Below are 71,999 nucleotides of genomic sequence, written 5' to 3'. Positions count from 1 at the left end.
TAGGCCAAAGAGACGGTAAACCAAATGCAGCGCGGAATTGTTCAAACGCTGTTTTGCCCGCCTGATAAGTGCGCCATGTACTTGGTGCCAATGATGAAGTGATGAGACGGTTAACCTCAGACATCAGATGTCCCACATGTCGTCGGGAGTGGGGGGTTGGTACCTTGTCCGCGTGAGGCGCTGCTGACCTGAATCGTGCCCACTGAAATCTCGAAAGAGAATCTGCTATAATGTTAGCGTGGGTGTCAATATATTTCGCTTTGAACAGAATGTTGTGTCTGAGACATAAAAGCACCAAGCATCTAAGCAGTGACATGACCCGTGGAGGCTTTGCTGTCTGACGGTTTATTATGTGGACCACAGCCTGATTAAAAGAACATTATCCGGTTGTCGGAGAGAACAGAGCCCCACAACTTGATGGCGAGAACGATAGGGAAAAGTTCAAGCATGGTTAAATCCTTCAGCCATCCCTTTTCATGCCACTGTGCTGGCCAGCGACCATTAGTCCAATGGCCCTGAAAGTAAGCACCGAATCCCTGGCTGCTGGCTGCATCTGTAAAGAGTTGTGCCTCCTGCGAGTTTGACCATCGAGGGTGCAAGAATAAAGTGGTGCCATTATGACTAGCAAGAAATTGAAGCCATACTTTTAAGTCTGCCCGGATACCCTGTGTAATTCTGATTCTATGGTGCGGCTGAGAACACCCTTTTTTGAGCATCGATGAGGCGCCGAATAAATGGCCGTCCCATGGGTATAGCCTTACAAACAAAGTTGAGTTTACCAACAATTGATTGTAAGTTGCGCAATGTCACTTTTTTGTTGTGTGCTGTCAATATGTGATTGAGCTGTTGTGTCAGCTGTTCTACCTTATCCCGTGGCAGCCTAATTTCGCCTTTGGCTGTATCGATGGTTAAGCCCAAATATGTTAAGCATGTTGAAGGGTGAACTGTTTTGTCCGAGGCCACTGGAATGCCCAAGTGATTGAATAGCTGCAATGATGATGTGAGTAAATGCTCACAATTTTGGCTGGTTTGGTCAGCCAGGATGAAATCGTCAAGGTAGTGGCTAACATTGTTGCTGCTGGTGTCTTTCCTAATAGCCCATTCCAAAAAGGTACTAAATTTTTCAAAAAGAGCACAAGAAATTGCGCAACCAAAAGGGAGGCATTTGTCAATGTAGAATTGGTGTTGAAAGTGCATGCCAAGGAGAAAGAATTGACTAGGTGATACAGGTAGAAGCCGAAAGGCTGATTTTATGTCAAATTTGGCCATGTATGCATTTTTACCTAAGGCTTGTACCATGGCGACTGCCTGGTCGAAGCTGTTATACTGGACTGTGCAGAATTCTTGTGGAATGAAATCATTGACTGACTGGCCTGATGGATAAGATAGGTGATGAATGAGGCGGAAGGCAGCCTCTGTGTTTAATGTGGATTGTGTTTTCTTGGGAACCAGGCCAAGTGGGGAAACTATAAGGGTCTGTAGAGGGGGTGACGAGAATGGTCCAGCAATACGACCTGCTTCTATTTCCTTTGTCAGCTTATGCAAGATGATATGAGGATTAGCGTTAGCAGAAGATAAATTTCTTGCATCCCGTGGACCGGGTGGGCCTGTATATTGTAAACTGAAGCCTTGGTTAAAACCTTCCTGAAGTATAGTACTGTCATTTGAATTAATGTGTTGATAAGAAATTAGCCATGGGGTGAGGTTGCAGACTTTGATTGGTGAGGGTGCTAGATCAAGATTGGCGTGTGTTGCTGATGGGGTTATTGTTAGCATGCGCTGGAAATGTGCCATGTTTGGGCCTAGAGCCTTTATGCTGAAAGCAGCTACTGGCTCCGTGTCCCCTGCTGTCGCATGACTGGCACTTGTGCACATAGTTGCAGTTCTGCCTTCGGCAACCCTGCTTGTTGGGGTGGCAGCAATTGGCGCAGGTCTACAAATTCCCCTTATATATTTTGTCCCGTATAGACGCTCTAACATGGGAGCCAAGGTGCTCGGTTTGCACATGGAGCTGCTGGTAGCCGGCGTTGGGGGAAAGAAACGCTGCTGGAGTGAATCGGGGTAGCCAGTGGGCTGGACAGTTGGCTGTAGATCTAGGTTAGGGCTCAGAGAGTGAACACGTGCATGTGCGGGATATGGAGCGCGTGGGGAGGGAGGTGAAACATCAGGGAGTAACACACCCGGCTGAATAAGTATACTATTGGCGGCATTAGTAAGCGACCTACCTGTCTCTGTATCATCCCGGCTGGTCCCTGGAGCTGGCGCTGTGCTGACTGTCAGCGGCACCCTGGGGGTGTTGTCACCTCGCAAATCCCGCGAAGCGCTCAAGCGAGCCGCTTTCGCTCTCCCCGACACAAGACGGTGATTCAGAGCTGATTTGCGCTTTGGAGGCATATCCAATTAGATGAGGGTCGAACTTCTGTAGAGCGGTGAAAAAACGGACTTTTTATGCAGCAGGTAGCCTGAACATGTGAAGTGCTATTAAAAAGCGTGACGTAATGCCGGCGGATATTACGTGTCTCTAAGCTTAGCTGCACGTGAGGCAAGTTGGTGACGTAAGCGGAAGTGAATCCAAGCGCGGGAATAAGATGGTGGACGAAATCAAAACAATGGAGAGGTTAGAAATTGGAACGAAACGGTAACGCAGCCCATAACACCATTTAGCTAAATATTGCTAAATGTCATTAAATGACGTTATCCCGTCACTGCGCCATTCTAGTGTGCCCCCTCGTAATCGAACCATTTTACATTACGTCACAATGTAAGCGACGTCACGATGCATGTCAGTTGTCATCGCCTCGTACGGCCTCCTACAGTAAACTACTCCGTTGCATCACGTTTCTTGGTTTGCAGTTGCTTCACGCAGCTAACATCACTGGTGGACACATTACGTTTATGTTTTACGACGGTTAAAATGTGTCAATTCGACTCACAAGTTTTCAGCGACACGGTAACGTTCGCAATGTTTACATTCCCACAATGCAATCATGGAATGTCGCTTGACTACTCAGCTTCATCTGGCTGTACTGATCTAAACTTACGTTGGTAGAAGAAATGCGACGTTCATATTGCCCCATATGGTTTACGTTAATGACAGATGTAATTAAAATAATTCAGAGAAGATATTTAAATCGAACGTAAACCGTCATCAAACTGTTGTCATTTGTTTTTTCTGGTAAAGTTGGTCTTGACGTAGAGGGGCAGACACATCAATAGAACAGCACGCCAGTTAGCCCTGTGCGAGGATTCTTAATTTAGGTCACCGACACCGTCGTTTGTTTTCTGCCTTAAATTAATCGTAATTATCCTTAGAAAGTATTAAATTTGGCATCTTAGAAAAGAAATACAGTTCGCTCTACCACCATGTATAGTGTAATAAACCACACTTTCGCCCTGAACTATTATAGTTAAAGTACACATATTATAACGTATTAATAATATAATAACGTTAAGGCACTCGGACGCAAGCGTCCTCGTACTTTAACTATAATAGTTCAGGGCGAAAGTGTGCTTTATTACACTATACATGGTGGTAGAGCGAACTGTATTTCTTAAATATATGTAACAAATGGTGTATTTGGGGTTACACTTTCTTAGTAAAGTACAGATTCCAGTATATCTTCTTTATTTTGATTCCCTTATGGGTTTTGAACCCAGGCTTTAGTCAAGTGTCCAAAACAGATGTATACATGTACATATTTAGTAGTGATTCATCACTAATTAGAGAATGTTAGCCATTCTTGCATTTTTTAAAGTTTAAGTTGAAGAACAGAAACTCTATACTAGTCATAGCTCCAGATACTGGACACAGGATGATGATTCTTGTTTGTTGTGCCATAGGTTTAGTGCTGTGTGATGGAAGCAAGGATGTTAATAGACTGTAGTTTCGACAATTTTGATCATAGTGACACCAGTGGCTTCCTTGAGTTATGTCCCTTCTTTGTACGTCGAATTGACAATCAGATTCCACCTTTCATATAAAGTTTTGGGGGCTCCATAATGGGTTTGTTGATCACATGAACCAATCAGATCTCAACATTCTGACATTGAGAGAACTGTTTTTTCCATTTAAAGAGGGCCAAAAGGGCATTTACCCTTCCTTGTCCAGGATTGTTAAAAACATTTGGACCAGAAATACCTGTTTTGTATCTTGGAGATTTACTGATGTTATACTTTGCTCAGTTCTGAATCATAATCATATAAAGAAACATTTCTATATTTGTTATCATCAACATTTCCTTCCCAAAATCAGATGTCAGAGTTTTGTTGTCAGTTAAGTTTCATTTTCACCGTGATCCTGGTTAAAATTGATTTTCAGTAACCCATGCTTGTCGTAAGAGGCCACGAACGGGATCGGGTGGTCAGGCTTGCTGACTTGGTGGACACGTCATCGTATCCTAATTGCATAGATCGATGCTTATGCTGTTGATCACTGGATTGTCTGGTCCAGACTCGATTATTTACAGACCGCCGCCATATAGCTGGAATATTGCTGAGTGCGGCATAAAACTACCGTATATTACCGTAGATAAGCTGACCCCCTAACTTGACCCTTAAAATCAGTGTCACAACTCACTCAGGTTGAGACTAAGTCCATTGATATGTAGAACATGTCTCTGATCTTTAATGCGTGTTGTAAGAGGGAAATGAAATGTTGAATGGATGGTCACAATGGCTGGCAAGCATCTAGAAACTGCAGTGTATGTGGACTCAGTTATGTTTCATGATTAACTCAGCTGTAATTCACAGGCTTGTATACACTACATTTCTCAATCACATTAGGCAGATAGTCATTGTACTGACTGACTGGACCACTGTGTCACAAAATCTACCAATTGTCAGGTCCATAGCTGATTGTTTGCAGGCTGCTGTTAGACTGAGTGATTGTTAGACAACAAGCAAACAAACACTTACACAGAAAGACAACTCAATAGATATGCAGTTATTAAAACATACGTATCTGCATTACTGGACCATGTTCATAGAACTGTCTAGAACACTTCAAAGGAGCTGCTTTTTCTTTGCTTTCATGTTTAAGCATAATCTGTAATTCTCCGTAAAGCATGACAGTATATTGTTTGACTGACTGACTGACTGAGTTTGGGTTTACGCCGCTTTTAGCAATATTCCAACAACATCACGGCGGGGGACACCAGAAATGGGCTTCACACATTGTACCCATGTGGGGATTCGAACCCGGGTCTTCGGCGTGACGAGCCAACGCTTTAACCACTAGGCTACCCCACCGCCCCGTATATTGTTTGAGGGGTATGTTGGTTGTCTGTTTCATTCATTCAGATGTCATCACCTTGATGTTGATGACAGAACACAGCTACCAGGTGTTACAAGCCATCCTTATACTGCATCTCTGTGATCTTGCATAATGCATTGTTCCCTGTTGTTATCTTGAGCAATAAAGTAATAAAACTGTGAGTTGTTTTCTATTACATCAGCCTGGCATTTATGTTGCCTGTTCCACAATGGGGGATCTTGCACCAAGTAGGTCTGTTACTCTTTAATAGTGAAACTGAAATAAAGCTGATATTTATTAGAAAGAGTACCTGGATTTATGCAGTTTTGAACAGTATTGACATATTATGTCAGTGTGACTTGAGGTGGGTGTCCTGGAAACTTGGAGCTAGAGCTTTAACATTAGGCAAGTGAGTTTGTTCATGAATTGCCTCAGTACACCCAGTAGTGAATGGGTACCTGGTGGGATAGGTCATATGACCTAGTGCCTCACAGGCAAGCTTGGATTATCTGGGTTAATACTGCAGCAGCGCTTAGCATTTACAAGTGTGTGGAAACAGGAGCTTTAAAAATGGATATTATTATTATATCAAGGATTTAAGTTGGATGAATCTGGTCTTTTCAACTAATGTCGAATCACACACATAACAAAGACAACTTTGCACAGCAAGTTTTAGCACCTTAGCCCATGTTTGCCCAAACCATGTGGATTGCTGATTATGAAATGCAAACCCACAATCAGTGTGGATTCAGCAAAGTGTGGTATCATACATGCTATCAAAAGATCTCATATTTTCTGATCATGCAACTTTTCCTGAACTGGGTTGCAAATTCGATAGCTTGTTGGTAATGTTGAACTTACAGTTAGGCAATAGACTGGTTTCATATTCAATTTTGAACAACTTCCTTGTATAATTGACGATGAAATGGGAATCTCAGCTGGGATTAAGCAGAACAATATTTCAACAAAGCCAGCCTTATGTATGAATCAAAATGAAGATCTCTATATTTTAACTGGATTTTCTTCATAGAATCTGTTGAAGATCATAATTAGGACAAATCTGGTCTTTAGTAAACCATGTTCTAAGAGTCGCAGCTGCGCACTAACGAGATTGGGTGGTCAGGCTCGCTGACATGGCTGTCACATGTTGTATCACAATTGCGTAGATCGATGCCCATGCTGTTGATTACTGGATAGTCTGGTCCAGACTCGATTATTTACAAATCACCGCCATATAACTGGAATATTGCCAAGTGCGGCGTAAATCTAAACTCACTCACTTTCTTCATAGAGTATTTTACAAGGGTATTGTTAGATTTCTTAACTCCAGGCTTTGCTCAATACAAATGTTCAACTTGCATTAGAATCATCTGAGACTAGCTCTTGGCTGCTTGTGCCACATTACAATCTAGAAAAAACAACACACATTCCCCAATCCTCCGTTATCATAAATACCACCTGTAAAGATCCTGGTTAGAATTGGTCTTCAGCAATACATGCTTGCAAGAACTGTCTACCGTGTTAATGCATGTCAACGTATCCCTATTGTGTGGATAGCTGATGTCAATTACCGGATTGTCTGGTCCAGATATACTTACAGATCGCTGTCATATAGCTGGATAATTGAGTAGTTTAATACAAACAAAACCATAAATATCCTGGACCCATTCAGTATAATGGCTTTGTTTTAGTTCTGATTTGACATAATTCCCTGAAAGATCAAACACCAATAATTCTCATGAGCAAGAGTGAGTGAGTGTAATTTTACTCCGGTTATAGCAGTATTCAAGCAATATCATGGCCAGGACACCAGAAATGGGCTTCACACATTGTACCCATGTGGAGAATTGAACCCGGGTCTTTGGTGTGACAAGCGACCGCTTTAACCACTAGGCTACCTCTCATGAGCAAGAGTAGTTCTGTACACAAGTGATTGAATAAGCAGCACTGGTGAATGGGTCTACAGTAGTAATCATAATATATTGGAAATAAATAGGCTTGCCCTCATATCGCCTACACCTCATTTCACAATGGACTGAAGAAGAGAATGCCCCGGTCACATCCCAACATTTACCAGTTCGTCAAGGAAATCAAGAAGATTGAGACAGCAGATAAACGACGGTACAGACGACCGACAGGTCTTGGTGCTGTGAAACGTCGTGCCCGTATTGACAGGGACAGAGATGCACGAATTGAGAGACTAAAGCTACACCTGGCAACTGGACGAAAAACAGTGATGCAGTTTCTAGATGCAGTTGGACATTTAGTGAAATTACACTAATTGTTCTGTGACTGATGATTATGATGATGGTGGTGTTTGTGATTAACTTATGTGACTGATCATTGTGATGATAATGGTATTTTAACTTGTTGAATATATGACCTATTAAAGTATAAATCATCATTGCAAGAGTATATTTTCATTAATGGAAGAATGCCACATTAGTGGAAGAGTCTACTTTTCTAAAGGTATAACAGCATTTATGTGATGTGCAGTCAACCCTAAACTTGTTTTGATAATGGTGTAGGCGAAATGAGGTCAGGCCAATAAATACACTGTATAGGTGAGGATGCATCAGACAGTGTGGAACACTTCTTTCCGGTGCACACCTGTCTCTGTTCTGGTGAGTGAGCGAGTTTAGTTTTACACTGCTTTTTAGCAATATTCCAGTAATATCATGGTGGGGGACACCAGAAATGGGCTTCACACATTGTACCCATGTGGGGAATCAAACTTGGGTCTTCAGTGTGATGATCAAATGCTTTAACCACTCGGCCACTCTGTTCTGAAATCAATGTTTACAATGCAAACCACTGGAACAAAGTCTTCAAACTTTGTACAAAAACAAAACCAGAACACCATAATGTATTTCAAACTTTAATCCAGAAATGTGACAAATGCTCAGAGACTTGCTGTATATTAACAAATGAATGGACCAATCAAGTGCTGGTCAGTTTTATGAGAGAGGTCACTGAATACCCATACTAACTTGATGAACAAGGTAAAAACTATACAGTGCAGGTTGTCATTACTATACAGAAAGGGGGTGGGGGCATACTGGGTATATCTTACAATGTGAATCATAACATCTGTCTGCAATACATGATGTGAAATAAATCTGTAGCCACCGCGCAATACACAACATATCTTAACACTGGTGTATAAGGTACATCGGGACTGGAAACGTCACTCTTCCATGTACAACATTGCTTGGAAATATATGGTGTATCCAACAATGTATTTCAAACATAAACATGCTAGATTGTACATGTGTAGTCATACATACTTGTAGTTTTCAACACATCACATTTTGCACACACGTGCCTTCAACAGGCTGAACAGGGCCATAAGAAAAATATACGTGACTTAATGCTTTTATTTTTGTAAGACTATGTTAAGGCATAGAACCAACAACAAATACAGCTATTGTCATGACTATGGCCCTGGATTTGTGATCTAGTAATGGCACAATAATGTTTAGCTCACAAAATTCTGTGCAAACTGCAAAGACCACATTTTACGTTGCTCAAGATTGATCCCAGATCCGAACCTTACTGAGAGTCTATAATAGATAACAGCCTTAAATACAATAACCATGGCTTCCTGTGCAATGGTTGTCACCCATTTACTTGGTACTGGTTCGTTCAGCCTCCTATATTCCGAGCTGCATGAAGATCTTTCACCATGTAGCAACACATTGTGAACACAATAAATTAGCGACATCAAAAACTTTGGACCATTGTTGGAAGAGATTTGCACATACAGCTTATTTACCTGCTTCTTTTTCCAAGATTCAACACTAGAATTATTTCAATTATTCAAAAGTAATACCTATCTTCAGTGAGACATTTTCTGCACAAGAATTGTCTTTTTACGCAGACTTAAGTGAATATCTTACTACATGCACAGTCCTAAGTTATTAATTAATGCGAGTACTTATGTATGATTTATTTAAAAATTCTATAGTCAAAAATGCAAATCTTTTTCTGATGGTGGACCTTGTACTGCAGAACAAAGCAATGTGGTCCTTGTCCAATAAACAAAGACAGTACAAGACTTGGGGCTGTCCAAAATGCACCATTTAGTAACATTACCATAATCATATACAGTATTAAATGATTAGCACATTAAATACACAAGCATCATAGTTGTGAAAAATATATTACACACACATTTCGCCAGCACCCGGCTAGGCTAGAAGAATATTCACAGACATTGAAACTAATGATCTATTGTGCACTGTTCTAATATCAGTGCGTTGGCTTCAGCTCAAACATACAACTCCCATCTTTACATACATATATATTCCATGGGATTCCATAAACATGATCAATGTTGAGGCGCACATGTTGAAATAAATAGCTTGATCCACTCGTCCTTATCAAATATATAAAGACTGACATAAAACCTGATATAGTCCTGGTTGCCATACTGATTAAATCACACGAGTTTTTTAAAACCTTTTTCTTGCGGGAATGACGCATTTTATTCTTTTAGTGAAATTGAGCTATTCTGGAATGACCATTAGGATGTTACAGAGAAAGTGGTGATACATTGCTATACATGGCCATTAGCCTTAAGAGGCAGGTTTGGACAAAAGAAGTCTTATAATTTATTTACTGTGGTCCTTTTCTATGTAAACAGTTTATTTAATCATAGTCCTGCTGAACTTTAATGATTACAGTATTACATTTGTCTGCAGGTTACATGGGATGGATGAAAATAAGGGGAAAAGCATAATGGACTGCTTTGAACAACATTTCACCGAGCTGTGTCAGCATTAGGAGGGAAGTCAAAATTGGGCTTGTCATTGAAATTCATACCCTTCCTATGGTGTCACAAGCCCATGATAACTGGGATGATTATGAAATGCAAACCCACAATCAGTGTATCCTTGTGCTAATAAGGGACCTTACTCCACTCAGCAAAGTGTGGTATCATACTATCACCACTTGTATCCAAAAGCGATATCAGAGATCACCCAGTCATATTTTGCTGATCATGCAACTTTTCCTGAACGATGTGGACACCCTAAACTGCAAAGTGTTCCCTTATTTCCTACCTTCAGCATATACCTATGAATTGCAACTTATATAGTTAGGCAATCCAGACTGGTTTCAGATTAACAATTTTGAACAATTTCCTCTTGTATAAGTTTCACAAGATGAAATGGGAATTAATGTCAGCTGGGATTAATGGTTCTTTAGAACAATATTTCAGTTATGCCATAGTGTGCCAGCCTTATGTATGAATCAAGACCCAAGTGATGAAGATCTCATATTTTTGACTGGATGAACACAGGTATGGTGTTGAAAAACTAACGATCATAGTTAGGACAAATCTGTTCTTATAGGGAAAAACATGTTCTTAGAGATGCAGCTGTGCACTGTGAATTGCTACTGGTAGATGACTGGTACATCTGTTTCCCATCCTGAAATCAAAGACTGGCTGGGCACCCTGTTTTAATTTGTACACATAGCTTCACATCCAAAAACGTACTTTAAAATTAGAAATCTATCTTTCCTTAAGAAAGAATCTTCATCAGAAACGTTCTAGTGCAGCTGAAAATTACTATATCCCGACAAATATGTCAATAATTAATCTCTTTTCATTCAAAGAATATTCCTTTTTGGTATCAAACATATTGCGACAATGAACATGAAAACTAAATCAGGAGACTGTCAGGATCTTTTAACACTGTATAATGGCTACATCTTAACAGTACCATGTGCCTTGTGAGGGGTTGGGTTGAGGTATGTAGTGAAGTAAATAATAAACTCTCACAAGACATGATTCAAGTTGTACACATTAAGGCTTACTTTTATACTGTCAACATTCACAGATCTGGGCTGGAGATGATGGTGAAATAACAATGAGTGAAAACTGTGTACCATAGCATACCATCAACAGCAGGACTCGAGTTGAAATCACGGAACATGAGACGGTCGACGGATGATTGTACTAGTATACACAACATGCTACATCATGCAATGTAATTTCTTTGGTACTCAGAACCAACAATCATTCATATTCGATTCATTTGCTGTTCTTTTTGTAAAACAATAGTATGTCTTGTGCTATAGGTTTTTGGTAATAACAACTTGGAAAAGCAATAAGCTCAAATATGAATATCAAACAATTATACTGAACAAGCATTCCATACTGGACTCGTCCAATTTCAGGTTTAGTTACACATCAGATTAGGTTTGGTTACAAATCAAATCAAAGTTTGTTGTTTTCTTCAGTTTAAAAGTTCTATTTTACAATCTCCACGTTATACATCAAATAGATTTATGATTATTACACAGGTCATTCTGCATTGTCACTGGTTTCTTCACCAACATCATTTATTGGGTTAGTGCAATTCTGTCCATTCTGTCCTTGCTTGCAAGGACACAGTTCAATACAAGGCAGATTGCTCTGTCTACAAATGCACCACACTGAGGAGCATGGGGGCTTGCAACAGGTGCAAACAAGGCAGTCAAGAACTTCCGAAGCAGTTTTCATGTTCAAACAATGTGGAGGTGAGCAATCCATTCACCCTGGTCCAGCCAAACAATTTAAGGTTACCACGCTCTGGTTTACCACAATGAGAACTTGTTCAGATGCTAGTTTGTCACATCACACGCTTAACGTGCTGTCGAATGCTATCTTCGCATGGGGGAAAAAGATTGGCAAGCTCAATGTCACTTAGCTGACATAGTTGAAGTCTCATGTCATTCAAAGAACGACATGGTTTAAGCTTCTTCCTGGGGTCATACAAGGCTCATGCTAGTTAATTGCAGACCTCCACTGCTGCATCAAGGTTTCCCGAACACAGGACTTGAGCACTTGAAAACAGATCTTTGTCTTTCATCATAGCTTTGTAGACAACATGACAAAATGTTGATGATGTATGCAGCCAGTAAAGGCATGGACATCTTTGGAAAAGATCTAACAAGGTGTCAAATTCCAAAAGACAATGCTAGGACAGGAAGTGATCTAAGCAGACTACAGGAAGTACTAGTAGTACCAGTTTCTTGATGACTCATTTTATTGTAGAGTTTCTCTACCAACTATAGATTCGACATTAAAACGTTTTTACAAGAAAATGTCCACATAAATTTCACCACATCGTTTTTTTCTTAATACTCAGATCACAACCTTCCATTTCATGTATAGATTGTCTATACCTCTCTCGGATATAAAAAACAAATGTTTTTTGAAGGAATATCAGGTTTGTGTCCTGCCCTAACCAGTGTGCTTCACAACAATTTATGTGAAGCCCAGCGTATACCCACCAGCGTGTTGATGGAGAGTAGGTTGTACCTGACGTTGACCAGAACCTGTTCAGCTGGCCGTATCTTGTGGGAGTAGTTGCTGCTACCCAGCGTATCTCCCCGCAGCTGGACCTCGTACATGTTGCGATCTTCCCAGGACAGGGTGTTACTGTGGGGGAAGGCCTGGCGAGACAGAGCTGGGTCGGGAAAAGATTAGTAAACACAACGCAGAAGGAGGAAACCAATGAACAACCACAATTCACCTGAAAATATTTATTTATATGCTTATACGAAACGGTTTTAAGGAATTTAATCACGGAAATGCATAACCTGTTCAAATGTGTGATATAGGCTGTACTGCTGAAATCACTCCAGAGAAGGAGCTACATTTTCAATGTTTCTAACGAGAATGTCGACTCAAAGCGTAACACAAACCAGATCGTGACCGAACATGGCATCGAGCATATTTCTTGTTCGCAAAAAAATAATACAGAAAGAAAACCCTGTTTGATTGGCATTTAGAAGTAGATGAATAATAAGAAATGAATGATACTTTATGGATAACATAATACAATAAAGAAGTTGTTATCAATAAAGTATCATACTTTTCTCAGAAAGAAAACCCGTTTAAATATCTAAACAGGTAACTGATTAGTTTATGGTTTATGGCAAAGATACGGTACCCCCGAAACAAAATTGAGATTATATTATACCCTTTAAAACAATAGGGAATTCTCAGAAATGGATTATAATGTTAAAAAGATTGAAGGAGCTATCGATTTTCAGTAACAGTTATATGATGATGGGCGAATGAACACATTACAACCGGTAGTGAAGTATGACAGTACATTTTATGGAAGCCAATGACCTTGAACGATCGGGGTAAGATGGGCAAGTTGAGGTTTTTGGATTAGTAGTGCGGTCGGAGCTCATGGCTGGCAATGGCAGTCGTTTGTTGTTGAGAATCTGGAGGTGAACACTGACGATTTGGGGACTGTTATCGTCCTGAAAGACAAAACGTCGACCCACGCGTCTTGGACAGCAAAGGCCATGAGAAAGTTGTCCCAGTGGTACTGTCGAGTGACCTTCCCTTGCGCTTCCACCGCCAGCCTCAGGCTGAAATCGGCTTCACGTGCATTTCGACGTCCATTAAATATACGTAATAATAACAACTAGTAGACCACTTGTTCATATTTTAAGGGAAACTTGCGTGAATCATAAAGGGAAACTTGCGCAACGAGCACATACCATATATTTAACCTGTACAAAATTCTACATCTGGCTTCTTGAAGAGTTTTTCTTCTTACAGAAGGGAAAGTTATTCAATTTTCTATCATAGTCGTAAAGTATTACGGTGTGTATATCTATGCCCAGAACAATATTACAACCATAATTCAGTTCAGATACAAATACATGTACACCCTTGACATTACCATGATTACCTTATTGTCTCAATAGTACCACCATCATGAAGGTAACCATGGCAACGACAGTAAAACTATCTTGTTCATATAAAAAAAACATCACCAGGGCAACCATGGCAATGATAGTATTTCTGTCATGTTACCTCCATCACGTAACCATACATACGTCATTACATACATCATGAGGATAACCAGTAGAACTGTCTTGGTCATATTATAACCGCCAGGGTAACCATGGCAATGACAACATCTCTGTCATGCTTACGTTATTACCTCTATCACCAGGGTAATCATGACACTGACAGAAACCCTGTCTTATCCACGTTATGGCGTTCAGTAATGTGAATGTTTATAGGTATACATCGCCTATTTATACCTGTAGGCTTAGGAATAAGTTTTCAAAGAAAGCAACTATATACGCAGATTACGATATGGCATGATAAAGAGGTGACGTATGTTTCTCTTCCACTGACTTTTCACTGCCATTTACCATAATCAAAAGGCAGATAGACATGTATTCATCATGTCTGTGCATCGCTGCTCAGAATCATTAGAAATACGTCGATTGAGGATAAACATTTCATAACTCCTTACATGGCGATACATGTGGTGACCACACCAGTTATAGTGGAGCGGCTAAGATCAATTTTTCATAAGAATTGTGCATTTGATGATAAAAGCACCAAAATCGGTCATCATATAAAAAACATATCTGAAATACTTTCAGGTATGGAGGCACCTCAAATTGTGTATTTTGTGCGCATGCGCAGTACATAAACTATGACATACTATTTTCAGCGTTTCTCCTTCGATCTTTAGTATTGACATTCATTACACACCTATAATTTTCATAAATAGTTATTTACAGGTTCATGAACAGACAAAAAATACATAATTTTAGAATAATACAAAACATTTTGAAACAATTAACACTCCCTCTTCCCAAAATGGTGGCTTGCAGAAAGCTTTTTGGACTATTGAACTCTTTGAGAAAATGTGTGCATGCTTGGGATTTATCTGATTACAAATGACTGAAATTGAGCATAATACGTGACAAAAGAAATGCAGCACAATAAAAAAAGTCTTTGATATGTTTAACAATCAATATCTATGTGATTAACTTCATGGCTCAAAGGCAAACAAGGGAGATACTTCAAATTGTCTTTCACAAGGGAGCAGTCATATTTTCGGTACAAATCATACTTAATTGGCTTTATTGTTTAATGGTAAATATCAATTGAATAAGTGCAAACACTTATCCTGACTCATACTGATTGCTTATCTGATCTCATTTGCGAATAGTAGTGGAAAATCATGAGCTTGTGTTCCCCCTTCAATAGAAAAAAACACATCTAACCCCAACACATTCCAAGCTTCATGTGTGCAGCGGATGGACTTGACCAAGCCTGTGACTCTTCACACTCTCATATTAGTGCCAACAGAGTTAGAATCGTATCATGAAGGGCCAACATCAATCTACGATGATAAATACCAGTTAACTTTGGGTGCAGACGGGTTACCCATAGCTTCCCCATCGAAGGATCGTCCCCCTTCACCTTACCACCAACTGGAGCAACTTTGCAAGTCATCAAGAACCAAACTACCAGAATGCAGGGTCTTCCCGGCTTGCTCAGCTTGATACTATTATCGGACGAGTCCTCCTCACCATGTCCAGATCCATCAACAAGGCGATGATATCACACTTCAAAGATCCACAGTCCGACAAAGAACGTATGCTTTTGTCCATGGTCATCCAGGAGAAGTATGGTCAAAAAACCAGTGGAGGGTTCTACAGTTTGGCTATTTCATGGCCCCTTCAGGGTAATTTGATGCACCTTCTACCTAGACAATGGCATTAAATCACTTCAACAAGCCGTTAAACTCAAATGTCAGTTGAATTACATGGTACGATTGCTGCCCAACGTCATCCCAATCACTCACGAAGAGGGGCAGACTGCAACTACGACCCATCCAGAGGTTTCTAGCCTGACTGCTGGTCCAGCAGGACTTCAGACCACAACTACCACATCACCTGCCAGAGTATTTCCAATAGTGGACGATGAAATCAAAGGTCTGCGCAAGGACCTTCTTGGCGAGCTAAGCTTCAGCCTGCATCTGTGAGTAGACGCGTCTCTACAGGATTCGGGAGAACACCTCGACGCAGATGTAGCCTCAGGGCTGTGGTCTCCAGAAGAGAAGCTACTTCACATCAATCACCGAGGTTAGGCAGTTATCCGAGCCATTAACCACTGTGCCCCTCGACTGTCCAATCAGTCATTGAAGACCAGGACAGCCAACTCATCCAGCTAGCAGGCAATCCGGTTCTTAAAACTTCCAGATTGGTCAGACCTTCTCCCTTATCCTCACATGAAGCAGCAGCATCAAGTTCCGAGTGTCTTCGATCTGCACGCATGGAGCATATCAAGAAGAACTTGACCAGGCGAGGCTATTCCAGCACAGCAGAAGTCTTCCGGTCTCTATGCAGATCTACCTGAAGCCTGTATGATGATTAGTGGAAGAGTCTTGACCAATTTGCCACAAGTAAGGGTATTCCAGCAGATATACAACCTCAGAACCTCAAATAATCTCAAGACTGGGCTCTTAGCACCCATCAGCTCTGTCATCAACATGGTGAAGGCTCCAAACTCACTCAGAATGTCAGAATTCCATTCTATAGACCTCAGCCTCGCCAGATTTGATAAAGGTCCAAATACATCCATGCATCTTGGCCTCCGGTTGGATTTTATTGCCAAAAATCAGCCAGACGGACAGTTTCACATCCCACTATTATCTTCAATACTTGGCAATGAAGATAAGGAAGACTTGTCACTGCGTCTGGTCAGAGTATCACGCATCTATCTACATAGAAGGAGCACCAGACGTCAGAAGTTAAGACCACTCTTCATCCTGCTCATGAGAGATGTCACAGCAGAAGTATCCAAAACAACTAGATATCCTTCTGGATGAGATCGGTCATACTTTGAGCACTCAGAGATGTAGGCTTAGGACCTCCCTCAGCTTCAAACCCACATGAACTAAGAGCACTATATGGCAACTGCTCCTGCCCTACCATCATGGAAGGATGCTTTGGGAATATTTTTCATTTTATGTTCAATCACTTTTATTTGAGATTATTTGCAAAGAAAACTTCAATTCATGACATCCCATCAACACATGTACAGCATGTCAAAAAGGGCAGCTTACCAGGCAGGTCATGTGTGGGGTCAGTCATTCTTCCACAGCCTGAACTCCCATCTCCAAGTGAGTAATACAGAAGGAAAGTGGACAGTATGTTCCCTACTGGACGACACTACACCAGAATCTTGCCAGGAGTTGGTATCGTGTCAGTACAAGGGATGTAACAACCGATGCAAGTGCAAATAGTCCTCACCTACATGCACTGGTGCGAGAGCCAGTGTTCATTACATTGACTCAGCTATGTTTTCAAGGTGTTAACCAGTATTTTGGGTCAGTATTTTTTAATAAAGTCGTCCCATTATTGTACTGATGGCAGGCCCAAAGCTATAACGGGAGCCAGAAAAGGCAAAATATTATTCATCTACTGTGCATGCGCAAATTAAATTATTTCGAGTGCCTCCATATCCTAAAATGTTCACTATGCATCAGTCTATAAATGTGCAAAGTTTCATGCTTTTATCATTAAATGCACATTTTATCGGCTTAGCTGCTCCACTATTAGTATCACAGCAAGTATAGTATGACCAGAAATTATTGAGAATTTTAGGAATATGTTTAATTGGATTTCTAGTATAAACAACCTTGACCAGCTATCAAGTGCTTGGTTTCATTCAAGAGAGACAACTCCGTTAATCCTTTTTCATTAGATTGTGAAGAGTTATCCCCTTTGTTTACTTGCTAGCAGTCGACATTTTCAGTGATCCTCGGTATGGATGATTTTGAGAAGAGGAAGTTGATTTTAGAGTATTATAACAAGGACATCAGATCAGCTAAAGTGATTTCAAGTAGAACAGGCATCCCTTTGTCCACTGATTATCGTGTTTTGAAAAATATTGCAAATGGATATGGCATTGAGCACCAGGGAGGCGCAGGTAGGCCCAGAAAATTGACTGTCGGTGACAGGAGGCGGCTTGGTATTCTTGTTTCTAAAAACAAACGAAGGCGTTTAGAAAACTTAAGGCTGGATATGATTGATAGAGGAACTGTGGCTGTCTGTAAGGAGACAATTAGAACTGAGCTGCATGCAATGGTTGGCAGAAAAGTCGAGGAATTCCATCACCGATCATGAAACCTGAACAAAAAGAGCGAAGGTTGAACTGGTGCTTACAGCATAGAAATTTTAACTGGGACAAAGTGATTTTCTCAGATGAAAGTTCTGTGTGGCTGTTTCCTAATACACTGAAATTCTGGACCAGACAAACTGAAAAACTTTGTATCAGAGCCCAAAGTACAGTCCGAAATTTAACTTGTGGGGTGGCATATCTGTCTTAGGGGCAACGCCTCTCTGTGTATTTGAAGGGAATATGAACAGTGAGCGGTACACAGATATTCTCGAGGGACATTTACTTCCATCTGCTCACGTGTTCTATGGAAATTTTGGATTTTCCAGCAGGGCAACGACCCAAAACATCGTTCAAAGCATTCACAGGCCTGGTTTCGGACCCAAAATATGACATTATTAGATTGGCCAAGCTATAGCCCTGACCTAAATCCAATAGAAAATGTTTGGGGACTTATGAAGGAAAGTGTCACTAACAAAAATGTGACAATATTGCTGAAATGAAAGAAGAGGTGGTCCGATATTGGGACAGCATGGACCACGACTTTCTAACTTCTTTGATCAGTAGTATGCCCCTCCGCATTGAAGCCTGCATTGCTGCCCATGGTGACTTGACAAAATACTAACTGTTCACCTGTCTTTGAATCTGGAGTTATGTTCTGCTAATTAATACGTGAGTAATGAGTGAATTTTTGTTTAAAAATTACAATCTTAAATTCTCAATAATTTCTGGTTGTACTGTAAATACAGCAAGGTTCCACGCGTAATCAGATACTGGAGAAGATTGTACGCTATGCTGGGCTCGTACAGACTCTTCTCTCATTGCGCACCAGTGTTAACTGTGGTCACTTCGGTATATATTTCAGATGGTCTCTACTTTTGATGTGCACTCTTTCAAACTTGTTGAATGTGTGTACATTTATGCTATTTGCTCATAATATAAATGGATTAATGATATAAATGATGGTAAAATGTAAAATCAAAGACATATATTCATTTTGAGATTCAGTAATGATGGCCAAAGTATTTGACACAAAGGTAAATGTCCTTCATGTGTACAGCGTTAGGTTTATCACATGAAGTTGAACAAGTATATATATATACAGGGCTGTAAATACTTACCAGGAAGTAATATGAATATATAACATATCCCCAGTCTGTCCATCCTCATCCTGAATCTGATGGTCGATGACTTGCGGAGTGTGATGTTACAGTCTCAACTCCAGGAAGCACGTCTACCACTACGACTTCATATCATCTGATATGGCGGTTCCATCCCTGTGTCTCATATAACCTACATTATTGATCAGCGTTAAGCGTACCACCATTAGAGGACGAATGGTGCCAGTTTCACCTGGCTACAGGTACCAGCATTGATGTACTTTATAGAATTCCCGCCATCAATAGCATGCATCAATTTAACAGACACTAACTTGGCAACAGTGTGTACGTAGCGAGGAGATGTGTATCTGTCATGTGTTATTAATCCAGCCGAGTATTAAATGTGTTCGTGTTTTCGAGGAGATAATACGCGCGGTATCTATAAATTTTTTCCAGAAATTTATTACGGGATATTAGGCTTAATTAACAGTAAATAGACCGCTGTCAGACTTTTAAATCTGTTATGGCAATGTAAATCGTTTCATCTAAAACATCGTGTTTACTGAGAGGACACTCAACACATACAATGCTTCAACATATATACTCGTTAATGTCGTTAGCTGATCGTATTGATACGTTTGGGCGGGTAATGTTGGCACATTACCATTCATCGTGTTGGCGTGTGAACTACCTAATAGTGTTGACACATAGTGCGCAATCGTGTTGGCCGTGTCGATACATTTCTCCGCGTCGGTACATTCGAAAAGTCGTCCTGTTGTTTAATCCTTTCCATTGGTTTCAATACATGGCTGTGTTGGTATCTTCAATACCTCATCCAGTGGTCACTTTCGACCTTGCTTTGACACCCTTCACATTGACTGACAAAAATTGCATGACCAGTCAACAGATCCACAAAAACGTGCTTCTACCAGTCACCCAATATTTTGCTGGTTCGTGTGTATTTAACATCGTGATTATCTTGTCGTTGACCAATTCGTTACTCTGCTCTCATAAAAATACACATTCTGACAGAAAAGCGTCAACCCCTGCTACAGTCCGTTTGAGTCAGAAACGGACCGATGAATTGCAAATAAATAGTACACATGTTGATCATTTACTAATACCCAACAGCTTTCTTATATTTGAAAATTTTCCGGACTCCACCAAAAAGTTGTTTAAGAAACTATCATCATTGAAAACGCAAAAGATGTTATCTGTCGCGGCGGGGTGAAACCGCAGAAACAGAACAGTCACTATCTCGTCGTGCACGGGATACACATGCCTGATGAAAAATGAAGTTGAATGCTGACGTGAAACAGTTGATGATTAAAGTGTACGATTTCTTCCGTGCTGAAGCCGAAAGGGGCAAACCATTTTATGCCATTAATAAATTCCGTAAGCGGGCAGCAAAAGCTTCAGGAGTATCAGCAAGGGTACTGACAAATGTTCTGGAACACAAACACTGTGAGGGTGATGCGAAGCAGGTAGGGGTCGTGTCAAAATCACACAAATTAAAATATTTGGACAACTTTCAACAGGACCTTGTAAGGCAGTCTATCAACAAACTCTATTCTGAAAACAAATACATGTCGCTAAAAATTTTGAAAAAGCATTTGAAATAAGAAGACAACCTCAGAGTATCAAAGTACACACTCTGACGACTCTTACACTCTTTCGGGTATCTTATAAGAAAATTTAGGGGGAGAATAGGTCAGTAGGGCCTACTCTGTGAACGCCCTGATATCGTTCGCTTGAGAAATATTTTCCTCAGGGTTATAAAGAAGAAGCGCGAGTAAGGGTTCGAGCCAGTGTACTTGGACGAGACCTGGGTCAAAGCCTCGCACACTGCCAGCAGTCAGTGGGTACCCGATGGGGGTGATAAGGGGTCACGTAGAAAGCTGTCTCTAGGGAAAGGAGAGAGACCAATCATTCTCAAAGCTGGTTGCTCCAGCAAAGGCTTTCTCCCAGGCTGCGGTATTCAGTCCACAGATAACAGAGACTACCATTCCGAGATGAATGGTGCGGTTTTCCTCGATTGGGTTAAAAACAAGTTGGTACCAGCTCTACCAGAGAAGTATTTTATCGTAATGGACAATGCCCCATACCACAGCGTGCAGGACCCCGACAGTAAAGCCCCCACATCGAACAGTCGAAAAGGTGATATGATATCATGGCTCGACAAATTTCAGATAGCACGGCCTTCAAAGGCAACGAAGCCTCAGCTATATGAGATCATAAAAACCCACAAAGGTGAACCTTTCTACAAAGATGACAGTTACATAAAAAGTAAGGGTCACGATATTCTGCGACTTCCACCCTATCACTGTGACCTTAACCCCATTGAAATGATATGGGGTATTGTCAAAAGAAATGTTGCTAGATCAAACACAACTTTTAGATTACGTGACGTAGAGGTTTTGGTTAAAGAATCCCTTAACAAAATTACTACTGAAACTGGGCAAAACTGTGTCAACAAGGTAGCTAACGTCATTGAACAAGGTTACTGGTCTCGGGATGGCTTACAACAGGCAACTGTGGCACCACTTGTCATCCCTTTAAGTCGTGACTATGACACTACGACGGACGAGGAACCGACAGGTCTCCCGGAATAGATTTTGAGATGACCCCCGCCGTGACTGGCTGTTCTGTTTCTGCGGTTTCACCCCGCCGCGACAGATAACTTTTGCGTTTTCAATTATGATAGTTTCTTAAACAACTTTCTTGGTGGAGTCCGGAAAATTTTCAAATATAAGAAAGCTGTTGGGTATTAGTAAATGATCAACATGTGTACTATTTATATTTATGTCACAATTTTGTACAATGATAAAATTTGCAATTCATCGGTCCGTTTCTGACTCAAACGGACTGTAAATGGATGATCGTCACTAAACGTGGTGACCATGGTCATAGCTAACTCTGTGTTTTCAATGTTTCAGAAGGATTCGTCAAAAGTTAGAGCGACCGTCACCAGAAGTTTACTGAGGAAGCAATATCGTGAAATGCTGAACAGTCCTTGGGGCGCTGGGGTAGCCTAGTAGTTAAACAGTTCGCTCGTCAGCCGTAGGCCCGGGATCGATTCACAGCATAGGTACAATGTGTTTAGCCCATTTCTAGTGTTCTCCGCCGTAATATTGCTACAAGGGCGTAAATCTGAACTCACTCACCACTCCTTATTCCTCATATTTGCGAATAAGACATTCAAGCATGAAGTAGGCAAGAAAATGTGCCCCCTTCTTGCACATCTGTTTCTTTAGGCATATGAAAAATAATAAGGGGATTAGGGGAATAAAAGTTAAACTCAATATAAAAGTATAACGATGAACTAATATTGCTCAGCGATGATAAAATGACTTCCTTTCCGGAAAGTTATCCAGTCTAAGTAAACTTCGGCTCAGTATTATTCGTTACACTGCTATACTGAGACTCAATGTAGCAGTGTAACGAATAATGCTGAGCCGAAGTTTACTTAGACTGGAAATTTATCCCCCTTAGCTAGCGATGAAATGGGTCACGGAAATCGTCTCAGCTGTTTCGAAGTAGGATACATGTATGGACATTCTCCGAGACATACTGCCAACGACGTATAATATTAAACTGCCACTAGTCAAATCTCCCGTTACATTTTGCAATATTCCAGCAGCTCCAGCATCGGTTGCCGTGACACTGCCTAACAGAACTCCAGTTGTCCGTGGGTTAATGAGGCATTGATGATAGTTTTAGATGTCAGTGTCTGACGTCACCAGCCGTGGTAGACCTGGCGTAACGACTGAGGCGCCCGCACATATGTACTGTTATTTTCATCTGACACCAAGTTCAGCATGGGCGCTGTTCCAGGAGCCATCATAATCTCCACATCTCCTCACATGGAATGCAGCATCGGCGTAAAGCCATCATACTTTTACGTATGATTTGCAGCAAAGGAATGGTTATTTTGTTAGTATTTTTCTCTCTCTCTCTCTCTCTCTCTCTCTCTCTCTCTCTCTCTCTCTCTCTCTCTCTCTCTCTCTCTCTCTCTCTCTCTCTCTCTCTCTCTCTCTCTCTCTCTCTCTCTCTCTCTCTCTCTCTCTCTCTCTCAAACAGACACACACACGCGCGCGTCAGGAACAATGTTTTATATCACGTACTGAAATCTTCAATTTCCTACAGGAAATATACAGGTTATACATATATCGAGGGGATAGGCTTTCATCTGCACTGCAGAGGTCGATTGGATGCCAAAACATTCCAGGCTGGGAATTTCAATGCTTTATTTATGACAGCAAAACTCTTATGTAGAACAATACGATTCCAGATTAGTTTTAACATACTATTGACATTGTGTCATTCTAAGATATTAACAAACATTCCATTGGAAGTCCATGCATCTTACGTTAATGTAAGATAGTGCCAAAGCAATGCCCTCAGTGGTGGATTGATTGTACCATCTGAAGAAAACCTGTCCTTTGATGGTAATCTTGCCAACCACGTCTAAAAAACAATCAAAAGGATTCCGAGCCAAGACCCAAACCTGCCTCATCGCCTACTGGAATCACTATACCCTGCAAAGGCCCTGTCAGTCATCAGATTTCGTGCCTAATCAAGAACAAAGCCAACATATATGTCACCTCTTCTTGTGGCAAGAACATTATCATCACCAATCTGTATGTCGATGGCAGACCCCTACGTTGCGATCAATTCATTGGTGAAACCATCAGACCCCTAAAGTCAGAGAACACCAGTCACCTATCAACAAGTTCGAACAGAAATCCTCCATTGCAGAACACATCAACATCATGTTGGAAAGTACAATAGTCCTGTAGGAAGCTACATGATGCCACTGCCACCAAGCCAGCTGTAAATCATGACCAGGGAACATATCTGCCTAACAATTGGGACATATTGACTTAACTATCCCTCCAGCTGGATTCTATCACCAACCAGCGCCATTAACATGATTAACTCCCTCCAGCTGGATTCCATCACTATCACCAACCAGCGCCATTAACATGATTAACTCCCTCCAGCTGGATTCCATCACTATCACCAACCAGCGCCATTAACATGATTAACTCCCTCCAGCTGGATTCCAGGCCATCACTATCACCAACCAGCGCCATTAACATGATTAACTCCCTCCAGCTGGATTCCATCACTATCACCAACCAGCGCCATTAACATGATTAACTCCCTCCAGCTGGATTCCATCACTATCACCAACCAGCGCCATTAACATGATTAACTCCCTCCAGCTGGATTCCAGGCCATCACTATCACCAACCAGCGCCATTAACATGATTAACTCCCTCCAGCTGGATTCCATCACTATCACCAACCAGCACCATTAACATGATTAACTCCCTCCAGCTGGATTCCATCACTATCACCAACCAGCGCCATTAACATGATTAACTCCCTCCAGCTGGATTCCATCACTATCACCAACCAGCGCCATTAACATGATTAACTCCCTCCAGCTGGATTCCATCACTATCACCAACCAGCGCCATTAACATGATTAACTCCCTCCAGCTGGATTCCATCACTATCACCAACCAGCCATTAACCAACCAGCTGGATTCCTCCAGCTGGATTCCATCACTATCACCAACCAGCGCCATTAACATGATTAACTCCTCCAGCTGGATTCCATCACTATCACCAACCAGCGCCATTAACATGATTAACTCCCTCCAGCTGGATTATCACATGATTAACATGATTAACTCCCTCCAGCTGGATTCCATCACTATCACCAACCAGCGCCATTAACATGATTAACTCCCTCCAGCTGGATTCCATGCCATCACTATCACCAACCAGCGCCATTAACATGATTAACTCCCTCCAGCTGGATTCCAGGCCATCACTATCACCAACCAGCGCCATTAACATGATTAACTCCCTCCAGCTGGATTCCATCACTATCACCAACCAGCGCCATTAACATGATTAACTCCCTCCAGCTGGATTCCATCACTATCACCAACCAGCGCCATTAACATGATTAACTCCCCCTAGCCCTCATTCCATCCATTATCTATCAGTGCTTAGTAACCTATTACTGCGTATTACCAATCTGTACTATTTACACTTTGATTTTCTCCTGGCTCCCCATGTTGAGTGTCCAACTTTGTTGGCTTATCACTTTTAACACACATTGCTGTCTGCTTCCAAGCAGTATATCATTCTGCCAGAGTGAGCTAAAGAAGGCTCAGTAGCAGGTGCGAGTTTAAAAGTGTTCACCTCTGCTCCGCCTTTGGTGCCTGGTGGAGTCTGTTTCAGGATGATCAGGGATTACTTATACAGTTTATGTTTTGTGAAGAGATTTGTGGATCATTGCTTAAGTCACTGTCTGATCCAGACTGGATCACTCAGCAGAACTTAATTAACAGTCAGTAATACCCTGGTACATGAAGTCTCACTACTGTGTAAAACCCTGGAGACTCTTCATACCCTGAAGATACTACAGCTATTGACAGCGACACAGAAGGCACTGCTGCAGCATGACACGAAAGCCTAGATATGGTTCAGGGTGCCGCAGCATAAAAAAGATGTACACGGCATACGGATATTACTTGATTAAATAATCTCTGAAGTAGATCAATGCATAAGTAATACAGAATACAAAGTGAATTTCTTTTGTGATCTTCTTTTGTCTAAAGAACTGACACTGAGTTTGGTTTTACGCCGCTTTTAGAAATATTCCAGCAACATCACAGCGGGGGACACCAGAAATGGGCTTCACACATTGTACCCATGTGGGGATTCGAACCCGGGTCTTCGGCGTGACGAGCCAATGCTTTAACCATTAGGCTACCCCACCGCCCCTTGTCTAAAGAAGAAATTAATATCAGAAGTGTCACTGATTATGAATGAAAAAAGAGTCTCTACAATGATCTTTCATGACGTTAGTGTACTAATAATAGCTGCTGTAGGCATTAAGCAGCATGTTTATATGGGCTTAATTTGTTGGTGGTTGCAAAAATAAGTCAGTACCACATATAGTCAGAGACCTTAGCAAACTTTCAAATGGGTCATTTATTATCTCTTCACAATGTGCATAATAAATCCTTAGAACGATCTTAGAGTACTTGGGGGAGTGGGGTGCCTTGTGGTTTGAGTGATCGCTCATCACGCGACCCGGGTTCGATTTCCCACATGGGTACAATGTGTGAAGCCCATTTCTGGTGTCCCCTTGCCATGATATTGCTGAAATATTGCTAAAAGCACATAAAACTAAAACTCACTCACTCTTAGATTACTTTCATTGTGAATGTTCAGAACACCTTGATAGTGTATCTGATATATTGTTCAACTATATTGCAAAGCTGCTAACATTTCCCCAACTTCACACATTTCTCTGCATGTCACCTCACCTCTATCACACACAAAATATTCTCCTGAATGTCATTAGCTGCTCCAGTCAGATTTGATGCCTGAAATACAGCAGACTTCATTCTGCTGAGGACAAACGCCTCATATTCCGACTTATTACATCACGAACAGATGAAGCTGCTACATCCAGCACTGACTTCCCATCATTGTCATGCTTTGTCGGGTCTATACCCTTCTCCACCAGATACTCCACTACCTCTCTGTCCCCGACCTCGGCAGCAGGGAACAGTGCTGTACGTCCTTTCTTGTCCACATCTAGGAAGGGTGCTCGTTTCTCTTCAATGAGATAATACAACTTCTCAGCTGCTTCAAGACTGGATCCTGCTGCTGCATGTACAACCGTTTGTTCCCCCCTGTCTGTCTCCCTGACATCTCCACCTTTCTCACACAGGAACTCCACCATTTCCAGGTCCCCATGAGCCGCTGCTGCATGAAGGAGACTTCTTCCTGTAGATGTCGTCTTAAAGCTCTCTGGTCTTTGCATAGGGCCTTCAGTACTGGCAGATTGTTGACATTGCAAGCGTTAACCAAACAAGTGTCACCATTGCTGTTGGTTCTGTGTGTGTCCACCTTACTGGCTTGGAGGATCTTCAGGTTTTCAATTACTAATCTACCATTACCAAGTGTTAACCACAGTGTGTATATCCTTGTAATGTGAGATGAAGTAGTCTTGTATGTAGGTTCTGGTTGGTTCATGAAAGCACAACTCATATAAAGGCATCCCATTACTGAGTGTTTGACCTGACTGGCAGATGACTTGCATACACTCCCGACTGTTGGAGAGCGCTGCACAATGCAGGGCTGTAACCTCAGCCTCATTCAGACAAGTAACATCTGCACCATTATCTAACAGTTCAACTACACATTCAACATTTCCCCTAAGGGCTGCAAAATGAAGGGGAGTGTTATTTTGTCCATCAGTCACATTTACCCCAAGGCCTTCTTTTGTCGTATCTAACTGCATCAATCGCTTGATCTTTAAGAGACTGTCAACTGCTGATCTAGCTGCACAGTGCAAAAGGGTATCGTTCTGTTTGCCAACAGGCCTATTAAGCCTGATAGTATCACTTCTATTTAGAAGCTCCTCTAGACACTGGATTGAGCCATAGATAGTAGCATATTTCAACAATACCATTTCTTTATCTTGGCAGATTGTGGAGACTTCCAGCAAGCGTTTCAGTATGTCAACATTGACATGGCCAGCTGCTAGACTCAGAAGAATGTCTTTGTCATATGAACATTCTGTATCCAGAAGGATATTCATGAGATCCAGGACATTAATGTTCATTGCTTTGCATTCATTTGGTGGAATGAAGCCAGATGTTTGGTAAAGAAGTTGGATCAAACATTTGGCAAAAGCGTGTTTGTTAGCCTGTTCAGATTTCATTTTATCCACCAGCAGCTTTGTAACTCTGATATTCCCAAACTGGATTGCCATTGACAACAGCTGTGTCCAGTTATGTATGCCACTCCACTGTGTCTTTTCAAACACCATGTCCACCATGTGTTTATCTGCCTGAGGAACACAACACAGAGTCTTGATGCTGTCAGCAGACGTTGGTACTCCCTTGTTCAACAGTTTCAAGACTGCTTCATGGTTGTTGTTGTATATGTAACAGGTCAGTGCTTCATTTAACAAGGTATGTGACAGGTCAACCAGACCTTGTTTGAACAGAAGTGTATTGGCAAACTGCACCAACCCTTTCATGATGATGAAAGACACAAGATATTCATAAGGAAAAAGTTTTTCCTTCAGAAAGATGTCTGAAGTTTCATCAATCATGTCGACTGAATCTGCAGTCACATCTTCAATGATGTCTTGGTTGAAGATATTAAAACAACAACAGCCACCACCAATGTTTTTCGTAGCAAGTTCAAACACTAAGTTGTTATCATTACCGTCCAATATGGAATTGACAAATTCCATGTTGCTAAAACATGGGTGATCTAGTATTTCAACTCTGTCATCCATAAGAATTTTAATAATCCTTTCTCTGAAAACCTCCAGCAAGTTTAAGTTATCATCAATGTAGATAAGAGATTCATCTTCTTCATCACATATTGTGTCTGACCTTGCAACTCTGACAAACTTAACTAGAACTTCAATAGAACACTCGTCAAGGAACATTGCCAAGTGTGTTTGGGCAGCATCGAGAAACACAACATCAGAAACTGCTGTATGTTCAAATTCAAAGACATTTTTGCTCTTCTTGAGATAGGTGTCAGAAAGTTCATTTGCCTTATCCTTGATGCTCCTACAGTTAGGCATCTGATCCAGTGAAATACATGTGTCACTAAGAACATCAATAAGATGTTTCAATTCTGTTGGTGGCTTGTCCAACATCTTGGCATCAAGGCGTCCTTTCATCAATATGAGCAGGAGAACCAAGTATCCAAGTTGATCATTGTCTCTCAGCATTGAGACATCAGTTGTAAGGAAATCATATGCATAGCTGTTTGACGTTCCCTTCTTGGCCTTCACTCTCCGAGCAAACAGTTCACAACACCTGGGAAAACCAAAACGTGTTTTCGTGTCAACTATCTCCTGTATATCCTCCTTTTTCAAATTCAGCCGCCCACATTGTTTCAAAAATAACTTAGTTTTCTCCTTGGGACGTAGAGCATGTTTTCCATCAAGATCTAACATAGTCATGCGCTTCATCAGCTTGTACTTCATTACTCGACATTGACACTTTGAGAAAATATCTGTTCGTGATGTGACAATCAGAGATATTTGGCCCGACTCAACCGTTGGCCACATCAGGTCGAACAGCTTCTCCCACTCATCAAAAACGCTTTGGAAAAGTTACTGGAGCCAAACATGTCATCGATCATCACAATGTATTTCCTTTGGGCCTTTTCAGAATGCCTTTTTGTTTTCGGGATCAAGTGCCAATCACTGGCTAAGGTCAAAACTAATGGTGTCCTTTTTGATTCCTTTGATAGCTTTGAAAGCAGGTGTACTCCAAGCCTAGTTTTACCAGTGCCATGCTGTCCCTTGATAAAGAGAGAACCATCAAAATGGAGTCTCTTCATTGTCCTTAAGGAGTATCTTTCTACAAATGTTGATACATATGAGGACCTGTCGAAATTGTTTATAAAGTCTTTTGTTGATTCTGAAAGTAAGAGAAATATCATGATATAGTGACAAATGCCACAACAAAATGAAGGTATATACTACACAACAGAGTTAGTAACTAATAATCTACCCTGACTTCAGTAAATACTGGATTGTGATTGGTTATTCAGAAGTCATTCAGAGGTATATAGTCACGTTATGTACATCTGATTTTCCAACTCAGTACATTTTTTTATTGTATTTTTTTAAAATCTTAATAACGTGGTTATGGTAGAATGGAGATAAACTTACTGTGTTGGAAAATCAGAGGTATATAACGAAAATGTAATTTTCTGATTAAAATTGATATTTTCTACTTATCCTGACTCATGCTTAATTGCTTGTCTTCTTCTTCTTGCGAACTATAGTGGAACACTTGAATCCCCTTTTGAAGCTCCCTTCAAAAAAGTAGACGTAAAATCTCGTTGTCTCCCTTTCCCCCATCTTTTGGCACGAAAGTTGGTCACATGATCGGCCATGCTTGTCACTCTCTCCGTAAGTTCGAGCCCGACACTTGGATTTGCAGGGAAATCCAGAGTGCCATGAGGGGAGGTTGGGAGGGCTAACCTCATGAGTCAGGATAAGTATAAAATATCAATTTTAATCAGAAAATTACATATTTTTCCTTATCCTGACTCATACTTAATTGCTTGTAGAATCCGACGGAAACGGTGGTGGGTCAAGCCACTCTGGATTCTCTGCTGATTTACGTCCTTATACCCCCTTGGAAACTTCTAATGGCATTTGTCCTTTCTTCCAGCTTCCTCTGATGAGTGGGGGGACCACAACTTGCCAGATTTATCCTGGAAATCTTCTCCAGACATTCTGTGTGGATTTATGCAACTCTATCTCTTGATGCTTGCATCAAGTTGAGAAGTGACCCTACTTCGTGTACAAGTAAGTCCTTACAAGTACAGAGTCCATCACTCATGCCAGCCTGTCCTAGACGTGCGCATGGACTTTAAAACCGTAACTCTGTTGAGTGTTGGCTTTTACAAGTCACGTGACAAAGGGGTGAGATTTATCTCAGCGTCTTTGAGGTACCGTCAATTGTTGTGCTACAACAAGAGGCCCAAACTGGTGGATGCCGGAGACGTCCTCTGAAGCCATGTCTCTTAGGTAGTGGTTGGCAAACACCGTTTCCGATCTCCAAAAGCAGCTCTCCATTATTGTTGAGATGGAGCAGTTTCCATGCAGAGCTAGTGTGGATGCCAGTGCTCTGACTTCATGAGGTTTGGAGGCTCGTGGAGGATCAAGTCCTGCTGCTTTATAGGCTTTCAATATGACGGCTCTCATCCATATTGATATAGTTGTATGTGAGACTTCTAGGTGTCTCCGTGCATAGAGGGATGAAAAGGCGCGCTTTCGTCTCCTCAATTTAGACCTCTGTAGATATATTTTCAATGCTCTGATTGGACAAAAGGATCGATCTAGCGTATCCTGTGGTCCTAATATCGACGAAAGTGCTGGGATATGGAATTGTCTGTCTGGTTGACCGGGCAGTTGATTGTTTGCTAAAAAATCCCATCTTAGTCAAATCTTGTTCTTCCTAAGTCTAGAGCATGAATTTCTGACATCCTTGCCGCTGTTGCTAGGGCTACGAGGAACAGGGTTTTATGAGTTAATTTCTCATATAATGTCCTTTCTAGTGGTTCATAATCTTCACTGGTGAGGGGAGGTAAACCCACATTGAGATCCCAAGCGGGCGCCTTGAACTTCCTTTGTTGGTCTTCAAACTTGAAAGAGCGTAGTAGTGCCAGTATCTCTGGTACTTTGATCAGTTTTATACACGATTCCATCGTGATAACTGTTCTTAAGGCCACTAGGTATGTAGAGAGTGTAGATCCCTTTAATCGTTTTGTCTGTCTAAGATGACAAAGGTATTCCGCCACTTGAGGATGTGTTGGTTCCATCGCAGTGAAGCCTTTATTCCGTGCATATTTCTCAAAACTTTGCCACTTGTCATCATACAAGTTACGGGTTGATCTACCTTAGGCTAAAGTTACTGCTTTGGCAGCTCTGGTGAAATATCCTCTTTTCTTCAAGCAAGTCGTGATACGCCCCATGCGTGTAGCTGAAACATTGTTGGATTTCAGTGTGCTTGCTTGGTGTGTGGATGAATCAGTAGATTTAGCTACTTGGAAGTTGTAGGATTGGCTTTCCTAGATCTTGTATAAGGTTGGGAAACCGCACTCTCGCTAACCGATAGGGCGTGACCAAAATCAGTTGTAACTTGTTTGTCACCTTGATTCCCTGTAATAGCTTTGGTATTAACTCATTAAGCCCGAGAGCCCCATCACTACTCAACACCTGGAAGCCCTCGCTGATTGCCCACTCTCTGTGCCGAGACTAATTAGTGCTAGTCACACCTGATTTCCCTGGCAGGTTTCGGGGATCACAGGGAACTGTCTAGTCAAGTCCTGATTGTTTAATTGTGTCGTAAAGATATATGTTGAAAGAAATCAGGTGTGAATACATGTCGTGTATTGCAAGCTTTATGTAATTTTAATGCAAGTTTCTCTTGTAGACCTTTTGTCGGCTTGTACATTTATATTTTATAACAATATGCATACACATGTATTCTTTGTATGTAACAGATGAGACCCACGTTAACAAATTCTCTCTCTTATATCATTGTGTGAGGTTTAAATTTACAAAACATCTATGACAATGACATACTGTAAAGAAGAATTTACTTTCATACTTTATAATCTTCGACGAAAATAGCGGTTTTGCCGATACATTTCTAGTGTTTACGAATTATTTTAATGAAAGTACTATAACGCTAGTCTGTGACTAGCACAAAGCACATTCATAGCATTGCACTTTATTTCATACAGATTTAATGCAGAAAACAGACGTGACCATACTAACATACATATACAAAATGTATACTACATATTCCTTGCATAGACATAAAACAAAGAGTCACGTGATAGGGCGTCATCAAATTTCCCGAATAGAATGTTCGGTATCTCAACTGTTCAATGTAGTGGCTGGTCATATGTTATCTGCGACCAATCGTATCATGAGATACCTGTCACAGAGGAAAGGTCAGGTGATGGGGCGTGGGCGAAATTTCTGAAGAGCACGTTTGGTCACTCAGCAGCTTGGATAAAGATTGGTTATTGGCTATATCCTTGACCAGTCGATATGCTGGGTTTCGGCTTTATCAACTCAAGCTATCATGTAACAGTTTGTGTATTGTAAACATACACACTGGTAACGATGTATGAAATATACACATAAGACAAATAGGAGTATAGATAGTCACTTTGGCGAGTTTATTTGTCCTCATTTTAGTGTAAAAAGTACAACAAAGCGATTGAAATCCAACCACTGAGTAGAGGTAGTATTTATTTTCATATAAATTTTATGCACACAACTAGTACATAAAACATAATGGTTTGCTGTACATGTAAATATAATCTTCACCTTGATACGAATGACTATCCAAACTAGAGTACACGCATTACAGAATTCACGAGGTGACACTGTACTGAATTATTATAGTGTATAAACTTGCAGTTGACACCCCCACCCCAATATTTATGAAGGTGGGCGTGCCTATATCTTTACTGAATGCAAACGAGGTTCATAAGATTACAGATGTGCATGCATGTATAAACATCACAGAGAGGGGCGTGACTCCATAAAGCAAGGTGTCCAATGATATAACAGCGCATCTGTTTATTTTACACTTGTCACGGGACAAACCTTTCAACAAGGACCTAACTACATATGCATTCTACCGGAGGCTGTTATTTCAAGGTCGAAAGAGGCGTTCAATTATCTCATTACTGTAATCTGCTTGAATGATTATACGCATGTGTATCGATACCGTAACTGATATACATAGATGGCATAACATACATATATAATCATGTAAGCGAACAGTTTCATATCTATTTCATGACCACATTGGCACGAAACTCACGTTTGTTTTTACCGCATTGTTTTTACACCATAGCAGGTGGTGTACATCTTGTGATGAAAACTCATGTTGTTTGTAAACATTTTATACAGCTCGCTCTACTGTTATTTCTTGATTAAATCGTCTCAATTAATTATCCTGTGTTCCTAATTAACAAGTGTGATGTTCACTGACGTCGGTGTCAAGCAGCCAGTAAGGCACACGCTAATTACCACTCACGTGTGATTGTTTGTATACGGTTGGATCATCCGACCGGCTGTGTTCATTGTCGGATTAACGAATGTTTTTACAATGTATTTACAATAATCAGTTGCTAGATTGGTGTGTCGAAGTCGGAATGCGAGAATGTCGGATTAACGAGAGTAATTATCACTGTTTTAAATGGTTCCCTAATTTTTTGTCGGAATAACGTGAGCTGACTGTACTATCCAGCTTTTATTGACGATGGATCAATAGAGACTGAGTTGATTGATACACGTGATAATTGCACCGGATTTGATAATTACACAGATCAAATACAAACGTTTTATAGAATGCTCATGTAAATTCCATAGAAAACTGACAATTGAAATCAACATGAAACTTTCAACAGCTTGAACAAAAATGCTTGAAATACCTTTGTTTGGCTTACATGTAATAACTTATGATATTACTTCTGTCCATGTGTGACAATGTTTTGAATTACCAACTTACTGTCTTTTGTAACAATATATGTATTCGATGCAAAGGAGCGACTTATCACTTTATATTCGCTTAGGTAACATTACGAACTTTAGATTATGGAAAACAACTAGTTACAATTCAGTAAACTTCAAATTAGTAAGTTCAATTATGTTTAATCTATTCGAGCTTGGATGTATAATTACTTGTGTTTATACATTATGTTTCAGTATATGAAACATGACAACGTAATGATGCCTAAAAAGTAAATTCAAACTATTCTATTGTGTTTGAATTCTTTGTATGTCCTTGAAATTTCGTATATTGTTTCCTATTTATTAGGTAGTTGAAGGAAATATAACCTTTAGTAACCTCTAAACCATTACATCTAATTCAATCAAGGTGCATACGAAGTATTTTAGTATCCATTCCCAAGGAAGAGTACCAGGCACTTACCTCTGTAAAAAACATCGTAATCCCCTTTCTCGCCGACATGCGTTCATTTGCTAAACGCTGTACAAGCCTATGATAATGATTAGCAAGTGTTATCAAAACGCTTTAAATACTTCTTCTGATTGATACTAAAGGTGGGATCTCTCGTAAGAAAAGCTAACATTTGCTCAGTACTGCTGAATTGGTTGAAATAATAGGTACAGTGCGAGTTTTAAAAGTACATGTGCATCTCTCGCTGAATAAGAGGTGCTTTCTGTTGACGACTGTATGTGGCTCTCGCTGTGAGAAACTGCTAATTACCTGCCCCATAAACACGTCACTCGCTGTGAGGAGCTGATTAATTTGCCCCATATATGCGTCTCTCGGCCTTGATGAGTTAACGCAGGAGGAGGGAACGCGTATGCGTTTAGTTCTTCCCAAGAGATGCTTAGAGTATCTGTTGCCCATGCTTGTGGATCTGGAAACGGAGAGACAAATGTTGGTAGTTGTTTGTTGAACTTGGTTGCGAACAAGTCTACCAGTGGGCATCCTACTGTCTGAATGATGTCTCTGAACGCCTCTGGATATAACATCCACTCCGTCGGTAATGGATTCATTGGACGGGATAGGGCGTCTGCTATCACATTTCTGGCTTCGGGAATGTGTGATGCTTTTATGTCGATGTTCAGGTTGTCTACTATGCTGAATAGATGAAAGCTGAGGTCTAACATATTCTTTGATCTTGTTGACCCTTGTTTGTTGATGTAGAACGCCACTGTGGAGTTGTCCGTATGGATCATCAGTTGGGCGTTCCTTAGTATGCTGGACCAGTGTAGTAAGGCGTTTATCTTGAGCATGTTGATGTGCAGACTCTGCTCCTGATTCGACCATTTCCCTGCTGCCACTTCGTTGTCGAAGTGAACTTCCCAGCCTTGAAGTGATGCATCTACGTAGAGATGAGTGTTGCACTCCAGCTCTGATGAGTAGGATCCTCCACAAATATTTGACTTCCTAGTCCAGCATAGAAGATATGGTTTCAATCCGTCCGGTAGTCCTAAGGAGACCAGACGGTTGAGATCGCCGTTCACAAACACTTGTAGTGTGCGCAATTGTAGACCTTCTCTGCAAGTCATGTCTTGTGCTGACGTGAGAAAACTGAGTAGGCTCTGCCAACTTCGTAGTGGTAACGGAGAGAGTAGTGCTTGAGATACCATGGCTTGTATCTAGACCCAACTATTCTTTGAGACGACAATGCAATTCTCGGTGAGATGAACATCTTCCGAAAATTCTGCTCATATCCTACGTTGTAGGTACCCTTGCCATGTCCATAATGCCAGCGAAGCAACATGTCCGGTTCTGGCAACATGACTTGAAGTTTATTTCTTCAATCTTCCGATAATATGTTAAAAGGACTTGCCATCAGAATCGCCACAAGTGCAGTGATGATGCATAATTCGTCGTCTCTAGATGTACTGGAATTGCCATCGCTGTGAAGTCTAATTATAGTAGACTGGCTGCCTCGAGCAGAAATCGTCAAACGTATGTTGCTGCAATTCGTCAGATTACCAATCTTCAAACTGTTGACAGGGAAGGTCCTTATGACCCGTGAAGACGGTCAAATCACGCTGTACCCTGCTAACTGGACTGTAAATGGAGCCTTCCTCCCACGTTGAAAAGTTGTTTACGATTGTAGATAACTTCCTGACACGTGAGATGTGCCTGACTTCTGCACAGGGCGTTGTCTCTCATGGACCAATCAGATAGCATCATTTGATTCATCTCAGATTCCCCCGCGATGTGACGTCACCGGTTTTGCAGGAAAAAGATCCTTGTAAAATCTTGTGCAGTCGTTGATTTCTCTCATCAACACTCGGCCTTGTCCGCAACTTCCCGGAATACACAAGTGAACACGTGTATAGCAGGCTGAGTGGAAAACGCGCGAAAGATTTCGCCGCGTAATACCGATGTAGGTAGACTGTTTCCCTGGCTGTTGTGACTTTTCTCTTCTTCACTGAAGATAATGCAGTCGTCACTTTATACAGATGATCAGCTGAAGTTCCATACTTGCTTAACGTTGATACTTGTAGACTGTAGTCATCAGTCGCAATGAAGTGCCTTAAAATAACCGATTGTGTTGAATACACAAAAGTTATTTCAGAGTTGCCATATTTCATGTCTCTAGCTCTCTGAATTCCTGCAAATTTAGATTTGCCAGAGTAGCGCTGTGATGTCTGTCTGATAACGCTGGCCAGTGTATCGATGGACTTGATCATCATAACTTCTCTGGACTCCTTCGTAACTTCTTTAGCCACTTCTTCAATTTCCCCTGCGAAGATATTCGTTGCTGCCCATGGATCTCTGAATAGCGGTTTGGTGAACTTCTCACTTCATTTACAAGATGATAGTAGACCTTGTCTTCGTAGCAGTGTTAATCCCGCCGATGTAGACGCTAGATGTTCTGACTTGGTCTTTCCTTTGGGTCAGTAAGGGTGAGCAGATCATCCGATCTTCTTCAGATGTTGAGTTTGCAAACTTCGCAATTAGGGTTTCGTTGATGGCTCGTGATCTGGCTCAACCAAAAAGAAGGTACGTCTAGTGGTTGTGTCTAGTTGCGCAAGCTTCTTGTCCTCCACTTTATAAGTCCTGATGCGAGCCTCATTGATGAGTTTATAGTTTTCATCTACTTCTGGGGCCTTCATGAACGGTTCCATGTGATGAAGTGAAAATCTCTTGGCATTAAACGGTGGAATGCTTTGACTTTAAAACTTCGTTGCCTTCTTAAAGGCTCAGCTGAGGTTGTCTGGGACATCCAATACCGGTTCTATGGGTGGCAGCGTTAGCGTGTCAAAATCGTTGTTAGACATCATGTATGTGTATGCTTCATTATTCTCTCTAGATGGTGATGCAAGCTCCAGACCATTAGCCATCCAGGATTTGATCTCTGTGTTGGAGAAAATGACTCCTCCATCATCTTCCGGTTTCGATGTGTCTCGTTCTGAAGATCGTTGCCGTTGGTCCTGAGCTCTAGGTGGAGATCTACGTGTAAGCCTGCGCAAGTGCCTTATTGGAGATGTACTAGGTGATCTGTATCTGCGTGGAGACGACCATGAAGACCTTCCTGAGGATCTGTGCGACGGTGACCTGTCTCTATGAGCTGTATCTCTTCTGCGTGGTGTACGCATAGGCCTCTGGTGATTGTCTGAGTCCGATCTGCGATGCCTTTCGCGAATGCTCCTCGTCTATTCCAGGAGTCTCTTCATAATTGTTGCTTCCTTCGTGAATGCCTTCGCAGGTGCTGTCTCGGTTGTTGTTTCCATGAGTGTCTTCACCAGTGGTTCTTCTGCGAATGCCTTCGCGAGATCCGTCACGAGAGTTGCTGTCTTCATGAGCGTTCCCTTCACGAACGTTTTCTTCACGCAGGTTGCGTCCTTCATCCCAATGAGGTGTAGACGATGTTCGTCCTCCTTGCAGACTCGTCTGCTTCTCCGCAGTCTTCTCCTGAGCGAACCTACGTTCCATCAGGTCCATCATCTGCTGGGTAAACTGCTGCATAAAGATGCCCGGGTTGAAGGTCTGCGCTGATAACTGTTGTTGTTGTACAGATGACGCTGCATCTGACAGTGCTGAGGTGTCATCTAAAGAGTGCCTGTCCTCTCTGGTAGTTGCAGTCTGTGTAGATAGGACGTCTGACTGCGTTGATATAGTTGCAGATGTCAGTGTAGAAGAAGATTTCGTCTTCTTCCTCGCCGGTACTTCAGGGATGAGGATTGGCGGCTCATCATAAACGTCTGCTTCGTCCGATGGGCTGATATCTGCGGCGAAGGATCTCGACTTCTTCGCTGCCCCCATTGACGACTTGACTGTAGACTTGTCTGAAGACGGCTTAGTCTTCACAGCAGATGGCGTCCTGGTCTTCTTGGACTGCGACGAGGATTGTTGAGTCGATGACGATCTTTTCCAAAGGCCGGAACCCTCATTCCTCTGCTCTGAAGACGTCACCGGCAGCTCACTGGAATGATGTACCTCGACAGACAACAACCCACGATTATTAACGCATTCACCCTGTTGAGACATGACTTGCAATTGCCGCCTCAACTTGTCCTTGGCACATCTATGAATAGAATATAAATAATTACAAAATTCAATTTGAGATAAATGCTGACAAAGTTTACAGCGGAGGCTGGAAGAACATATAGAAGTGCAGTTAGGACATAGTAAATGCGGATCAGCAGCTGACAACCGAAACCTGCTAGAAATGCAAGTCTTCATGAAATGTAAACAAGTTGAGACATGTTGCCAACAAGGTGAAAAACGGACAAATTTAGAATAAATTTCAAACCATATTGTTGGTAAATCCTTGCTAAAGCCCTTATACAGCTAATTTAGTATAAAAGCCTAAAATTCAAAGGATATGTGCCGTGTAGGGGAACCAGGGCGCTCTCACAACCGTCCACTAGGGCGAAGAAGGAGAGAGTGACAAGTAAGGCCGATCATGTGACCAACTTTCGCGCCAAAAGATGGGGGAAAGGGAGACAACTGGGGTGAGTGATTTTACGTCCACTTTTTTTAAGGGAGCTTCAAAAGGGGATTCAAGTGTTCCACTTTAGTTCGCAAGAAGAAGAAGACAAGCAATTAAGCATGAGTCAGGATAAGGAAAAATTTATAATAGCTCGAAATTTTCTAGCTATAAAACCTTAAGCTACGCGTTCGGTTTTAAATCAAATTCAGAGCTATTATAATTTTGTTATATACCTCTGATTTTCCAACACAGTATGTTTATCTCCCGAATGTCCCATCCCTGTGAGTAAGTTATCTTTTGGTGATCATAAAATTCCTGCTGGAGTTTTACATATATAGTTTATAGTTCAGGCATATATAACTCACCTTTGATGTTATTCAATCGAGATTCACCTGATGAAGAAAAAAAAAAATGTTATATTCCTGTATGTTTATCTAAAAATTCAGTTGTTTTGGTCCATCAGTATTGTATATATCACTAGACCCGTGAAGATCCGGGTAAAAATTGATCTTCAGTAACCTATGTTTGTCGTAAGAGGCGACTAATGGGTTCGGGTGGTCAGGCTCGCTGACTGGGTTGACACATGTCATCATATCCCAACTGCATAGATCAATGCTCATGCTGTTGACCCCTGGATTGTCTGGTCCAGATCCGATTATTTACAAACCCCGCCATATAGCTGGAATATTGCTGAATGTAGCGTAAAACTAAACTCACTCACTCACTCACTGTATATACCACTCAAAACTGCACAGTATGATCACAGTGATATTTAGCAATTCAGTTGATTATTGAAAACAATAACTGATCCACAAGGTGAGCAAAAACCAGAACACAGTTAATATGCATCTATATTTGTAGAAACGTTTGTCTCAGACTAATTTGTCAGACTAACTTGAAAATCTCGATGTAACCTACTTCTACCTCAAAATGTTTTGCAATGTTTAGCTTTTAATCTCATGATAGAATAACTAGAAAGAATGTAATACATGTTCCCTAGACTAGCTCACTATCTTCCCTACTCCTTTCTTTAACTAGATCCTAGCCTAACTCACTATCTTCCCTACTCCTTTCCCCACCTTTTAACTAGAGCCTAGCCTACCATCTTCCCTACTCCTTTCTCCACATTTGAACTAGAGCCTCGCCTACCATCTTCCCTATTCCTTTCTCCACATTTTAACTAGAGCCTTGCCTAGCTTACTATCTTCCCTACTCCTTTTCCACATTTTTAACTAGATCCTAGCCTACTATCTTCCCTACTCCTTTCTCATTTTAACTAGATCCTAGCCTAGCTCACTATCTTCCCTACTCCTTTCTTTACCTAGAGCCTAGCCTAGCTCACTATCTAGAGCCTAGCCTACTATCTTCCCTACTCCTTTCTCCACATTTTAACTAGATGCCTAGCCTACCATCTTCCCTACTCCTTTCTATAACTAGATCCTAGCCTAGCTCACTATCTTCCCTACTCCTTTCTATAACTAGATCCTAGCCTAGCCTACCATCTTCCCTACTCCTTTCTATAACTAGATCCTAGCCTAGCCTACCATCTTCCCTACTCCTTTCTATAACTAGATCCTAGCCTAGCCTACCATCTTCCCTACTCCTTCTCATTTTAACTAGAGCCTAGCCTAGCTTACCATCTTCCCTACTCCTTTCTCCACATTTTAACTAGAGCCTAGCCTACCATCTTCCCTACTCCTTTCTATAACTAGATCCTAGCCTAGCTCACTATCTTCCCTACTCCTTTCTATAACTAGATCCTAGCCTAGCTCACTATCTTCCCTACTTCTTTCTATAACTAGATCCTAGCCTAGCTCACTATCTTCCCTACTCCTTTCTATAACTACATCCTAGCCTAGCCTACCATCTTCCCTACTCCTTTTCTACATTTTAACTAGAGCCTAGCCTACCATCTTCCCTACTCCTTTCTATAACTAGATCCTAGCCTAGCCTACCATCTTCCCTACTCCTTTCTCCACATTTTAACTAGATCCTAGCCTAGCCTACCATCTTCCCTACTCCTTTTCCACATTTTAACTAGAGCCTAGCCTACCATCTTCCCTACTCCTTTCTATAACTAGATCCTAGCCTAGCCTACCATCTTCCCTACTCCTTTCTATAACTAGACCCTAGCCTAGCCTACCATCTTCCCTACTCCTTTCTATAAATAGATCCTAGCCTAGCCTACCATCTTCCCTACTCCTTTCTCCACATTTTAACTAGATCCTAGCCTACCATCTTCCCTATTTCTTTCTCCACATTTTAACTAGAGCCTAGCCTAACTCACTATCTTCCCTACTCCTTTCTCCACCTTTTAACAAGAGCCTAGCTTACCATCTTCCCTATTCCTTTCTCCATATTTTAACTAGATCCTAGCCTACCATCTTCCCTATTCCTTCCTCCACATTTTAACTAGAGCCAAGCCTAACTCACTACCTTCCCTACTCCTTTCTTTAACTAGATCCTAGCCTAGCTCACTTTCTTCCCACTCCTTTCTATAACTAGAGCCTAGCCTAACTCACTATCTTCCCTACTCCTTTCTTTAACTAGATCCTAGCTTAACTCACTATCTTCCGACTCCTTTCTATAACTATACCTTAGCCTAGCTCACTATCTTCCCTACTCCTTTCTCCACCTTTTAAAAAGAGCCTAGCCTACTATCTTCCCTACTCCTTTCTCCACATTTTAACTAGAGCCTAGCCTAGCTTACTATCTTCCCTACTCCTTTCTATAACTAGATCCTAGCCTAGCTCACTATCTTCCCTACTCCTTCCCCCACCTTTTAACTAGATCCTAGGCTAGCTCACTATCTTCCCTACTCCTTCCCCCACCTTTTAACTAGATCCTAGCCTAGCTCACTATCTTCCCTACACCTTCTCCCACCTTTTAACTAGATCCTAGCCTAGCTCACTATCTTCCCTACTCCTTCCCCCACCATTTTAACTAGATCCTAGCCTAGCTCACTATCTTCCCTACTCCTTCCCCCACCTTTTACCTAGAGCCTAGGCTACTCCACCATCTTCCCTATTCCTTTCTCCGCCTTTTAACTAGAGCCTAGCCTAGTTCACCAACTTCCCTGCTCCTTTCCTTTCTCCACCTTTTAACTAGAGCCTAGCCTAGCTCACTATCTTAACTACTCCTTTCTCCACCTTTTAACTGGAGCCTAGCCTAGTCCACCATCTTCCCTACTCCTTTCTCCACCTTTTAACTAGAGCCTAGCCTAGTCCACCATCTTCCCTATTCCTTTCTCCACCTTTTCAACTAGACCCTAGCCTAGCCTGCCATCTTCCCACTCCTTTCTCCACCTTTTAACTAGAGCCTAACCTAGTCCACCATCTTCCCTACTCCTCTCTCCACCTTTTAACTAGAGCCTAGCCTAGGCCACTATCTTCCCTACCCCTATCTCCATCTTTAAACTAGAGCCTAGCCTAGGCCACTATCTTCCCTACCCCTATCTCCATCTTTAAACTAGAGCCTAGCCTAGTCCACCATATTCCCTACTCCTCTCTCCACCTTTTAACTAGAGCCTAGGCTAGTCCACCATCTTCCCTATTCCTTTTCCCATCTTTTAACTAGAGCCTAACCTAGTTCACCAACTTCCCTGCTCCTTTCCTTTCTCCACCTTTTAACTAGAGCCTAGGCTAGCACACGATCTTCCCTACTCCTTTCTCCACCTTTTAACTAGAGCCTAGCCTAGCTAACTATCTTCCCTACTCCTTTCTATAACTAGATCCTAGCCTCGCTCAATGACTTCCCTACTCCTTTCTCCACCTTTTATCTAGAGCCTAGCCTAGTCCACCATCTTCCCCACTCCTTTCTCCACCTTTTAACTAGAGCCTAGCCTAGCCCACCCCACTATCTTCCCCACTCCTTTCTCCACCTTTTAACTAGAGCCTAGCCTAGCCCACCTTCTTTCCTACTTTTTTCTCCACCTCTTCACTAGATCCTAGCCTAGTTCACTATCTTCCCTACTCCTTTCTATAACTAGATCCTAGCATAGCTCAATATCTTCCCTACTCCTTTCTCCACCTTTTCACTAGAGCCTAGCCTAGCCCACCATCTTTCCTACTCCTTTCTCCACCTTTTCACTAGAGCCTAGGCTAGTCCGCCATCTTCCCTGCTCCTTTCCTTTATCCATCTTTTAACTAGAGCCTAGGCTAGTCCACTATCTTCCCTACCACTTTCTCCATCTTTTAACTAGATCCTAGCCTAGCTCACTATCTTAACTACTCCTTTCTCCACCTTTTAACTAGAGCCTAGCCTACTGTCTTCCCTCCCAAACTGAAAATTGGTAGTACATGGTAGTGAATATGGGCAAATACCATTATGGCCAGGTCTAACCTGATACATCCACACACTTCAAATATGGTGAGCCTAGCCTATGGTCTTCCCTAATCCTTTTACTACCTTTTAAATACAACCAAGCCTATGGTTTTCCCTACTACTTTGTACAACGTTTTAACTAGAGCCTTGCCTACCGGCTTACCTACCACTTATTACCATTCTGGAAAACATGGCCCTGCCAACTCTGACACTTGATGTTTACCCTGTGCTTTGGTAACCTCAGCCTGCCCTACTCTCACCAGGCACTTACTGACTGATGTGCCTGAAAAGTAACCTCCACATTGGAACCTCAGACCAGGCCTTCTCTTACACCTGACATTTATCTATCACCTCATTAACTCATCCCTCGTCTAGGCTTTTAACTGATGTTTACTTATACAGTGAAGCCCCGTTAGTCCGGACTCTGATAATCCGGATGTCTCGCCTCCCGGACGATTTTAGCTTGTTACCAATCTATGCCTAATTAATTTGCCTCAATAATCCGGAAATTCGGTTTCCGGAACGGGACGGTAAGTAGCTGTAACCAATCAGTAAAATAAACAGTAAATTGCTTCACAGTCCGGACGCTGTAAGTCGTGTTCACGAACCATAACAACACCCCATGGCGATGTTTACTTAACTGGCCATAAACAATCAAAACTTGGTGTCAAGGAGTTGACAAGATGAACTCTTGTTAACTTTTGAGAAATGTGGATTAAGGGTACTATGTTAACTATGGTAACCTGTGCTTAGCCTACACAAGGCCCTGATGTTTATTGACTACCATGGAAACTATGGGCCAAGCCTGCTCCTTAACTGTCTCCTTAGCAACTCAAGTCAAGCTTACTTTCTCCCTGATGTTAACTTACCTTGTTGGTAACTTGGGCCTTGAACACCTTTAGCTTCATGAAAATTTGCTGTTTTATAATAGTGTTGTTGTTGCACAATCATCACTGCAACGAAACAAAAAAGGATGTATATTTCTTAGATTATAGCATTAGCTGACTTGTGTTTTTCACTAACATACTGCATAGTTAGGTTTTATCATAAAAACTCCAATCAGTATATATTAACAGATTCATAATGTAAATAAAAATAAACTCAACATTGTTTATACTATATGGATATATTTTGTCCTCTCATGTAATGAACAACTTACTTGGGGCACTACTGGTCATAAACGGTTGTTGAGAATGTTGTTCCTGGTAGGGGGTACACTGATACCCTGAGGCCATCCCGCCAGGATCATGACCACCTTTAGCTATCTGGTCCCATGGATACGCCATGTCTTTTCCACCAAAGTGTGATGGCCCAGTTGCCATGGGAAACGTAGCGGATGGCTGTGGATGAACATACGGAGGGAGCTGTTGCTGAGACATTGGTGTCCCTCCAGCTGACAAGTGCTGCTCCGGCTGAACCTGGGGGTCTTGTGAAATCTCATCATGAGCAGACGCTGTACATGTTCCATCCAACTGTACTGGCTCCTCTGACACAACAGCAGCCCTGGGTGTTATCTGTTCCGTGGTATTCTCATGAACTGGGTGACAGGAATGAGACATAGATCCCAGTTCGTCAGTAGATCTGTGAAGCTCTAGTCCTCCTGCCATTTGGGGGATGCTGTCAGGAGGGGTACTGATTTCTCCATCCATTGAAGGACTCGCTTCGGAGGTTGAGCACATCTTTGGTTTCTTATCCCCCGACATGTTCCATAAAAACTACGTGTCTGCTGACCTTAAACCATCAGCCTGCGAATTAAAATCAGAGACAATGAAATGAGACAGAGTGAATGTTGAAGAGTATAAATAGGGGTGTGGAAGCCAAAGGTGAGAGTACTAATGGTGTGAAGAAACAAGATGTGAAAGCACTGTCAGAAACAGGACCTGGAAGCACTGGTGTGAAAAAGAAACTGGACGTGAAAACACTGGTGTTGGGAAGAAATGAGATGTGAAAGCCCTGATGCCAGAAAAAAAGCACTTGAGAAAGGGAGGCTGTACATGCAGATGTGAAAGCAAGCATGTATACTGAACAACATTAGAAACGCACCACCCATATAATACAAATTTTACCCGTCCCACTGAAATGTACCCATATCTGAGCATTGTTGGTGCATTTTAGTGTGGTGTGTTTCTAATGTTGTTCAGTATATAAAAGGATGTGGATGAGAAAGCACTGATGTAAGGGAGGATCTACATGTGAAACCACTGATGTAAAGGAGGATCTGTGTGTTAAACCACTGTTGTAAAGGAGGATCTATATCTGATTTCATATGCTGAATATGGATCTATGTCAGAGATTTTACAAATCAAAGTTACATGTATGGAAAATGAATTTAATGATCATTAAGCTTTCACAATAATCACAACAGTTTGAAAAAACCCAAAGTGGCTTAGTTATTTGCCTTAGTCTGAGAGTTTGGGTTCGAATACAAGAATCTGTGAGGTGAGGTGAAATTGGGTTTAACGTCGTACTTGAGAATATTTCGCTCATATGATGACGTGCATGCGTGTATATGTGTATGTGCGGCTGCTTGTACTAGCCCAGACTGAAACTGGTTTTATAGTGCTAGCCCACTGAGATACCATGCCGCAGTGAAGCATTAATTCCCCACTCAGACACATTATACTGACTCCGAGCCGACCAGTCCTTGTTGTACCCATTAATGCCAAGCGCCAGGCAGGGACCAACAAGTACCATATATTACGTCTTTTGGTATGACGCGGTCTGGGATCGAACCCACGACCTAACGCTCTCCGGCCTAGAATCTGTATTTCACTGAGTAAGTGTAATCCCAAATACAACATATGTTATATATATTTAACCACTTTCTGAAAGGCATGGAGTATTTACTGCAAATTACCAAAAGTTTGCTTTTCCCCTCAATGAAACATCAAACATGCTGGTTAAATATAAAATCATATATGAAAACACGTGAAACACAAGCCCACTATTCGGTTCTTTGAAAATTGCAAATGTATGACAATTACAGCTGGCAATTGTATAATTACATTAAGCAATTAATCCCAATATAATCCACAATATAATCCACAGACTTTGTGCTATGTGATGTTACAAAATGTATTTATTTTCATTACGAAACTTGATCCTACATACATTGTATTGAAATTGTATTGACAAATGTGTAGAAATATTTTGGCTTATTACAGCTGATTGTATTCTATATTGAAACTAATTGTAACGCTTCCTGAAGCTACATATGCTGCATGTTCCTTTTAATTATATCATTGTATTAATATTTCATAGATAATATATATCTCCAGATATATTTAACTAGGCAGTGGTTATATAAGGTTATTAACATTGAATGTTTTATATGCATTATGTAAACTTAAAACTATGTGTACATATTTATTAGTTAATATTTCAGATTTTCCTCATGTCATAATTTCCTTGTTGAAGGTGGCCTCATCTACACAAATGAGTTAACATACGCCTAACACCCCACAACCGTTTGTATCAATTTTGTATTCATTGTGATTATGCAAACATTGCACTGCCAAGGTCATACATATTGTTGCCAAACTAAAGCAACATTGCCCTCAAAGTATGCCTATGCCTTGATCAATTACTTTTTTCAGGTCCATGACCCCAATTAAGTCTATAAGTGCATATCTCAAACGGAATTATTCATATCACGATTCACAAATTCTACATCACCAATTCAAAGGCTATAAATAGAATGGGATTTCCCAATCGGAAATTTCTTTCCCAGAAAAGGGAAATTCAAAGAGGTTCACAAATTTTGATGAAAACCAAGTTATCCCGACATTTACTCATCACATTGGAAGCTGTTATTCAGGCGTCACTGATGTATGCCTTGGAGGAAGGGAGGACGATACGTTTGACACGTAAAGGTTGAACAAATATAGTTCCTGGACCCATGCGGGTGCATCTAATGTGACCAGTTAGATCATAGCTAGACCCTATATGTTCTGGAAAGATCCCACAGAGAGCGTTATACTGTCTACCTGTACTGTCACCATTCAAAGAGCTCTATATCTTGTAACACTCGATGAAGAAGTGGTGATTTCCAAGGACGACACAGACAGGCATTGGCAGCATGCAAAGCGACACCGCGGGCGATCAGAGTTGTCGTTCTTTGTTACCGGATCACTGGGATAGTATTGGATTGTAGGTGGGGTGAGGTGAAATTGGGTTTTACGTCGTAATTGAGAATATTTCGCTCATATGACGACGTGCACACGTGTGTATGTGTATGTGCGGCTGCTTGTACTAGCCCAGACTTAAGCTGGTTTTATAGTGCTAGCCCACTGAGATACCATATGCCGCAGTGAAGCATATATACCCCACTCAGACACATTATACTGACTCGAGCCGACCAGTCCTTGTTGTACCCATCAATGCCGAGCGCCAGACAGAGACCAACAAGTACCATATTTTAACGTCTTTTGGTATGGCGCGACCGGGGATCGAACCCACGACCTTCCGCTCTCCGGGCGGACGCTCTAACCACTACACTACGGAGGCGGTCTTATCGGATTGTACACCCTTGAAGAAATATAACATGAAGTAATGTAGTTAAATGGCGTGAAATGATATCACCACTATTCACTGAGAATATATATCCGTACGAAAACCCATAACACGAGGATATCAGTGCAACAAAATATATATAAAGAATATTCACGACCATATGTTACCATGCATGTCGCTCTAAAAAGAAAATTCATGAGTGGTGCAGCTTGGAATGGAACTATTGAATCTTTGTCATTAATAAGTCTGGACGGTTGTTTATGGCAGGTATATAAAGCTTGAAGTGATCTGTCAATCCAAAGATTATTAAAACAATTCGAAACAATAATACTATCCTTACATCCTAAGGGACGCAACTCTATGCAGCTCACTTGGCCGCATCAAACAAATCGAGCGGAGAAGACATAATACTTGACGAAGAGTGAATTTCGCACTCCGCAATAATCCAGCTATATGGCGGCTTGACAAAGAGTGCGTGAGTGAGTTTATTTTTACGCCGCTTTTAGCAATATTTCAGCAATATCACGGCGGCTTGACAAAGAAGTATGACAAGTGAACACATAGAAAGACCTGCATTAGAATAGGTCTAAAGCTATGTGTTTATGACAGCAAGATATTCTGTAAACGTGTATCATTGTGCCGAGGTGATTCTGCTGAAATGTATTGCTTAATTTTTATTAGATTCTATGACGTTAAACATCATTCATCCACAGACTTTGTAAGATGGTGATCGTGACACATGCAGAGACACCCGATCCAGGAAATATTACCTACTACTAGCAGGTCTTTGTTAGCAACTGTTAGCTGCTACTAGCAGTTACAAAGACAGCCTTTCTGCCCCTGGAGACTAACAATTACTGCTACTACTAGCTAACAGACACTACATGAAATATTATGACCATATTAGGCATCGTTATATTTCGAATCCAAAGCACGCCATATTGGGCCGAGGAAACACACAGTAGGTTGTGCAGTTTATTTAACTGTAGTTTACAAATCATGAAGCACAGTGCCTTATCGTGTTTGATTTTGCGTGTGTACATGTGATATTTGCGTTTCCAACTGGTATACTGTATATTATTTACGGATTACAAAGGTACCGTGTGTATCTAAAATTTGCAGTTGTCTAATGAATGTTTTCACTTTTCAAGTGTGCTCTTTATTATCTTCTCTACTCTTGGCCATACATTAACTGTCCACCAACCAATATTGATGTATGTATCTAGGCTACATTAAATTTTAACTGTATAATTAAATGTGGGGGAAATAGGTGAAAAATGGTAACCCCTCTCGTTTAAAAAAAATTGTTTCGTTTCTTTATCATTTCGAAATATATACCTTTTTTCTGTCACCGAAGTACATGAACCTGCATTTACTGTAAAATAAGCCAACAATATTAAACGATTCTGTGATTTTTACATTTTGCATAGATCACTAATTGGTATCCTATCTTAGTCACCCAATTCGTTGGTTTCGCATTAATTTTCTGTCATACACTTGTCGGCCATAGATGGCCTTGACATTAAGTGACCTTTTTACAACCTCTAAAACTATTCTTAACAATTTACTGTTCCGTACATCATCCAAAATATAGGATTATTGCAAAGTTCATATTTCGCGCCCATTAGCAAACAGTCAAAATCTTACAGTATATTATATTTTCCACCCAATGGCCCAATTTCGTTTCTGCGGATCCGCTCAGATCACTTGAATGTCAAGGCCATCTATGGCCGACAAGTGAGTATGATTACCGATGGTTTTGGAGAAAATGTCTGCTTACTGTCGAGGAAATGATTTGTAGATGTTGCAATAAGTTTTTAGACCCGTGGAATGCCGCTGCGGATCGAATCTAGCCCTACATAGGTGCTGTCAACGTGGCTGGAATTAATAAACGAATTTAAAAGGCGAGTTTTCACTGTTTTGGGTGATCCGTGAGTTTGGCTTGGAATTGCAGAGGTAGCTTTTTTCGGGGAGTCGTGGCGTATAACTTTTGAAATAATTATCCGATTGTGACCATTTATAGCTCATTTTGTAGGGAAATCATCTCGCTTTGATCCGAAGGCCTCGACGGGGCCTTAAGAATAGTTTACGTGGTGAAATCTAACTTAGATTGAGGAGGGTGAGGTTCCGTCGTTACATCCCTTTCCTTTTATATAGTACTAGGGTAGGGTCTATGTACCTATTTGCCTTTCTAACGCTGTTTCTAAGCGTGACACGCCCCTGTGCTGTCATCATTGTGATTATCTTAAGCATTATTCATATTATGTCTAAAATATGTCTGAATGAATGTGTTTTTCTTAGAAAAATGCTCATCACAAGGACAAGGACAGTGGTTGCCCCCTATCGCAAGATAGGTGCAAGGGGGAATATTATAAAAGGCAAGGTGTCCTTGCACAGGGAGCAACTGCAGAGACTGAGTAAAAAAAAGCCAGTAACAGTCATCAGTGAACAGATGGCAGATGATCAAGAACATCTGCCACATCATGGTTGGTTTTAGTAAATGTATATTCAGTATATTTTGTTCATCACATTATTTTCAGTATTTTATTATCATTATTCTTTCTGAATTTATACAATCCAAGAAATTGCAGAAACGAAAGTAAAAGGCCAAACTGAGTGCATTTATTGTAGGTACGATTTATTTGTTAAGAAGCATCACCATATATCAATTGAAAAATACTGCATCTCTTAAGTGTTGAGTCAGTTATGTTTACTATTACAATTTTCATTATATGGCAGGTTTTCAGTATAGCTGAAAGAGGGAAAGGAAGCAGTTTCCTATCATTTGCTTTCTCACGAGCCATTATAAATCATCTCATAGTGAAACCATGAGTTTTATTACAGAGAAATATTGGACACTCTCATTATGACTTGTATCTCCATCACTTGGAATTTAATTCAGTACCGTTATGTATCTTCTAACTGATTAAGTAATAGTTTGCAGTGAAAGAATATGTTGCTTTGTGGTTTCTCTGTATATTTTTGCAGGAGAGCATCCCATTAGTGGATGGTAATTTGTTAGTTAGTATTAGCCAATCAGATTGATTAATGACGCGATTGTCACATGATTTGTTTCAGTTTCATTGATTGATGTAACCCTTATCATTCCTGTGGTTACATGTCTGTTAAAGTAATATCTTTATCATTGTAATACAATCATTTTCTCAACTGTGATATTTGTTTTCCTCTTTGGCTGACTCTACTGTGAGTTTATGTTCAGTGGCATCTGTCATTTTCTGTCTCTCCATTAATCTTATGTGTACTTTTACTATGATGAGGAGGGAAAGAAGAAGCTGACAAGTATACGTTTCTGGCTAACATGTTGCAAGTGCAACCAGTGACCAACATTTAAGACTTTGTTTATCTGCAACACACAGTGATGCACTGCTTGCAGTGCTTATGTGTGCTTGTGTGTGTGCGTGCCTGCATGCGTGTGTGTGTGTAATAAGTTTTCATGGGAAAAGAATATGCCCGTGTATACTGATATTGTCATAAATCTGTAGAACAAAATACAGTCCTTGAAAATGTACTGTAATGTTAATTGGAATTTTCCAGCTTATAGAGAAAGCATTAGAAACTTGAATTATTGTTACAGAAGCACAGTGTTATTCTGGTCTTGTGGGGAAATAGTCTGTGTAATCCATATAATTGTGCGAGTGGATTTGTGGTACACCCCTTCACTCGTAACACTGTTCATATCATAGTACCTATTTTATTTGTTACCATGGCAGTATGTTATTGGCATCACACAATTATCTCTTCCCCTTAATTCAGTACAACTGTGGTGGATGTTGCTTAACTTTGAGGTCAACTGAACGATCTACATGAGGAAGGTATATCTTGTTTAACTAAATCTTTGTGTAAATAATATTCATTTTTAAACTTTTTTGTTCGTTAGGTGAAGAGCATATATAAAGTTCTTATGAAAGAAACGTTGGAGGAATTCAGATACTTCCTGTACAACATGAACCATTTACACCAATTCCACCCTCAACTCAGTAATGGAGCAGAGTGTGCAGCCTGCTACAAAGTAGGTCATTTTAAATTTAATTTTATTAAAAATCTGATTTTGTTATAATTAAAAGGCATAAATTTGAAAGGTTTGTGGTCTATACATAAAGTAGTAGGGGGAATGGGGGGTACGAAATCACTTTCAACAAAGCCTCTGCAAAGCCTTTTTCACAAATAAGGCTTTGGTCGGACCCTTGATCCAGCTACCATTACCCCTACTGCTTTCCCGATCTTATAAAAAGTTCAGACACCAGCGGGATACGAACCCCGAATGCATACCTCACAGCCACACTACTCAACCGACTGAGCTACCTGGGACTTAGCTGAAGTATGTCGGTTTAACGGGTCTATCCTGGGATTGCATCATCTATCCTGAGATTGTATCATCGCTCCACGTGCCGCTATGCCGTGTTGACAGGAGGTAACATTGTGCCGTATGGTACGATCAATAATTCCTCACTAACGAGCCCTCTCCCTGGCCCATCTCTCATGTAGTACAAGTTCGGCTCGTCAGGTTTCATGTCCACTTTATCTATGTTGTAAGTTTTGACTGACCATATAGGATCGGTGGCTCGCTTACGGCTATCACCCTCGTGTTTCCCCGGCTGGTATAGATACCTCACTAGGGCCCTATCTGGTATCTGTTTCTCTTTCCCACGCAATGGAGCAGCCGACTCTGCCACTATTGATTTTAGTTTGATAGCGTCTGCCGGTTTCTTGCCGGTGAGACGGGTGGCTTCATGGTTGATTGCCGACACCACCTTAGGTAACCTCGCACACCCATTCAGTCGATCGCTTCCCCGGTTGGCCATCTCCCTCGCGATACTGATGTCCGAATAAGCGCCAGCCAAAGTCCTATTGAATCTCTCAACTATGGCTTGGCTGTGATGGGCTCCGCCGCGCTACACCTGACCTTTTGTATCGTGTTTGGCTAGCAGTTGTGATACGACACCCATGAACTCCTGCCCGGGTCAACTTGCAGCTCTGTTGGCCACGCCAGCGGACTGGCGCTTGTATATGCGCTCAATCCTCTGGCTACCTGGGCAGAGTCTTTTCGCTGTCAAGGGTTCGCTTCCTTTGTAGCGACTGGACACATCCACGACGGTTAAGGCATACTTGTACCTCTTGTCGTGGGTAGGAATAGGAGGTCGGCCTGGTGAACGCTTATTGGGTATGTTAATGTCGAACTTCCTTCTTGGTACGAGCGTGGTGCCGGTAAATAGATCTGCCACAGGGCTTGTTTTTCGCCACGCTTTTGGCTTCCTCCGGGTACTTCAAGGCCATTTTAGCCAGCTTATCTACAGCTTAGTTCTTTCCAGTACCCACGCTGGCTGTAGTAAATAGCCTCAAACTTTCTTTGGTTCCGTGACATGTCACCTAGACTGGGTATCCTGTTTATACATACACCTATGTTCTTGGTTCAATTTTTCTCATGCCCGTATTGACGCCGATCGTTTATCCCATCAATAGCTATCCAACGCTTAGTGTCCATCGGCAACAGGGACGCCTTGTTTATAGTCAGTCCAGATATCCTATGCCCATCACTTCTAAGTGTGTTCATTTTATGTCTAAAGGTATCGGTCTTGAACAAGGCTTCCTTGAATCTGGCGTGGTTTGATGTGTTGTTTCACCACGCACTTCTTAACACCTTTCGCCTTCCGGATCTCCCCATTGTCTGCCTTCAGGATGGAGTACATCTTAGACCTCAAACCTATGTACTGGCTATGGGCGCAAGCAGCACACTCGCCCTTCATCTTACCTAGGACCTTTTTATTTACTGTGCTGTGTATGGCATGGTCCTTGGGGTAGTCGCTAGTGTCTAGAAAATCGGTGGCGCTTTTTTTCATGTCCTCGCATTAACGCCCTCGGTTCAATCTCCATCAGCAGGGAATCCGTGGTCAGTGTACAGCACTTCGTCGTACTGTTTTTTCAGCTCATTGTAGTAAAAGTCGTACATCAGGTGTTTGGATAAATCGAGGATGCTCATCCCCACGTAAACAGGCCGGTTGAATTTTATGTGGCTTTCCTTCATGTGTAGGGCAACTAGGTCGCCGGGTGAATATTTTGCTATGGTTGAATGCCGGACTGGCTATCAGTCTCCTGAGCTTGTCTTCCTCATTCGACCAAACCAGCTTCACGGTCACGCCGTTTCCTCAGGTTCTCCATAGTCTTACCAAACACCGAAGTTGTTCATGAGCTTGTAGAGATTTTTCTCAAAGTCACTGGTGGCCAGCTTTCGGAGGTCTGTGTTCATTCTGATGTAGTAGCCCATCCAGGGGCTCTGGTTGAACACGAAGCACCCTGTGTATTTTGGTCAGCCTCATACCCAACGACAGGTACAGCTGTAGGTTGCGACAGTGAACGATGTACTTGGTCTTATTCATTAAGTTGGGCACAAGTTTTTCAACGTCTGCCACCTGCCCACCTAACAAGTTATGTTGGTACTCAGACATCCAGTCTGGGTTAACCCTCATACGCTCGGGGCCAGGGGTAGCTGTTGTGTGATGTGTGTAATGCCTTGGGGTATTCCAAGTCAACCTCGAGGATATAACCTTTGTTCGAATCTGGCGCGATGCTCATAACATCGACCTCGGACGATGCCCATTCGAATCCCCCTGTGGGCAGATACTGGCTCATGGCCCAACCGCATACAGGTTGTTGGCGCCGAGGTAGAGAATATGATTGGTTGGCTTGCTCGGTCGTAGCCCTTCACGTATTGATTATTTGCTTTCGCTGCATCGCTTGGTTGCCATGGAAACTCCGCCGCAAGCCTCTTCTCAATGAATAGGTGCATGTCGTAATCTGTGAGCAATTCCAACTTAACTTCGGTCTTTTAAGCAAGGCATCCCACGACAGACCTGGGCTGGTGTAATACCATGCGGGTCGAAGTTTATACTGCTTGAAACATGTCCGCCAAACGCCTCAAACACGCCGGCTAACAGCAGTACATCTGTCCTCAAGTACAGGTCGTGGTAGTCACCCAGATTCTACAACCCAGTTTATTCCATACTTTAATAGCATGTGAGTAATCGCCTTGGGATATTGCCGAAGTCGGTCAGGTTGCTGTAAAATTCTCTGATGGGGGTAGTCTGGTCTCGCTAACTTGGCCCAGCCATCCATGTACTCATAGGGGTACACACCCTTCCTCATCAGCAGGGGTCTAGTCTCGGCCGGTGTATCGATCGGTGATGGGGAAGGTATCGCTGGCTTTAACAAGACTGTCGAAAGTGACGACAGGAGGAACTGAACCGAAGTCGATGAACCTCAGGCCATTCAAGCTGAAGGAGATGTATCTCTCCATGTTGTTGGGGATGCACGTCAGGTTGCCGCCAACTTTCGCGATGGCCTGCATGATCAAGTGAGAGTCGCACTTCTCAAGTTGTAAAAGACCACGGGATGTTTATTGTCTTAGGGGTGATTCTAAGCTTGAGGTTACACCGCTGTGAGCGCGCCTCTATACTTACCGGGTGACGGACAGTGATCTCTCACCGAATCACCGTTAAGTGGTGAGTCGCACACGTGACAATTAGTGCTACAGGCGTGAGCTAGCCGGTCGGCTTGGGTCATACGCATGGGAGCGACTGTATACAGTGCATTCCTAATAATTTTTTCTTCCTCCTGCAAACACTTTAGAAACCTTTCAGCCGCCTCGGGACCCCTGTACACTACCGGAGCTTTCGTTTTCCTATCACACCGGACGACTATGTATCCAAACCCACAGGCTTCATGCTCCTGTGTTTTCTGTGTGGTTGGGGTCCCCCCAATATCAACAGGTTTGTCCAAGGCTTCAAAGTTGGCGTATATAACATAAGGCACAGACATTTGGTTCTTGTGGTTTCCGAATTTTAGGATATTGTCACCTTCCTTAGGCATGTCGACTCGTATGGCCGTCTGCCCCACACCTTGGCAATCCTCCCGGTGGGATTCTAATAAATCAGCTCGTGTGAAGCCGTGTAGGCACCGTTTGCAGAAGTGGCTCTTTTCTCTGTGTGCCGATTGGTCATACAACAGCCTGCTAAAGTGTTTTATCCACGCGTAGTGGTACTTATCACCTCGCTGGATCATGAATATATTGATAACGTGGCGACCCAACACTGGGCTGACCCTGTGCACTATTGTTGTGTTACCTTCGTGCCCAAAGACGTTTATGGCTATATTATTCTGTTTTTCTATTTTAGTGATCTGAGATATGGGGGTGGGTTCATCTATACCATCCCAGTTGAGCCCATCGTCCTGGGGATAACTAGAAGGCCTATTCGAATTAGTGTCAGCTGGAAACAAGGCTGACCTGATAGCTAACCTCAGGCAATCGTCTCCTCTATTCTTGACGTTGACCATGGCCTGTTTTTTCTTATAGTAGGGGGGCAAGTCTAGGTATGATCCGCCTTCGAACGGCATCGTGAGTTAGCTATGTCTAGATAGACATTATCGATTTTATCTACAGCCCACCCGACCCCAAGTGTGTGTAGCATTCTAGGTATTCTCGTGATCTCGCTGAAAACTGGTATCGATTGATGCGCCTATGGTCTCTGTATGCGTGGCGACCTCTTGCCTACCTCGGAAGTAAGGCTGAACGTGCTCAGTGACCCCATTCCCTGCCTGCTTATCGAAAGACATTTTCACTGTGATCTGAAACTTGATACTTCCCAGATCGTTTAGTTCCTGGTTGAATTTATCAGCTATCAGAGGCTTGATATCTGTGATGTCTATATTCCTATCAACATGCATGCGCTCCAGTGCATATGAACTGTAGGTCAATAGCTCTCTTCTGCCGTAATAGTTCTACAAGCTGTGGTTTCTTATGGGAATAACCACCTAAACCCAAATTGCGTACCTCGGCTTTTAATTGTTTTACAGTAGGAGGTTTTGCTACGGGGGCATGTGATAACAATGCGTCTAACCCGGCTCTCCCCAGGTGGGAATAACCCGTGAGCCCAAGCTGTTTTGCTTGGACTTTTAATTGTTTTACTGTGGGAGGGGCTTCTAAACCTAGTAATCTCAACAAGGCTGGCTTCCTCATTCTAGAGTAACCGATCACCCCCCTCTGCCTCGCGATCTGCTTGAGCTCACGAATAGTAGTCATAGTTGCGTACACACCTAAGAATATCAATCTCTAATTGGACCGCCGTAAAGGTAAAAAATTAGTAAATATCTAGATACACCTTATCGATTATTCCCTCGACCCACCCGGAACATGCGCAGCATAGTAGGGTGTTTTGTATTACTTGCAACGAGTTGTCAACAAGTATATCTATCTCCCCATGCACATCTACTTGCCCCCCATCAAAGTAATTCCAAGTGTGCCCAGCCCACGGCACATCAAACCCTACTTTCACCATGATTGTAAACGAGCACCCCTTATATAGTTCGCTAACAATCATGGGTTTGAGAACACTGATATCTATACTTTCCCCCACATACATCTGCCAGCTTCTCAGGCAACCTTCCCTGGACTCAATTTCCACAAACATAGTTATACCTAGGTGTGCACAGTCTCTAATTGGGTCACTGACAAAGGGAGGTAACTCCTCCAGCCTTACACTGCTATCCTGAGGAGGCGCCTACATTCTTTATGTAGGCCTTTTTATTCTGGTAGATGAGATGATGTCTGACTACGTTTGCTCTGTGAGCTTTGCATAGGCAGTAGTGCCCTTTAACCCCTATACCACACACAGAACACGTGTAGTTAGGGCTTCCCATGTGGAAACAACAGTACCCCTCGGTCCTGCATCTCCTATCACAGGCTTCTTTCTTCCCCATAAGTATGTATTCGCATCGGTATGGAGCAGGTCCAATCTTTAGCATACTTATATGAGTACTTAGTCTAATTGTTTTGCAGTTCACCAGTTCACGGTCCATTTGCCCCGGGGATGGTGTGTAATACTGAGCGAGTGTGGGCTTATTGAGTGGTTCCAGCTGTTTACCTGTTAGTAGGTAGTATTCTCTCGCTGCGTCGTCGACATCATGGAATGTTTGAACGGCATGGCTCTCACGCCTGAGTTGTTCGTTAATGTAGTCGATCCTCTGGAGACGTTTTTAAGCGTACTCGGATTGTGCTGCCTGTAATTTCTCAATAGCGAGGTCGTGTCGCTTCCTCTCTGCCTGTATTTCAGCCGCGTGTGACTCTCGTAGTTTCGAGAAGAGGAAATTACTCCCGGAAAATGCTAGGGCATTTACTAACGCCCCACCGACCATCATGGCGATCGTAGCCATCCTATATTTACTTCATAATATTTTCAGGTAGTATCCCTTGTTTTACTAGGATGTCCTTTGTGGCCATCGCCATACCAAGATTCATTATGAGCATACCCATATCCTGCAGGTTGAAATCTAGCTTGATAGTCGGTTGTTTAAGCACCATTTTGGTCAACCGAGCGTATCTCTACGGCTAGACTGGCGACCACGGTAGCGTGGTATGCGCCGTTGGAGAACGTTTTCCCCTCAGACATTATGTATATGATATAAAAATATATATTTTATTGCATGATATGTGGGTTGACCTCTAATTGCGGGGGTTTCTCCCTTGGTCGTGTATATAACCATGAGATAGCCACGGCAGCAGTTACGCCTACAGCCAACAAGAGTCGAGTCGGTTCACCGTGATAATTTTATGTTGGTTACACCACCTTTTTTTACCGGCAGCTACTCTCTTAGGATTCTTCTGCCTGGTTACTGTAGGTGGGGTCTCCTCTGAAGGGGTCTGGGGTTCCCCCAGTTGTGGGGTCTCCTCCTGTGCAGCATCCATCCTGTATACTATTATTATTATTTTTCCCCTCCTTAAATTGGCAATGCTTTGCCGTGATAATCGCCGCCGTCACCGGGGCTAACAACATACCGTATTTGTGGTACAGCACGCAGCTGATAGAGCTCAAGGCGTGTTCGATAAAAGGGTCTTTCTCAAGGTCTTCCCACAGGTAAAGTCGGCGCTCCGGGGGGATGGGAAGGAAGTATGAGGCAATACCAGTGTATATCTGGGTCACAGACGATCCTATAGTCTTCGTCATCTCGGCACCGAGTCTAGCCTCGTATCTAACGTACAGCTTATCGATTTCTTCGGCTGACATTTTGTGAATTTTATCGGGAGTGTAGTCTCCAAAGTAATGTTTGGCTTTGCCACCAACAGCCAACGCCACCAGTTTCTCTCGCTTGTCGTCACTCACCTGTGGTGATTGTGGCACCAACAGTTGTTCGAGCAGTTCATCACACTCCATCTTATAATGTGATAAGTAAGTTTTAGTTTTAACAATATAATATACGGTATAGGCGAAACACAGAGAAATAAAGGTTAAGTTGCACACGACGAACACTTCAAAAACAACCATAACTATAACTATAACTGATAAGTGCTAAACGCTAAGCATTTGCTAAGCATTGCTAAGCTTTACTAAGCTTTTGCTAAGCTTTTGCTAAGCATTGCTAAGCTAAAACACCTTATAAGCCACAGGTTGGTCGGTCTTGAGCACGAGCTTAGCGTGTTTAGTTTCAGCGAGCTGTTTCTTCACACGCTCCCGTTCTAATTTACTCATCACATCGTTCTCTCTCAAACACTCCTCGAACGAATCCCTGTCCCAGACGCTGTGCTTTGCGTGCCGGCCAGAGAAGGCCAGGTACGATAGCATGTCTCTCTTTTTTGTTATCTCGCGATTAGCGCTGCAGTCGTCCAGTATGAACAGCGTCGACTCCCCTTTAAATTTCATATGGTAAGCTTTCAACCAGTCCTGCAGACGTGTCCCTGGGTCGACTCTGTGTACGTCCGGGTCCGTCATCACCCAAGGTCTTTCCGTGTACGTTTTATTCATTTGCAGAGTAGGGCACATGATAACGATGTTGTCGAACACATCCCTGTAGTACCCCTCCAACATATCCAGCACGAAAATGGTCTTCCCACAACCAGTCTGCCCACACACTATGGCGCAGTGTGGGTCGCGGGGTAGATCAATAAATGGCTTGCCGCCATCAGTAGATGGCTTGCACGAATCTCCCATTGTCTATATTAAGTTGCGCGTCCATAATCACGTACAGATATAATTTCAACTTGCCAGCGGGTTGAGCCTTCTTGGTAATCTGGATTGTTATCCCCTCGCTGCCGTTGTCGATGCGGCGACCGCTACCATGCAGTTTATCGTCATCCGTGGATCGCATGTCCAACCACAGCGCGTATTTGTTGGTCAAGTACTCATCGATATGCACGGAGGATAGGTCCAGGTCTTTGGTTATGTATGGGTGTTGTTTGATGGCCGGTAGCTTTTTTATCTCATACCACTGCTGGTATGCCCTCATACCATGACTGAACAGCTGGTTGGGCAAGCCCTCGATGGTCACTTCCACCTTTTCAATCTCGGGGTTGAAAAACTTCTCGCTGTCCCTTCGGAACGGCTCGTAATCCTCCACGGGAAGACCAGGATACCTTTCATCGATCGCGCCGGCACGTTCAGGTTGATATTCCACACAGTGTCGCTCTTATCCCGCATCGACTGATCTATGCCTCAGTATGCGATCGTACAGGATGGCCACCTTCCCGAAAGTACTGGCTTCGAACCTGCCTGGCCAGCTCCGGGCTAGTGACCATGTCGAACTCCAGAGATGTTGTCGATGGTGTAACTGGCCTCATCACCGCTCGGGCGACGCGACTACTTTGCTGTAGTCGTTAAACATTAGCTCGTATTCAAGCCTATCACCCAGCGCGGCCTGGTAAAACGGCGCGTGTCCCGTGAGCAACTCGAAGTCGAGCGGCACGCAGAACCTGTTTCCGTACGCTTGAGCGATGGCCTTGTCACCGTCCGATATCTTGTCTAGCTGGTCTTGCGTGAAGCCGTATCCAATACGCAACCGGGTCGATTTGTTGATGCCCTGGTACACGTCATTGACGCGTTCTCCCTCGCTTTTCCAGAGGTCCCCGTAGCAGTGAAACACGTCGCTGTCGTCGATGCTCAGCACCTCGTTGCCGCTGATCTTGATGGTGGTTTTCTTGATGATGGCTCGACCTACGTTCCGCACTAGCTCGCGTTTGTCGTTGCCGGAGGTCAGCGTGAGGTTGAACGCCAGTCGAACCGTGCCTGGTACAATGAGGTCATTCTCGCCAAGGTTTGGAAATCTAACCAGCAGCGTTTGGTTCTGGTCTATCTTGCTGGGATTATTGGTAATGGTCACCGACTGACTCACGGCTCTGATGCCTAGAGGCTCTCTTGATCTTCGAAATGGATCTAGTTTTCTACCATACATTGTTATATAAATGAAATATACAGTCGTGCCCCGTTTATCCGAACACTTGTGTTTTTCTTGAAATTGTTCGGATAAACGAATTTTCGGATATTTGAACCGAGGACCATATGGAAAAAGACAGACAAACAAATGAACATAATAAGCCTCAGACATATTCTTTATTGATCAACAAATAACAAATACTGTAAACGTATTATATTTCGCGCAGGTTTTATTTTCGCGCAAAACATTTTAGCGCGAAAATTAATACACCACGAATAAACCTGTCATTCATTGAGTCTAGCCACGCTCGCCCTGAGTTGTTACCATAACATATCAAGTTTGAAGACAGAAATCTACGGGAATCTTAAAATGACGACTGATAGTAGCATAAAGAATCATACTTAACTGTCGCTGTAATGGATTTCCCAAAACATAATTAAATAATGAGCCAAATCCCATCGCCGAATTAGCGAAATCAGCAATGTGTGTTGTGGCCGCCATGGAAATTGGTCACATGACAGATGGTTTGATACAAAACAGATTACCATGAAACGACTCGGAAAGAAATAATACAGCAGTATTTTATTTATTCATTAAGATTTTATTTACCGGTACATCATGAAGCGAATAGTCACTTAACACTCAGTCATCTCATTCACAACAACCCGGCTTGTTTGAAATCACAAAGAGCTTCATATACAGTAGAAGTTAATCTCATCTGTCTGTCAAATGCTAGCAACCAATCACGAACCAGTTCTGATGTCATCCACGCTTTTGCATTGTTCCTGTACCCAACATAAACCTCCGGATTGAAATCACTGCCAAAACAACGGGGACGTCTAGCCTTGCCAATAACAATTGACAGGCCTCAAGATTAACTCAGTGTCACCTTGCTAATTAAGGGCAGTTAATCCTCTCACCCTTCAAAGAATGCCGGCCCGTAACCCTTGTTTCATGTTAGGGCACGCAAGGCCACTCGGTAAAATGTGCGTGTAAACATACTGACAGGTGCTCAGCCATCCGGATATACGAGAAAAAAATGCATATGATTTAGCATTTGGTTGTGAAAATGACCATCCGGTTACGGAAACCGGATTTCCGGTTAAGTGAGTAGTTTTACAACGTTGTGAATTCGTTTCAATGAATTTTCGTTCGGAAGGCGAGTTTTCCGGATATCTGAGGTTCGGATAAACGGGGCACGACTGTATAAGTTTTAATACTAAATAATGGCTGAAGGCGGTTATGAGTACATCCCTATGGATGATATATGGGATGATAGTGCCCAGGCATTCGGGGGGGATGATACCACATTCACGCAAGGCAACGAACTCGTGAAGCAGGCCGTCAACGGGTTTTACGATGGTTTAAAAGGGGATAAAAATTACGTAGAGCCGTGGGGGCGAGACTATTCCAAGTTTTTTGTCGATGGCAAGGGCACGCTGCGATTGAGGGCTCACCCGGAGATCGATCTCATGAATAAGCGCACGAGAGAACCGCTTGCCTTATCAACACTCGGCAGTCGCCATGGGGGTGACTTGATCCGCGATGAACTAGGTTTCATAGATTACGGTGGCGCACGGCCTAAGCCCTTCCCCAGGAGGCTGTTCAAGATCTGCAAGACGTCAGGGGCGCCACATCGGATCAAGACATGACAGATAACATTGAAAAGCTGTTGGCCACCTACCATAACAAACCCTTACCCGGTTCAATTTACCTTTCGAACTGCGGGGCTGGACAAGGCCATGCAAACCATTCGCGGACATCTCGTGAACAACACGGCCAAACTGGACGCGATAGACGACCACATCACCCATGAAAAGGTCAAACTCGGTGAAACTGAGGACGAGTCTCTGAAAGCCACCATCGAGGAACGAATACGTAATTTGGAAGAGGAAAGGAAGACCCAGCTGGAAACAGCATCCTCCTTCCGAGACCAGCTTCGATCCCAGGTCAGCCGTGCGCGGGAAACCGTTGATCGAGTCCTTTACCAAGACACCACTTTAGCTGACAGGATTCGGATCCTGTTCCGGGAGCAAGGGATCACCATCGCCAGCATTCTGACTGCATTGGGCTTCATCATATCAACCCTGGTGGTGTCATTGACAGGGGGTACCCCCACGCCTGCCGGCGGTCCAACACCACCAAGTGGTGGGGGTGTCAAAGACGGGTTAAAAAAAACACCTGAAATCCCTAGGGGAGGCCCTGGCTAAACTGGCTGGTAAGGCCACCGAAGCCCTACCCGGCATCCTGGGTAGCATCATCTCGTGGCTGCTGAGGGCTCTGGCTAAAACTGCCACGTGGCTCAGTCAAAACCTGTGGGCAGCCATCGTCGCCGTGGTGGGGCTGGTGTATGTAGCGGCTAAGGAATTTTTAACCAAATGAGCCCCAAACGCTTTGGTAGCGACCTTGACATCCCCAACCAACCACCAGGGTCTATCGTATGTTGGAGAGCGCTGGTTGTTTACTGGGTTCAACGCCTTTTCCTGTGGGAGCCGGGCACTGATCTCTTTGAGGATACGTATCCCCATTCTTTCATCTTGACCTGGTAGTACACGCCCGGGAACGTGAACACAGACTGACTCAGCGGGTCCACGCCGGGAGCGAGTGTCGGTCAATGTCACACCACACCCCGTTGTAGCGCACCACACGACAAAGTTGAGTTGATTCTGCCAGAACTGCATCGGGTTTTTGAACCAAGCATGAACTACCTTGGCGTTAGTCACCGAAAACTTATACTGGTCGAACACATCTATGAGCTGGGCATCGAAATACAACCCAGCAGCGACCACGATCTTCATGCGTAAGAAATCTATGTCCAGTTTAGGGTAAAACACACCAGGGGAGTACATTTTAAAACTATTAAATAATGAGCATATATACTCTAACATGTACATAACACTTCCAGGAATAACGAGTGGTGAGGCTGTTCAGCTGACACACGCGATCGATAACACGTCGGGTCAACTCGAAGTAGCACTGTGCGATATCACCTACCTACCGCGATGGACTAACATCAACGCCAGCAACAATAAGCTGTTCGTCCAGTGGCGCCCGTAACCAGATAACTGACGGCTACTACAGCGTGTGCTCTCTAAGCGACAAGGTCTTCAAACCCCTGGGAGCCGAACTCAAGATGAACGACTCAAACGGCACAGTGGTGTTAATCAACAACGGAAGAAACTCCTTGAGACTCGGTCGACCATTGGCGAGACACTCGGTATGTCACCTGACGACATAAAACCAACAACTACCGCCACAGGCACGGTTACCCGACCTAGTACCGTGCCGAGAGCTGTGCATTCATCTCAACCAGGTGAGCACAACGGACAACATTCAAGGGGTCACCCTTCCACTATACTGAGAGCGTGCACCGTGAAAACGGAGAAATACAACGACGGCAGAACCGAAGTCGCTTTCACCGCGGCAGTATAAGAGGTTGACTCAGGGCAACATACCTGAGCTGATAATATCGGTGTTAGATATAAATCATAATCCCGTGAATATAGGATACCTCAGCATAACGCTGCACATAACATTACCAGCGCACAAGGCCCTGGAATGAAGTTGAAAAAATGCATCAATGCGGGGATCTCCGACCTCGGGGATACACGCGGATTCGACGACCCCGGAGTAGATGGTAAATTGTACGCCTTGCAACTGAAAAACAACATTTACAAACGTGTTGAAGTCCCCTCCATCGGTGGTACTAGCAATCTAAGTGATATAGTAGATACCACAAGAGCGACAGTCAACACTCGGTACACCCTAGTCACCACCGGGGATGATAAATGGATAATATACCCATCGTTCGGGGGCAAACTGTTCGACTTAGACGATGTTGAGAGCACTACCGTCGCCCGAAACAAGCCATATACGCTGTCTTCACCGAAGATGACAAGTGGGTGTTCTTACCCGATAAAGACGACTGGTTTCTCAATATCAGGCTCGGCTCCCCTTACGTGTTCACGGATAACAAAGACAACTACCTCAACAAAGTCGTGAACAACGGAACCCTGCTCGTGGCTTACGTTCCGGCTCAGAGGCGTAGCGTAATCATCAGCCCAGTCGCTAGTATGGCAGCCCATATGCTATCGAGTAAACCGGGCATGCAAAACGTGGTATTGCAGTTGGTGTCTGAATTCGAAGGCGTGGCCAACATCCTGGAGAGTCTACCGGCGAACTCAACACTGGTCATCGAAGTCTACCTAGGGGAACCATTGCGGGATGATGTTGAGATCGTGAAGGGGGTCAAACTCCGGTGGGGGAAACAACACCAGTATCACGTTTGCAACGTTTACGTGCGGGTGGGTGTCGACTCCAAAACCAGTCTGCAGGGTGTCACCGTGATCGTGGAAAACACGATATCACTAACCAAGATCTTCCTACCCGACAACATACACTTCATGGGGGTGAAGTTCACCCCTGAACTATTATCAGAAAACCAGTTGGAAATTATATCGTAATAGTATTATAACAATGTCTTGGCTTCGCCCCAACACTACACTTAACGACCTAGGGGACACGGATGGATTCGATCAGCCTGGTGAGGAAGACGCCTTGTACGTCCTACACTTGAAAGACAACGTGTATAGACGGGCGGCAATGGCCGATCATCTACCCAAACCCACACTAGGGGGTCTAGGAGGCATAGAGGGATTCGAAACGGTGTAAACGGTGTGTACATACGAGTCACTGGCAGACTTTAAAGAACCCAAATGGTTGATCAACGTGACCCTCACCGCACCTTATATCTCACTAGACAAAGATGGCTATGTCTCTGAAATTAGGAACAATGGTATCTTGATCACGTCTTTCATTCCAACTGGAAGGATGATAGTTTCTAACTCTAACTTTTCTAACCCATATTGGCCTAGGGACACCCTGTTAATTTCATCCAGGCAGTCCCAGTTAATAACCACCCACCATCATACCATAGTATGGGTTAGGGCTGTGACCACAAACTCCACACTCATTGTAGAAGTCGCTTACAAGGGTAAGTTTGATGATTCGGACGGCTTTGACCCACCCCCAAACTTGCAACTTTTACCTGGTGTGACAATACGTTGGGTTGACCCCGACACACCAGATTTCGTATCTTGCCGTTTCGTTATACGATTGGGGGACCCCCAACAGGGATTACTACCCCCCATATTAAACTGCTTTGACTTTGAGATAGACCAGAAGTTACCTATTGACCCTTCCCGTATCTACACATACGAGAATCTAAGTTTTATAAGCTTAGGTACGTTGACCAACTATTAACTGAAGCCCAATTAAAAATTATTTCACCAAATATATTATAGGCACACAGGATGGGGCTATACCCAGTCGTAGAGGAAGTAGCGAAGACCCTGGAAACCGTAGACGGGGTTCCGCTTGAGACAGTTATGTGATGTAAAACGCCATCTAGAACAAGACCGCGACACTCAGAAAGCACTATATAAGAAGTACCATAGAGCTTTCAATGCCGTGGACGGGACTGATACTGCCCTTATGGCAACCAGCATGGGACTAGGGCCGGCAGGTGTTGGGTTCTTAGCTACCATCGTGGCTGCACCTATAGTGCTAGGTATTGAAATAACAGCTGGAGTGACAGGGGTGTTAGGGTTGGTGCTTAAGTTTGCATCACGCAGACTGCATCGTAAGGCGTTGAAACACGACGAGATCAGGGTTCTGGCCGAAGCAAAGCTGAACACAGTAAGTGAGCGTATTTCCAGGGCACTCACTGACAGTAAGATCTCAGAGGAGGAGTTTCGTTCAATCCTCTCTGAACTCACAAAATATAACAAAATGAAACAAGAGATTCGATCCAAGTCTCGTAAGTCTGCTATCAGCGAGGACGAGAAAAAAAAGTACATAGAACAGGGGGTACAAAAAGCCCGGCAAGCCTTTATTAAGAACACCAAAGAGATCATAGGCGATTCACATTAAACTGTTTCATCGAGGTCAACGTGACATAGCGGCACATGGAGCAATGATACAATTTCAGGATAGATGATGCAATCCCAGGATAGACCCGTTAAACAGACATACTTCAGCTAAGTCCCCGGTAGCTCAGTCGGTTGAGTAGTGCGGCTGTGAGGTATGCATTCGGGGTTCGTATCCCGCTGGTGTCTGAACTTTTTATAAGATCGGGAAAGCAGTAGGGGTAATGGTAGCTGGATCAAGGGTCCGACCAAAGCCTTATTTGTGAAATAAGGCTTTGCAGAGGCTTTTGTTGAAAGTGATTTCGTACCCCCATTCCCCCTACTACTCATAATTCTCAAACAAACAGTTTCTTTGTCAGTTGATGAAAACTAAAAATGTAACAAAAGTCACATATTTAATTAACATTAAGATTAATCACAGTGGAATATTAAAAAATAGCCAGTTTATACTTTTCAAATTTAACAAACTGTTAAAGGCATAGGTTTAGTATGTGGGAGCTGTTTTTAAATGTGCAGGTTATTAGCTGTCAGTATATAGGGGAGTGAGGTTTCCAAATTATTCATGTGAAGTTGGTTGACAGAATGACAGGTGGGTTGAACTGCACAAGTGTCAGCTACACACTTTTAGTAAACAAAAATATCTATAGTTGCTTCAAAAAGCATGTACTCTGTAGTATGTGGAAACACGTTAGCTACAAATTAATTTTTAAAAAGGTTTGGTTAGATTTTGAGTAAAATAAGAATTATCTACTTTAACATTCACCATTTATCTTTATTATTGTAATTTCAGTCGCCAACAAAAATAATCAGCCTTGATGCTGATTTCCAGCTCGTCCGTAAGGTTTCCTCAGGCTATTCATGGGGAAAATCAAAACATACCACCTTCTTCCTTGAACAAGAAGAAGTTGATGAATACATGAAATCATACAGTGGTGATTCAAAAAAAAACTAATGTGGTAAGTGAAACATAGATATCCTCTGGTGAACTAGTGAACACTAGAATATGAATGGTGATAGTGTGTTAGAAGTAGGTGTTGTAATGTGAAGAATACTAGGGCTGAGAGGTAGAAGGGTGACCAGCGAGGTGGTGAAGGGATGGAGGGGTAGGTATTGACACCTTGAGATATTAGGCTGAGTTAGAGAAGAACATTTAATCATTATTTTAATTTTATTAACTTTTATGTCTGGCAGGATTGCAGTGAATTCCAGGCAGGGAATAGTTTAAGAGCAAAAAATAAGACAGCAAAGCTTTCCGAAACCGCTGTATTTGGATCAGCCTCTAGGCATGACTTCCCCAGCTTTTCTTCAGCCTCAAACATGGGGAAAGGTAAGCAATTATGTGTTTGCCTATTTTCATATTGGTCAATAGCATGGTGGTATTGTCACATTTTTAGCCAGATAACCTAAATCTCAACTACATTAATCTCATTCATGAAGAAATTTAAACATAATGTAAGTTCAGATTTACTTTGAGTAAAAACATTTTTCATGATGGTAAATATGAAAGGTACAGATTTACTTCTTATTGAGAGAGATATAATTATTCACACCAGTAATGAAAATTTATCAAAATCATTATTTATGAGGGAAATATTAAAAATCACGTATGATTAATGTCAATTAATACTTAAAGGCGCATTGTAACGCTTTTTATTTTATTTCAGCCTACATTGTATATATTAGGGCATATAGTGCCTTTAACTTGCCTAATACAAAATATTTCATTATTCTTATAGGTTAGGATACTCAGTTTTTCGTATTGAAAAACTTTTGGAGAAGACTCAAACAGACACAAACTTGCATATCATGTATGACATTGCATGTGTTCTGCACAGACACCTATAGGTATTATAAATCATAAATAACTTGTGTCAACTTTTTTATTTAACATAGCCACAGTGAGAAGAAGAAATTTATTTGCAAATCATTACAGCTTAGGCACCGCTCAAGGGCTGGGGGTGTTTGGTTGGTGGTTCATCCATTTTGTTCTAGGGAGGTGGGGGGAGGAAGCAATTTTGTACACATGTACTAGGTTAGGGGGTCAGCAATTTTGTACATCATAATATTAAAAAAGTATGCTTAAAAATTATAGGAAGGTGGAGGGAGGTCACTTACTTTGTACATACATTTTAGGGGCAGGGTGGGGGTGGTGGTGGGGTCATTCACATTGTATATGCCTCTCCATCAAAATCATCATCATCCCCCCTACAGTCAAAATACTGCTAAGTTTTGAATACATAACTTGACTTATATATACCTCTCTGTTAGCCAACTTAAGAAAATGCAGGTAGGGAATATCCAGCCAAACGTTGAAACAGTCTTTTCTTATTATCAGTCTGTGTGAATTATTATGTTCTCTTTTTCAGAAAAGCCAACATCACAGTTACTTAGTTAACAAAATTAAGCTATCTGTGCCCATATTTCACAGCTATGGACATAAACGGTCTTGCCAGGTTTGTATTTTTGTATCATTTTAGTAATGCTATTCTTAAACAGGAACCCGTGAAGGTCCGGGTGAGAATGTACCTTCAGCAACCCATGCTTGTCGTAAGAGGCGACTAACAGGATCGGGTGGTCAGGGCCGCTGGCTTGGTTGACAGATGTCATCGGGTTCCCAACTGCGCAGACCGATGCTCATGCTGTTGATCACTGGATTGTCTGGTCCAGATTTGATTATTTACAGACCGCGGCCATGTAGCTGGAATATTGCTGAGTGCGGCGTAAACCTAAACTCACTCACTCACTCACTTAAACAGGAAATGTGCATATTATCAAAAGCGGAGCACCTTTAGAATACAGCACCACAACTTCTCGTGAGGACGATCTCTGCCGTAGGTCACGTGTCATTAAGACAAGCAACCAGTTTGTGCGAACCCGCGACCTTCGGATTGTTAGCTCGACAGCTAACCGACTGAGCTACGTCCACACTGTTGCGCAATGTGCAAATATATGGAGTCATTCCTGTGACGTCACGGAAATGAACGGAAAGAGCCGAATAGGTCACGGACAATTACGAATGCTACGGGTAGACTTGGTGTCTCGTGATTTTATTCTCCGGACAATTGCCGAATGGATCCGATGCCATTTGGCACACTCGTCCCGCTCCGTAATCTACAAAATAACGTGTGGTGTGGAATGAGCCGATATGCCTCAAACTGAAAAGGGTTGTTGACGTCAGGCGTCAGACGTAGATTTCACGGTGCATGCATGAATGACGCTTTTATATAAATCGGTGATTTTGTGACAGAAAAGTGATGTAGGGAACACTGTAAGGATAATGTGGATCGCATTAAAGAACGAGGGAGACATGAGCATGTGTAGTGACGGCACTCGGGTGAGTTTCTCTGCTGAACTGCCACATTGTTGAAAGACTTTCTTTATTCACCAATAGCACAATGGGCAAATAGTTAAAGGGGACATATTAAAGCCATAAGGGAGTTGAATTCTTGGTAGTAAATGAGGTAGTGACCTAACAGTTCAAATGGATGGCACTAGAAAATATTCCAATGATAGTTATTAGGCAGTTACGTCCTTCTATGCTGCTGTCTCCATTACAGATGTATACTATACACAAGCAAATACATCTAGGTTCATATTCATGGATATTAAATCCCTTTGGTCACTATCAGTTTTAACATTGGAGGAATCTGCCTCAGAATATACTGTTGTCTGGAGCTTTATATACTTCATAGGTTCTGCACCACTGCCAGTGTAGTGAATGATGATGAATTTACATCCACTTCAAATATGTGCAAATATAAAAATAAACTTTATGGTTGACAATATTATTTTAGATTATCTAATTTGTATGTGTGTACCTGACATGATTGTTTTAGTGTTTGAATTTTGGCAGATATTGTGGTTCCAGAATCAATGGTAGATCATCAGCTGTGGCAATATTACAGTGATTGTTTTAGCACTGCTGAATCAATGTTTTAGATTGAAGTTATTGCTTCAGTGTTGAGGGAATGGGTTCACTGTGTGTTGATACTCATCTTGTACTTAAGATCTTAGAATTATTCCATCTATGGCCACAGACTATTTCGGTCTTTTGTACTTTCTGAATTTAAAAGGGATTCACATTACATATATTGCAACTGATTTTGTGTCATTTGACAGATTAAAAATTGTAATGGTTTTAATGTGTCACGTTGCTTTTATAAGATATTTTATCTGTAAACCATGAATCGAATACTGTGTTTTTTGAGTAAGCTTGATATTGATACTATCATAGGGCATTATTCCAGAGGAGAGTCAATACTGGTTGAATTGAAGCTCTCCACCTGATTGTGTTTTGTTCTTGGTGTGAAACTGGGTATGTTTTACTAGAGATGGGACAGATGCAACAGTTTACATAATTTCTGTACACTTTAAACACAATTTCTGTCATAAAGACATCTAAATATTACTCTGTGTTTGTTTATTTGTTATTGAGATGTTTTTTTTCATCCAGGTCATGAGACAAAGTACAGGTCACACTGCTGTTCCGAATTAATATTACCTGATGTGAAGAAGCTCCTGAATGAATGGAGTGAAGACTATTCCACTCAGAAAAAGTATGCTAACTCTGAGCCGACCAGTTCTTGTTTTATTCCCTTGAATTAGTGAGTGAGTTTATTTAATGCCACACTCAGCAATATTCCAGGTATATGGTGGCAGGCTGTAGATAATCAATTCTGGACCAGACAATT

General features: G+C 42.3%; 2 protein-coding genes and 3 long non-coding RNA genes across 7 annotated transcripts; 2 read left to right on the top strand and 3 right to left on the bottom strand.

Moving 5' to 3' along the window:
* Positions 1-26,560: 26,560 nt before the first annotated feature.
* Positions 26,561-47,755, bottom strand: LOC124291332. Of its 3 annotated transcripts, none has more exons than XM_046728314.1 (5): positions 47,641-47,754; positions 44,814-45,399; positions 44,524-44,607; positions 39,697-39,723; positions 26,561-29,784 (listed from the first exon to the last, which is right to left on the bottom strand). In XM_046728314.1, the coding sequence occupies exon 5, from the start codon at positions 29,427-29,429 to the stop codon at positions 27,285-27,287; it is 2,145 nt and encodes a 714-aa protein (XP_046584270.1). In that variant the 5' UTR covers positions 29,430-29,784; positions 39,697-39,723; positions 44,524-44,607; positions 44,814-45,399; positions 47,641-47,754; the 3' UTR covers positions 26,561-27,284. The 3 variants fall into 3 exon arrangements, with proteins under 3 accessions (XP_046584270.1, XP_046584285.1, XP_046584277.1); XM_046728329.1 differs by having other exon boundaries at positions 29,210-29,784; positions 47,672-47,755; XM_046728321.1 differs by having other exon boundaries at positions 29,210-29,784.
* Positions 26,727-27,152, bottom strand: LOC124291650 (transient receptor potential cation channel subfamily A member 1 homolog). Its single transcript, XM_046728703.1, has one exon. The coding sequence runs from the start codon at positions 27,150-27,152 to the stop codon at positions 26,727-26,729; it is 426 nt and encodes a 141-aa protein (XP_046584659.1).
* On the bottom strand, positions 41,514-42,568 carry LOC124291402. Its single transcript, XR_006902207.1, has 3 exons — positions 42,509-42,568; positions 41,943-42,036; positions 41,514-41,613 (listed from the first exon to the last, which is right to left on the bottom strand). It is a non-coding gene; the product is annotated as an uncharacterized LOC124291402 (long non-coding RNA).
* Positions 47,756-51,965: 4,210 nt separating the features above from the next.
* On the top strand, positions 51,966-68,587 carry LOC124291389. Its single transcript, XR_006902203.1, has 3 exons — positions 51,966-52,196; positions 68,138-68,264; positions 68,500-68,587. It is a non-coding gene; the product is annotated as an uncharacterized LOC124291389 (long non-coding RNA).
* A 15-nt stretch (positions 68,588-68,602) lies between these two features.
* Positions 68,603-69,800, top strand: LOC124291395. Its single transcript, XR_006902204.1, has 3 exons — positions 68,603-68,635; positions 69,045-69,153; positions 69,675-69,800. It is a non-coding gene; the product is annotated as an uncharacterized LOC124291395 (long non-coding RNA).
* The last annotated feature ends 2,199 nt before the right edge of the window (positions 69,801-71,999 follow it).

Source organism: Haliotis rubra, unplaced genomic scaffold, assembly GCF_003918875.1.
Source record: "Haliotis rubra isolate DU_JTF1 unplaced genomic scaffold, ASM391887v1 Scf113, whole genome shotgun sequence".
Classification (NCBI taxonomy): Eukaryota; Metazoa; Mollusca; class Gastropoda; order Lepetellida; family Haliotidae; genus Haliotis; species Haliotis rubra.
Note: the sequence above shows the minus strand (reverse complement) of the source record. Positions and strands in the feature narration are given on the sequence as shown.

Coding starts and splice junctions, on each gene's coding strand:
- LOC124291650 (XM_046728703.1), bottom strand. CDS start 27,152: ATGCAAAGACCAGAGAGCTTTAAGACGACATCTACAGGAAGAAGTCTC.
- LOC124291332 (XM_046728314.1), bottom strand. CDS start 29,429: ATGTGGCCAACGGTTGAGTCGGGCCAAATATCTCTGATTGTCACATCA.